The sequence below is a fragment of the Cibotium barometz genome, chromosome 11 (genome assembly GCF_041138505.1).
Source record: "Cibotium barometz isolate CiBa-2024 chromosome 11, ASM4113850v1, whole genome shotgun sequence".
In the NCBI taxonomy this organism is placed as follows: Eukaryota; Viridiplantae; Streptophyta; class Polypodiopsida; order Cyatheales; family Cibotiaceae; genus Cibotium; species Cibotium barometz.
This window is the reverse complement of record NC_141056.1, coordinates 21,588,254-21,660,342: the sequence shown is the minus strand read 5'-3', so window position 1 is coordinate 21,660,342 and position 72,089 is coordinate 21,588,254. Positions and strand designations below refer to the sequence as shown.

At 38.7% G+C, this 72,089-nt stretch overlaps 2 protein-coding genes across 4 annotated transcripts; both read left to right on the top strand.

Annotated features, from left to right (window-relative positions):
* Positions 1-34,618: 34,618 nt before the first annotated feature.
* On the top strand, positions 34,619-36,725 carry LOC147633900 (U-box domain-containing protein 45-like). 3 transcript variants are annotated; one of them, XM_086804518.1, is made up of 2 exons: positions 34,619-35,064; positions 35,531-36,725. In XM_086804518.1, exons 1-2 carry the CDS (start codon positions 34,940-34,942, stop codon positions 36,348-36,350), a joined length of 945 nt encoding a protein of 314 aa, XP_086660644.1. In that variant the 5' UTR covers positions 34,619-34,939; the 3' UTR covers positions 36,351-36,725. The 3 variants fall into 3 exon arrangements, with proteins under 3 accessions (XP_086660644.1, XP_086660647.1, XP_086660645.1); XM_086804521.1 differs by having other exon boundaries at positions 34,934-35,064; positions 35,557-36,725; XM_086804519.1 differs by lacking the exon at positions 34,619-35,064 and adding an exon at positions 35,221-35,338.
* Positions 36,726-66,303: 29,578 nt separating this feature from the next.
* Positions 66,304-69,452, top strand: LOC147633899 (indole-3-acetic acid-induced protein ARG7-like). Its single transcript, XM_086804517.1, has one exon. The coding sequence runs from the start codon at positions 66,404-66,406 to the stop codon at positions 66,833-66,835; it is 432 nt and encodes a 143-aa protein (XP_086660643.1). The 5' UTR covers positions 66,304-66,403; the 3' UTR covers positions 66,836-69,452.
* The last annotated feature ends 2,637 nt before the right edge of the window (positions 69,453-72,089 follow it).

The following is a 72,089-nucleotide window of genomic DNA, read 5'->3' as shown; positions in this document are numbered from 1 at the left end:
TCATTTTCTAATGCTATAAATTTTGCCATAGCTTCCCCACATTTTCTATAAATTGAGAATGCTTAAAACTCCACTTTTAGCATAAAAAGTAATTATTGAAAAAAAATCATTTTTTAATAATAAAAATTCTGCCATATTTTTCCCACATTTACTATGAAATGAGAATGCTCAAGGTTCCTCTTTTAATATAAAAATTAGTTTATGCAAATCCTTCACTTTCTAATGATAAAATTTTACCATAGCTTCCCCACATTTACTATGAAATGAGAATACTCAAAAGTTCTCTTTTAGCATAAAATTTAATTTATGCAAAAACCTTCATTTTCTTGATAAAATTTTGCTATAGTTTCCCCGCATTTACTATGAAATGATAATGCTAAAAATTTCACTTTTAATATAAAAGTTAGTTAGTTTATGCGTAAACCAAAGCTTAAACATAAACATTAATTCATCGTAATCAAGAAAAGCATGGTTTTAAGAGAAGAACCACAAAATAAAATGCTTCCCAAGCATGAGGGAGGTTGGGAAGAATAACACATTAAAAAGAGAGCATAAATAACATTGTTTAGGCTTACACTTGGTTTGCTTGATTCGTTACCTTGCAAAATCTTGTGTAGCCTGCATGGAAGAGCCTTGGCCACCAAGGGAAAAGGGTAATCTCCAAGAGAAGAAGAGGATTAATGAAGCTCCAAAGCTTCACAACAATGATAGAAATATATTAAACTGAAAATTACACCAGCATATAATTACTCCAATATGAAAATACAAAGGAATGGGGGTCTATTTATAGGTGAGGAAGGCCACCAACCAAGTCCAACTAGAATCTAGAGGCTTCCTGCTCCAATTTGATCCATTTTGGACAAGTTTAGACTAGTTTGGCTCACTTTTTTGATTTGGTTTGAAGGAGGAGAGATTAAATATCTCACTTTTTTGAATTAAAAAATGCCCTCTTGATGTGATTTCTAGTCGCCTCCTTCATAGCCCTTCTCCCAGTTTTGAGGTGTCAAAAATTTCATTTTTTACTAAAAAATCCCATTTTTAAACTAATAAACCCTGTAGTAGTCAACTCTTTATCCTATGTGAGAATTTACTCATTTTTGGGAGATTTTCTTATATTCTTTGCCTTTTTCTCATTCCAACACTTGGATTAACCTTATTGGCCCTTCTTGACACTCTTTGGACCTTAATAAGATTTTTTTTGAAATTTTATACCCCTAGGACAAGATGTCCAATTCACATATTCAATTAATTTCTAATGCACATTGGAAAACTCTTTTTAAGATTCTGTTTCAAGAGATCTCTTTCTATTGACTAGGAGAAAATTTTTATCCAAAAGTATTTCAAACTGTATTATCTCTCTCTAGACCAAAACAAGGTAAAACAATGTTTTCTTGCATTCAGAATTAGGGGGTGATTATAGAGACTGAAGGGGATGTTCTTACACCTTAATATCTCAAAAGATGGAGGGAGGAATCTTACGTCCTACCCCACTTAAAAAATGCGAGATGTCCTCATCTCGCAGCCAGAGAATAATCTCAGTAAAATCATCTTCTTATTCTCAGGGTGGGACTCTTTCTCTTCTTAGTCAAGTCCATTTTTTTCCCAACTTAACAAGACGCTCAAGGAATCTCAAGTGAAAAGACCACTTTATTTATAATTTGAATTTAAAAGGAGTTAAACTTTAGATCCAACTGATTCTGGGGTTCCTTAAAGTTTGGTCAACCCTCATAGAATCCTGGGATAAAGATCCCTTTTATAAGAAGAACATATAGAACTCATTATCAGAAAATGGTTTATTCATATCCTTAACACAATAATGGTCCATCAGACCAGCAATTTCATTTGAACATTCTCCACGGGAATTTTAGGTATACAGGTTCTTAATTTGTTATTTCACAATCGGGTCTACTGGTGGGCCAAGGTCAAGCTGCGAACAATATGTCAGCAAGATCCACTAATCTCATAGTGATCTGCTGAAGGACTTGATCGTCTTCCCAGCTACCAACATCATTACTAGAATTCTCTCCATTGATCATCATCATCTCATGACTTATTCAACTCATCAACCCGAATTCAAAAATCATTATCCTCCTTTAAGCAGAATCCAAATCAATTCATCCATTCTTAACCAGAATTCTAAAATCATATCAACCAACATTCGAAATCATCATCTAGGATAGCATTTTTGCTCATAACTTCAAGGTCTTAGATTCACTCGTATATATTGTCAGCAAAGAGCTGCAGTATACCCATGGTATATACGGGTGGTCACGGTCCTTGGTGTTATAAGACAAATGTCATCATACCTAGGCCTCAAGCAAGTCCAGGACTCCACACAATTGGGGTGCTTCCATCTAAAAACCCAACTTTCAATTTATGAATTATGAATTTGTATGAGTTTTAGCACACAATTATAATCCTTTACTAGTAACTCAGAAATTTTTGACATTCTGGCTTCTTGGTTGATTAACTTCAACCAATACCAGCTGTGGGTTCCATGCCCCCTCTGTGCATTGAACTTTGGAGTGCTAGCAGCGGAAGTAGCAACCTTGCACGCAGGAGGGCAGGGTTTCCCACTCGGGGTCTCGCCTACGAATGTCCGGACAAAGGACTAATCCGACGGCTTTTCCAAAACCGAACTTGGAAAAAACTTCCCTCGCCCAGAAAGCATAGGTGATTCCTCTAGGAAAAATCTTCTAACGTAGTCAATAGCCTTAACTATCCTTTGTATTCCGACCGACCTTGTGGGTCACATGGCCAAATCAAAGGAGGAACTTGCACTTGGTTCATGGTGGAGACCAACGCTTTTTCCCCCATCAAAAGAGGCAGAGCTGTTGATTCTTTTTCCATAGAACAAGGATTATCCTGGGAATTACGTCAACTGTCGTAAATTGAATATAATTGAATTTTATTATAGGAATCCATCAGTCCAACCTAACCCCATCCAATCCCATGGGTTAGAACCGCCCAACCACTATATTGATAGGATCCATTATAAAAATTTGGTTATGTTTTGTCCCGAGTACTGGGGAAAAGAGTTCCCAGGCCCCCTAGCCACCTCATGCAAAAATTAAATAGATAGACCACTTATAAACCCAATATGAAATTGCCTTTTCTCTGAACTCAACTATTTCCAAAATAGCATTGCAATAAAACCACAGAGTTTCCATCATAGTCCTTAGTATTCCAGTTCCAGGATCCAATTTCCAGTCATTCCTTCCAAGGCATTCCTATGGCATCATTGGCAACCAGAATGCTCACCACCTGCTCACTCAAGGGCCTTTCGCGATAGTTCCTAGCCCATAGTACCCAAGAATATAATCATTCCTTCCTCAGTGTACCTATGGCATCATTGGCAACCAGAATGCTCAGCACCTGCTCACTCAGGGGCCTTTTCAATATTTTCTAGCCCATAGTACCTATGAATATAATCACACAAAATCCATATGGACTCTCAGATGAAGATTAGCAAGATCAACCAACAAGATCCATGTAAAAGAGCCATGAACTCATCCGTTGGAGACCAGCAAGGCCAATCAACCAAATCCATGCCCGTGTTCAGAAAATAAACTCCAACTCATTTTTTTCTTTCTCGACGTACACGTGGGTATCCTGGGCGAGACCCAGAGCCCGAGCACCCGTATGGTCAGCACCCTCTAGGTTCCTTCGCAGGTGACCTAGCACTTCACTCGTAGGCCACTTCCTTGGTCCCTCATCCACCGTACCGGAAGCTCACCATTTTTAATCGAACCGAGGTTGGTCAAGACCTCGGCCGACCTTGCCCCACAAGAGATGTCCTTCATTGACCCTCCGTCAGCTGTTGCAACTATTTCACTTAGTTCACCCCGATCTCATTCCACAAGATAGTCAACATGCTTCCCTGGCATTATTGACATAAAACAATCTTTAAAAAATAGGTTTCACATACAATTACAGTTCCAACAAAATTCCCATCTTTCCTCATCATTACAAATTCTTTTACATCATTTCTCATCGTCCCATATCATTTCTCATTATCCCACATCAATTACAATTTCAACAAAATTTTCATCTTTCCTCATCATTACACATTCTTTTACATCATTTCTCATCATTTCATATCATTTCTCATTATCCCACATCAATTTACATCCAATCACATCACTCCCACATCAACTCACATCCAATCACATCATCTCACATTAATTCACATCCAATCACATCATTCCCACATCAACTCACATACAATCACATCATCTCACATCAATTCATATCTAGTCACATCATTCCCACATCAACTCACATCCAATCACATCATCTCACATCAATTTGCATCCAATCACATCATCTCACATCAATTCGCATCCAATCACATCATTCCCACATCAACTCACATCCAATCACATCATCTCACATCAATTCACATCTAATCACATCATTCCCACATCAACTCACATCCAATCACATCATCTCACATCAACTCACATCCAATCACATCATCTCACATCAATTCACATCCAATCACATCATCTCACATCAATTCACATCCAATTACATCATCCCACATCAATCCACATCTAATCACATCATTCCCATACTACACATCAATCCACATCTAATCACATCATTCCTACATCAATCCACATCTATTCACATCTTCCCACATCAATCCACGTCTAATCACATCATTCCCACATCAATCCACATCTATTCATATCTTCCCATATCAATCCACATCTAATCACATCATTCCCACATCTATATACATCTTCCCATATCAATCCACATCTAATCACATCATTCCTACATCAATCCACATCTATTCACATCTTCCCACATCAATCCACATCTAATCACATCATTCCCACATCAATCCACATCTATTCACATCTTTCCTACATCAATTCGCATCTAATCACATCATTTCACATCCATTCACTTATCATTACACATCCATTCACATCCATTCACATCATTTCACATCCATTCACATCATTTCACATCCATTCACATCATTTCACATAATTTCTCATCCATTCACATCATTTCACATCCATTGAAATCATTTCACATCCATTCACATAAATTCACATCCATTCACATCCATTCATATCCATTCACATCATTTCACATCCATTCATATCCATTCACATCATTTCACATCCATTGAAATCATTTCACATCCATTCACATAAATTCACATCATTTCACATCCATTCACATTATCATTTCACATCCATTGAAATCATTTCACATCCATTCACATAAATTCACATCATTTCACATCCATTCACATAAATTCACATCATTTCACATCCATTCACATCATTTCAAACCCATTCCATTCATATCATTTCACATCCATTCACATCCATTCACATGCATTCACATCCATTCACATCATTTCACATCCATTCATATCTAAGTGAATTATATTTATAATCATTTCCATAATTCATCTAGAAAATTTGTGCATAACCTTCTTTATTTTTTAGGCAAATGAATAATGCTCAAAACTCCACTTTTAACATAAAATTTATTCTGCATAAATTCATTCTATAAATTTTTTTCCCATAACTTCTCTGCATTTTCTATGAAATGATAATGATTAAAATTCCACTTTTAAACATTAAAACTATTATATATAAATTTATTTTCTAATGCTATAAATTTTGCCATAGCTTCTCCACATTTTCTATAAATTGAGGATGCTTAAAACTTCACTTTTAGCATAAAAATTAATTATGCAAAAATTTATTTTTTAATAATAAAACTTATGCCATAGTTTCCCCGCATTTACTATGAAATGAGAATGCTCAAGGTTCCTCTTTTAATATAAAAATTAGTTTATGCAAATCTTTCATTTTCTAATGATAAAATTTTACCATAGCTTCCCCACATTTACTATGAAATGAGAATACTCAAAAGTTCACTTTTAGAATAAAATTTAATTTATGCAAAAACCTTCGTTTTCTATTGATAAAATTTTGCTATAGTTTCCCCGCATTTACTATGAAATGATAATGCTAAAAATTCCACTTTTAATATAAAAGTTAGTTTATGCATAAACCAAAGCTTAAACATAAACATTAATTCATCATAATCAAGAAAAGCATGGTTTTAAGAGAAGAACCACAAAATAAAATGTTTCCCAAACATGAGGGAGGTTGGGAAGAAGAATAACATTAAAAAGAGAGCATAAACAACATTGGTTAGGCTTACCCTTGGTTTGCTTGATTCTTTACCTTGCAAAAATTATGTAGCCTTCATGGAAGAGCCTTGGCCACCAAGGGGAAAGGGTAATCTCCAAGAGAAGAAGAGGATTAATGAAGCTCCAAAGCTTCACAATAATAGAAATATAATAAACTAAAAATTACACCAGCATATAGTTACTCCAATATGAAAATACAAAGGAATGGGGGTCTATTTATAGGTGAGGGAGGCCACCAACCAAGTCCAACTAGAATCTAGTGGCTTCCTGCTCCAGTTTGATCCATTTTGGACAAGTTTAGACTAGTTTAGCTCACTTTTTTGATTTGGTTTGAAGGAGGAGAGATGAAATATCTCACTTTTTTGAATTAAAAAATGCCCTCTTGATGTGATTTCTAGTCGCCTCCTTCATGAGCCCTTCTCCCCATTATGAGGTGTCAAAAATTCCATTTTTTTACTAAAAAATTCCATTTTTTACTAATAAACCCTGTAGTAGTCAACTCTTCATCTTATGTGAGAATTTACTCATTTTTAGGATATTTTCTTTTATTCTTTGCCTTTTTTCATCCCAACACTTGGATTAACCTTATTGACCCTTCTTGACACTCTTTGGATCTTAATAAGATTTTTTTTGAAATTTTATACCCCTAAGACAAGATGTCCAATTCACATATTCAATTAATTTCTAATGCACATTGGAAAACTCTTTTTAAGATTCTGTTTCAGGGGATCTCTTTCTATTGACTAGGAGAAAATTATTATCCAAAAGTATTTCAAAACTGTATTTTCTCTCTCTAGAATAATTTCTCTCTCTAGACCAAAACAAGGTAAAACAATGTTTTCTTGCATTCAAAATTAGGGGGTGGTTATAGAGACTGAAGGGGATGTTCTTACACCCTTTAATAAGAAGAACATATAGAACTCATTATTATCAGAAAATAGTTCATTCTTCATATCCTTAACACAATAATGGTCCATCAGACCAGTAATTTCATTTGAACATTCTCCATGGGAATTTTAGTTATACAGGTTCTTAATTTGTTATTTCACAATCGGGTCTACTAGTGGGCCAAGGTCAAGTTGTGAACAATCTATCAAGAAGATCCACTAATCTCATAGTGTTCTGCTGAAGGACTTGATCATCTTCCCAGTTACCAACATCATTATTGGAATTATCTCCATTCATCATCATCATGACTTATTCAACTCATCAACCCGAATTCAAAAATCATTATCCTTCAATCAAAATCCAAATTAATTCATCCATTCTCAACCAGAATTCTAAAATCATATCAACCAACATTCAAAATCATTATCTAGGATAGCATTTTTGCTCATAACTTCAAGGTCTTAGATTCACTCGTATATATTGTCAGCTAAAGAGCCGCAGTATACCCATGGTATATACGGGTGGTCACGGTCAGAGGGATGAGCTTAGAAGTGAGAACTGGTGTTTTGGATGCCAGGGTTTTGGTCACCAGCTGAAAGACTGCCCGACTCCTGCCATGTCAAGGGGACATGGAAGTCAAGGACCGAGAGTGTAGAGACCAGCCCCTTCCTATCAATCAACATCAGGGTCCATCTCATCCAAATCAGGGAAATCCTAGGAGAACTCCAGCTCAGCCATCTGCCACTATCCAAAGTAGCCTCAGAACTCCTTCCCAGAACTGGGGCAACCAAAGAGAAAGAGTTTGCCTCAAACTACAACAGCCAGAGCAGTCACAATAGCAAAAGTAGTGGAAGAAGAAAGAGGACAGATTTATGCAGCAATTGAAAACCAAGGGCCAAACCGTCAATTCTCCATCATTCATACTCCAGCTGAGTATCACGGTAAGCCTTTTAAGCTTTTGATTGATTCAGGCAGTACTCATTCTTTCATTTCCCCTGGATGCTTGCGTAAGCTAGTCTTAGATCAGAAATCAGGGAAACCTATGCAAGTTGAATTGGCAAGTGGGAAGATTCTTTTCACTCACCTTGAGACAGATTGTATTTAGCTCAATCTAGATGGGAATTTAACTGACTGTCAATTCTCAGAGTTATACCTTTGGGAGTTTTCGACGGGATCCTTGGAATGGATTGGCTCCATAAAAATCAAGCTGACATTCACTGTCATAATGGAACCATTTCCTTCCGTGACCTCCACGGAAATAAAGTTCAAGGAACCGAAATTTCAGGATCCCCAAGTCTGCAGACAGTTAGTAAAGGCTTCTAAGTTACTAAAAGGACTTAGAAAGAAGCAGCTCATTTATGTTGTCAAAATGAATCCAGTAGACTCAAAGTTAAAAGCTAAAGAACTTGAATGGTTAAGTGATTATGATGATTTATTCCCAGCAAAATTAATAGAGATGCCTCCAATTCGAGAAGTAGATCATGTGATAGAATTGACCCCCCTAGAGCTCAGCCAGTAGCCCTGCGCACGTACAAAATGCCAGTTCCTAAAGACATCAAACTCAAGGAACAACTTAGACAGCTGTTAGAACAAGGGTTTGTAAGACTCAGTGTTTCACCTTGGGGTGTACCAGTTCTCTTTCAGAAAAAGAAAGATGGAACGCTAAGACTCTGTGTGGACTACAGAGGTCTCAATCAGCTCTGACAGTTAAGAATAATTATCCTATCCGCAGAATTGATGAGCTTCTAGACAAGCTAAGTGGAGCCCAGATCTTCACAAAGATAGATCTCAAATCAGGGTATTATCAGATCACGATTAATGAGCAAGATATCCCAAAGACAGCCACATCAATACTCGGTATGGGCATTATGAATTCATTGTCATGCCGTTTGGATTAACAAATGCCCCAGCTACATTCAATCGATTAATGCAAGACATTCTCAGAGAATACTTGGATGATTTTGTTCTTGTTTTCTTTGATGATATTTTGATTTACTCAAAGAATGCAGCTGACCATGAAGCTCATGTCAGAAGAGTTCTTGAGATTCTAAGGAAGCACCAACTCTTTGCAAAAAAGAGCAAATGCACTTTCTCTACAGACCATGTTGAATACTTGGGCTTTCTGGTATCCAAAGATGGAATTTCTCCAGATTCCGCTAAAGTCCAAGCAGTCACATAGATTGACCTGAACCAAAGACAGTGAAAGAAGTCAGAGGATTCTTGGGATTTACTGGTTGGTATAGAATTTTTATACCAAAGTATGCTCTCATAGCTTCCCCCCTGACTAATCTTCTCAAGAAGAATATCCCGTTTCAATGTTCTGCGCGACCAGGTGCCAGAGTGCTTTTGAGATAAGCTGAAGACCGCTTGGTAACCAATCCCGTTCTAAAGCTGCCAGATTTCTCTCTACCCTTTGAGGTAACTGATGCCAGTGGTTTTGCCTTGGGTGATGCAGTGGCCTATGAATCCCGAAAACTCAGAACGCATGAGAGGAATTATGCTGTCCATGACCTGGAACTACTTTCACTAGTATATGCCCTGAAGTTGTGGAGACATTACCCTACTGGGTCAAAGATTCACTTTGATTGATAGATCATCAGAACTTAAAGTGGATCTTCACTCAGAAGGATCTCAACATGTGCCAAAGACGGTGGATGCAGACCCTGCAGGAATTTAATTTTGGAATGAAGTACCGCCTTGGCAAAGAAAATGTGGTAGCAGATGCCCTCAGCACAGAAAAGCCTCCTTGCTTGCAATTACTGTAGTGTCAAATCCTTTGATTATTGAAGCAAGTGAGAAGATCATGCAGGATAGATTCTTTGGCCCTAGTGCTACCCTACTTATGCAGGAAAGAAAAACTCCACACGAGTTGAACTGAGTTCAAGGGTACAGCCCCTGGATGATGGAATTATGTATTATAATTGTAGACTATGCATTCCCAATGATGAGAGAACTAAGGGTCAAATTCTGAATGAAGCCCATGACAGCCTTATTGGACATCCAAGTTTCATCAAAACCTACATGTCTGTGAAGAAAAGCTTCTTTTGGCCTGGTCTAAAAAAGGATGTGCTTAATCATGTTCGTCAATGTCTGACCTATCACAAAGTTAAGGCCGAGAGAGTAAAAATGCCTGGGAAGTTACATCCATTAGACATCCCCTAGATGAAGTGGGAATGCATCAGTATGGATTTTATTACTGGATTACCCTCAATGCAATCAGGTTACAACTCCATCTTCATGGTAGTTGATAGACTAACCAAAGTTGCCCATCTGATTCCAGTAAAAGAAACCTACACTGCAGTGGATGTGGCCAAAGTATTCCTCAAAGAAATATTTAGATTGCATGGCTTACCCAGAAGAATAGTACGTGATTGAGATCCCAAATTCACGTCAAGATTCTGGACTACATTTTTTGAAGTAGTAGGAACTTTCTTGGATCTCAACATAGCTTACCACCTCGAGACCAATGGTCAAATTGAAAGGGTGAACCAAGTAATCGAAGATATACTTCGGTCATGCTGGCTGGGAACCCAAGAAGTGGCTAAGCTATCTGCACCTAGTCGAGTTCGCCTACAATGCTTCTTATCACAAAAGTATTGGGATGAGCCCTTTCAAAGCTCTGTATGGACAAGATTGCTTAACTCCATTAACTTGGTCCGACCCATTGATTAGGGTGGTCGAGATGTCCAGACAAATGCTTGACGACATGGAGCAATAGATGCAATCAATTCGCAAAGATATAAAAGCTACCCAGGATAGACAGAAGCAGTATGCAGATAAGAAGAGGTCAGACAGAAAATTCAAAGAAGCAGATATGGTCTTCATTCGAGTACGCCCCAAAAGAAGTTCTCTATCTCTTGGAACGTACAAAAAGTTATCCCCCAGATATTGTAGACCAAATCTTATTACAAAGAAAGTAGGTGACTTAGCCTAAGAGCTTCTTCTGCCTCCTCATCTCAAAGTACATAATGTATTTCATGTCAGCCTTCTTAAAAAGTATATACCAAGCCCAAATCGTGTACTTGACGATGAAATCTTAACTTCTTCAACCCAAGGGCAGATGGAACTCCAACTTGAAGAAATCCTTGATATTCGAGAAAAGGTTCTCAGGAACAGAATTTCGAGAAAATTATTGGTCAAATGGAAGTTCTATCCTTTTGAAGATGCCACCTGGGAGGAGAAAGAAGCCAAACTATTACGAGATTACCTCCCAATTTTTGCGAGATGAGGACATCTCACGTTTTTCAAGTGGGAGAGAATGTAAGATTCCTCCCCAGCCTCTCAAGATGTCCAGTATCTTCCCCTATAATCAAATCCCTCTTCAGATATATAAAAGATCTTGTTTTTACCTGTTTTAGCTTAGAGAGAGAAAATGTTTTAGAGAGAGGTTATTCAGATTTTAGATATTTTTGGATGGAAAAATATCTCTTCTTATTAAAATAAATTCCCCCGAAATAGAAGTTCAAAAAGATTTTCAAAAGGTGCATTAGAAATCAATTATAATCTGTTCAAAAGGCCTTATCCTAGGGGTCCAGATTTTTTGAAAATTTTTAATTAAGGTTTTTAGGGGCCAATCAGATTCATCCAAATGTGTGGAGGAGATGAATATAAGAAATAAAGAAAATCCCCCCCAAAAATGAGTAAATACTCACATAAGATGAAGAGTGGACTAAGGACCAAAGGAAATACTAAAAAAATGAATTTTTGACACCTCAGAGTGGGAATCCCCCCTCATGAAGGAGGCACCTATTTCACATGTGTGGTGGAGTTTTAAATTCCCAAAAATTGAGATATTTCATCTCTCCTCTTTCCTATTTCAAGTCTAGTTCCAGAAAGTAAGCTAAACTAATCCAAAAATGGTCAAAAATTGACCAAACTGATCTGAAAATTCTAGAATCAATTTGCTTGGTTAGAAGCTCACTTTTTCCTATAAATAGAAGCCTCCCCCTTTGTTGAAGCTTAATAGTGTTTTATGCACTGTTACTCTACTCCTCCCGAGAGCCAAAAATTGTGAATTTCTTAATTCATTAGTTTTTGACCATTCCCTCTTCTTCTAAAGAACTGGTGGCCACTCTTGTTGCAAACAAGAGTAGATCCCTCAAACCATCAAGCCAAAGGAAAGCTCCCAAAAATTTATGTAAGTTCGAAATCCTACTTTTTCTTATTCTTTTAATGGTTTTCTAAAATTTTTGTTATCTTTAAAATGATAATCTGATGCTATGCCTTGCTGGAAAGGCTTTTCCCCTCTCTCATTTTTAAATTCAGCCCTTCTTTATTCTAGTTAAAATGATAATCTGATGCTATGCCTTGCTGGAAAGGCTTTTCCCCTCTCTCATTTTTAAATTCAGCCCTTCTTTATCCTAGTTAAGTAATTGAATTGTTTGAATTAAACTTTTCATATTGTTTCTCTTTTAAAAGTGGAATTTGATTAGTTTAGAATGCTTTAAACAAACTGGGGATAATTTTTAAGTAAATTAAGAATAGAAAAATTTTAATAATGGTAGCCATACAAAGGAGGTTATGGCAAAATTTTCTTAAATTTTGTGAAATAAGAATTACCTTTTATTATTCAAAAAGAGTAATCCCCATCGTTTGTGTATTCTAAAAGTGTTATTTTCATTCTATGCATAGAAAAATGCATAGTAGAAATATTTTTATTATAAAAGTGTTATTTCTATTAGATTTAAGTTCTATGCATAAAAAGATGCATATTTGATTATTTTTTATTATCATAAAAGAGTGATTTTTATTAGATTTAAATTCTATACATAGAAATATGTATATTGGATAAATTTTTTTATTATAAAAGTGTTACTTTCATCAATATTGATTTTTATGCATAAAATGATGCATAAAAGAATTTTTTTATAAAGTGTTACTTTCATCAAGATTGATTTTTATGCATAAATAGGTGCATAAAAGAATTCTTTTTTAATTATAAAAGTGTTACTTTCATCAATATTGATTTTTATGCATAAAATGATGCATAAAAGAAAATTTTTAATTATAAAAGTGTTACTTCAATAATATTGATTTTTATGCATAAAATTATGCATGAAAGAATTTTTTTTAAAATTATGAAAGTGTTACTTTCATCAATATTGATTTTTATGCATAAAATGATGCATAAAAGAAATTTTTTTATTATAAAAGTGTTACTTTCATCAATATTGATTTTTATTCATAAATAGGTGCATAAAAGAATTTTTTTATTATAAAAGTGTTACTTTCATCAATATTGATTTTTATGCATAAATAGATGCATAAAAGAGTTTTTTAATTATAAAAGTGTTATTTTCATCAATATTGATTTTTATGCATAAAATGATGCATAAAAGAGTTTTTTTTAATTGCAAAAGTGTTGCTTTCACCAATATTGTATTTTATGCATAAAATTTTTTTTTATTGCAAAAGTGTTGCTTTCACCAATATTGATTTTTATGCATAAAAGGATTTTTCTTTTATATAAAAATGTTATTTCCATAGAAGTTGGATTTTATGCATAAATAGATGCACATAGAATTTTTTATATCAAAATAAGAGTTCTCTTTAATCCTATGACTAAATCCCATGAATATTGGAAAATGAGTAAATAAATACTCAGTGAAGGAAAATTATACCGTTTCATATTCTCTAGGATGGTAATGAGAAAATTCAAAAAAACTATCGAAGTCGAAATTTTAGATAAATGATTAATTTATTCCTCATAGGAATTCGTGACTAGTTTTGAATTCAGTTAAGCAAAATACTCAATGAATGAAATTCAGTAAAGTAGTAATTAAAATATTACCCTTCAAGAAAGATAGTTTAGGGAGAACCTTTCCAGACTCAAACCTTGAATCAGACTTTGACCAAGACGTAACTCCTTCGTCAGTTTCAAGAAAAGACGATGTGATCAGTTCAGTAATCTACACTCAAATCACCCACCGAATCTGAAACTAAGTTGAGACCTTTGATTTTGATCTGATGATCAAGAATTCAGAATTTGAGGAATTCTGCTTGGAAATCCAGACTTGTGATCTAGAAGTCTTGGGATACGGATTTAAGATATACTCATTGTATTCAAAAGAAAATCAAAACTGAAAACTTGTATAGAAACTCTGTTTTCTTAAAGGACTGTCTTATGCCAGAATGCTGGAGGGAGCATTTGGTATATGTGTTTTCTAAGGGAAGTTTGGTTGCAACAGCTGGCGGGGAGCATTCAAAGGACGGCTCACGCGGCAAAAACCTGCCCAGGTCTTGACCAGCCTGGGTATGGTGTAAAATGGTGTGCTTCCGGTAGTACGATGGGCGAGGGCCGACAAAGCGGTCCCTGAGTGAAGTACCGAGACACCTAAGGAGGATCCTGGAGGGTTGTGACCAGGCGATGCACGGGCTCGTGGTGCTTAGGATACCCTTAAGATACCCATACGTATGTCGTGGAAGATATATATATGTATGATGACGAGAAAATTATTGTAATCTGTTTTACTGGATCTCGTTGCTGAATTGTTGGTCTCAACGGAGAGTCCAAAGTGATACTGTTTTTTGAGAAACAAGGATTGAATGGAAATTTTGAGTTCTGACATCTGTAACCAATAATTGTTTGTCAATGGATTGTTTTATAAATTAAAGTTTAAAGAGGAGTGTGTGCGTATCTGTTCCGGGCATGGAAAATTTTCTTAATTTCAGTTTTCGGAATGACCACCAATTTAGTCTCGTGCTCATACATTCGAGGGCGAGGCCCCAAGTGTGGGAAACCCTGCCCCGCGCCGCAAGAGGGAGCTGCTTCCGCTGCCAGTAATCAAGAATCGGGTGCACGGAGGGGGCAGTGGGATCTCACAGTTCTTGAAATTATTCCCCTCTTTGAAATAGAAGAAAGATCTTGTTTTACCCTGTTTTGGACTAGAGAGAGAAAATGACTAGAGAGAGATAATTCAAAATTGAAAAATCCTCCTAGTGTCTAAAATGGATTTCCCTGAAACAGAAGTTCAAAATGAACTTTGCAAGGTGCATTAGGAATGAATTGAAAATGTGTATAAGGGACCTTAGATTAAGGGTCTACATTTTCAAAATTTTTTGGATTATGGTGGTCCAATTAAGATTCCAATGGGCCAATTGGATTAATCCAAGTGTTAGGATGAGATAAATCCAAAAGAATGAAAATGAGTAAATTCTCACATAAGATGAAGAGTTGACTGAGTACAAGGTTTATTAGTTAAAAATTATGAGATATTACTAAAAAATGAGATATTTTGAAATAATGATGCATTTTTGACACCTTGATAAGGAGAGGGGGACTCTTGAGGTAGTGTGGAAGGGTTTTTAATTCAAAAAAATTATGATATTTTTATCTCTCCTCTCTCTTGGATCAAACCAAATAAAAAAGGAAGCCAAACTGGTCCAAATCTTATCCAAATTGAGTCAAACTGAACTAGGAAAAATCTAGAACCCAGTTGGACTTGGTTAGTGGCCTTCCTCACCTATAAATAGACCCTTAGTCTTTTGTAATAATATATTGGAGCTATACTATGCCAGCATTATATTAAAATAATCATATTTTCTATTATCCCTTAAATTTTTCTCTCTCTTGGGAGCTTGGAGCTCTCTCTCTCTACAACAACTCTTTGAGTTGCTCTTCTCCTCTTGGTGGACCAATTGATTAGTCGGGAGCTTCACTGCTAATAGAGAATCAAGCCAAACTTGGAGGTAAAATCAAATTTTATGGTTTTTTTAAATTTATCTCAATGACTTTCTTCTTCTCAATCCCTCTCAAGCTTGAGAAGCTTTCTAAATAATTGTTTTAATTCAAATCAAGATTTCCCTTAAAGTCTTAATGCTTTATTAAGAGAAAGTTAATCTTTATGCTTATTTGTAATGCTTTCTTTAAGTAAATCTCTCTCTCTAAAAGAATAGCCATCTTTATGGCTAAATCCCTTGAAAAAGAGTGCTTCTCAATGATAGTCTCTTAATTCAAAGCTAAACTTTAGGCTTGATAAGCTAAAGATTAAGAAAATAGTATTTTTATGATTTTATATTAACAAAATGGTTATTTGTTTTAGATTATTTATAAGTAGTTAAAAACTATTTTAATTGATTCTAAATGAGAAATAGATTATCCTATCAATTTGGGAAAAGAGAAATAATGGAATTAGCTTAATCTAGTGGTATAATCATAATTAAGCTTATGGTTATGGTTAAAATTATTATTTAAATTCATAATTTGATTTTAAGCATAAAAGAGGAACTACTATCATATTTCCATTACAAGATTTTATTCTTTAGAAAAATTTGAGAATTATCAGTATAATAGCAGCAAAGCTCTGGTAAAATTTTTTAAAAATAATACATATCTTATTTTTATGCATAATGCTAAAAGAGCTGCAACCCTAATTCCAACAATTGGTATCAGAGTAGGCATCGGCTCCCACGGCTACGTCGCTAGCACCCTCCGACTCACGTTCTCCGATTGAGGTCAGCTTTCACGAGCGCTTGCAGGTCCCTATACTCTGCAGATAGGTCCATAGGGCTTTGAGTTCTCAGAAATTGCATCTGAGGTCGTTTCGCGATCCGTTTTTGCATTACAAGTTCTGTACAGATGTTTTCGTCATTTTGTGCAGAAATTTTGACAGTGCAGTTTTCTGCAAAACAGGCATACGTATTCTATTGTGGACCATGCTACATAGCACGAGTTGTTTTCTGTTTAGTCTTTGCTTCATTACAGGTAGCTTTTGCATCAGTTTCAGTCAGTGGCCATGGCTGATGATGTATTTCGCATGTTGTCTGCTGATGACAAATTGGATGGAGACAGCAACTACCCACTTTGGGCATACATGATGCAGCATGTTTTGGTTACAAAAGGAGTGTAGAACATTGTGCAGGGTATGGATTTACGTCCAGGTTCTATGGATGTAGGATCTATTGAGAATGTTGCAGGTTCTAGCAGCTCTGCTGTTGCTGCTATTTTACCCACTACTGAACAAGCTTGTTGGGATGGCAAAGATGCGCAAGCTCATGCCTTGATTGCACTTTCTGTCAAATGTAACATCACTCCACATATTCGTTCAGCTAAAACAGCAAAACAGGCTTGGGATATTCTAGCTGGTTTGTATGCAGGTCGTCGTAATAATGAGGCAAAAATCTATTTACCTGCGTAAAGAGCTAGAATCGAAGATTATGCAAGAAGATGATGACATGAATGTATTTCTTACTGAGATTAAAGATCTCAAGGAGCAGTTGATTTTTACAGGTGAGATTATTCCTGATCATTCTCTTGTGCAGACTGTTCTTGATGCTTTACCTGAGTCATATCAGACTTTTGCTTCCACGTGGAGACTTGTTATTGAGGACAGACCTGATGTTGTCAAGTATGATACTTTAGTCAACAAGCTCTTGCAAGAAGCGCAATCCAGGCAAAACAGGGCTAGGCAACGTGCAGTTAATCAGGCATTTGTTGCTGCCTAGTAGAGAAGAAGTGGTAAGGCAGCCCCTTCCAGTGTTTCTTCTCCTATTAGTAGGTCTGTAACTTCTTCTCCTTCCACAAGTAGCAACAAGTAGCAACAATAGGTCTGAGAAGCTCTTGATAAAGGCAAGAAAAAGATCAGGCGCAACTATTGTAAGGCAACTGATCATGTCATTAAGAATTTCCCTAAGCTAAAGGCTAAAGAGGCAAAAAAGAAAGAGTCAAATGCAGCCACAATAGCGGATGCTTCTACAAATGCAGATTATTCTGCAAATGTTGTGCAGGATACAGAATGGGCGTTTAGCGTGTATTGCCAGTTTGACCCATCTGTACATGATGCATGTTTGGCAGTTTCTGTTGACTCTGATGTATGGTATTTTGACAGTGGTGCTACAAAGCACATTACCTCGCATCGTCATATGTTCACTTGTCTTGAGGCTGTCCCTAATGGAAATACTGTCACATGTACCAATAATGCTTCTTACCTCGTGAAGGGCGTTGGTAAAATTATGCTTACTGCTGCAAATGGCAGCACTTTCACACTTTCAGATGCTTTGTATGTGCCAGGGATAAGAAGAATCTATTGTCTGTCTCTGTGCTTGCTAGACTTGGACTTGTAGTCAAATTTGTGGATGACAGATGTACTGTTCATGATTTGACTTCTGGTGATATGATTATTGCATCTGGCACCTTGTTTTATGGGCTGTATAGGCTCAATTCTTATGACAAGTGTGTGGAAGATTCAGCAAATGCAGTTTTTGATAAAAAGGCAGTTTCAGATGCAAAACTATGGCATGCTCGTTTTGGTCATCTGAACTTTGCTAGTTTTTTGTTGTGTTTGCAGAAATTTGATATGGTTGCTTCATTGCCCCTTCTTGAGGCACCATTGAAACATGTTTGTGAAGGCTGTATTTTGGGCAAAATGCAGCGTTCTACGTTTCCAAAGGATGGTTCGTGCGGGCCACTCGCAAATTGCAACTTGTACATAGTGATGTATGTGGGCCTATGCAAACTCCGTCATTTGGTAAACACTTGTACTTCGTGACTTTCATTGATGATTACTCAAGGCATGCATGGGTATATCCACTGAAGGCAAAGTCCAAAGTGTTTTTGTGCTTCAAACAGTTTTTGCTTATGGTTGAAAATGTATCCAATTGTACTGTGGGTACCCTCTGTTCTGATCGAGGGGGGGAGTACATGTCTAAAGAGTTTGATGCATTTCTCGCTGGTCGTGGGATAAAACACCAATGTACAGTGCCGTATACCCCTCAACAAAATGGTGTTGCTGAGAGGAAAAACAGGTCACTTATGGAGATGGCACGATGTATGGTCAAGAGCCAAGCTTTGTCATATGCGTTTTGGCTTGAGGCTATCATGTGTGCTGCATATGTACTCAACAGGTGTCCCACTAAGGCCTTGCGGTCTGTTACTCCATACAAAGCTTGGCATGGCAGGAAGCCTTCTATTGGTCACTTGCATGTCTTTGGTTGCTTGGCCTATGCTTTAGTGCATGTGCAACAACGTAGAAAATCGGATGATAAGGCTGTCGAATGCATTTTTGTTGGTGGTAACAGTGCTCAGAGCAAGGGTTACAGATTGTATCATCCGCAGTCAAAGCGTATCTTGATTAATCGAGATGATGTTTTTGTGGAAGATGCTGTGCAGCCTTTGTTATCATGTACCAAAGAGACAGGTGTGAGCTCACGGGATGTATTTGATACGTTGTTGCCTCTGTTTATAGGTGGGAATTCAAATGTAAGTCCTAATGAGAGGCAAATATTCAGCCTATGTAGATTTCAAACGACATCATAGATCAGCCTATTTCTGATGTGATTTATGAGGATAGGGCTGAAAATGAGCAGGCTAGAGGTATGCCTAAATGGTTGGTGCAAACCTTGCGTGATAGTAAAATTGATGCACTTATTTCTAGTCATACTCGTTCAGGTTTTCAGCATGCCTCTTATGCATCAGATTGTTATGCTTTGGCTGTGTCAAGTATGTGTGAAGAGGAAGAACCTCTTTCATTTGATGAGGCACAAAAATCAGAAAATTGGTTGGCTGCAATGCAAAGTGAATATGATGCTATAATGAAGAATGGTACATGGTCTTTGTGTGATTTGCCTATTGGTAAAAAGGCCATTGGATGTAAGTGGGTTTTGAAGTTGAAACGAAAGCCAGATGGCAGTGTTGATCACTATAAGGCTAGACTTGTTGCAAAGGGTTATGCTCAAGAAAAGGGCATTGATTTTGATGAGACCTTTGCTCCCACTTGTCGTATGACTACCATTCATAGCAGTTGTGCATTGGCAGCTCATAATGGTTGGAATGTACATCAGTTGGGCATAAAGACTGCGTTCTTGAATGGAGATTTGCATGAAGAGGTGTATGTAATGCAGCCTCGTGGTTTTGTTCAAAGAGGGCAGGAAAACAAAGTGTGCAGGTTGAAAAAGGTTTTATATGGTTTAACGCAAGCTCCACGAGCTTGGTATGAAAAGATACATGCATATTTGACTGCACATGGTTTTCAGAATAGTCCAACAGAAAGCACTTTGTATGTTAAACGTGTGGATGATGTACATCTAATCATTGCTCTCTATGTCGATGACATGCTGCTCACATGACCAAATGAGAGTCATATTGCTGATTTTAAGGCTGATTTGAATGCCTCTTTTGAGATGTTAGATTTGGGGCATTTGTATCATTATTTGGGGATATAATTTAAGCTGTGTGATGGAGGTATTGCTTTGTGTCTTGCTTTGTGTCAGACAAAGTATATTGAGACATTGTTGTGGAGATTTGGCCTTGAAGACTGCAAGCCTATTGCTACTCCAATGGAGACAGGTTTGAAGTTGAGTCTTCATGATGCTGGAGATCACTTTGATGTTACACTCTATCAGACAGCTGTTGGTTGCCGCATTTATGTATGCATTACGAGGCCGGACATTCAGTAACTATAGGATGACGTACCTCTGTAAGCTCCAGGAAATGGGTGGGATGCTCTTCATACTATTTTTGGCTTAGCCTTTTCTTGCAAACATCCTTCTTGTTTAGAGACACCCTAGTGTTGTCTTTCTAAAAGTCGGTGACACATTAAACAACCTCAAAACTCGGAGAATCTTGCATGTGCTTTCGATGCTCACTCACCCATTTAAAATCTGCTCCTTCTATGTCGACATGATGCTTCTTCAAATTTCATGGTTGAATACCAAGGCTTTAGCAACTTTGCTATCACTATATTTTTTTATCTCGTTGATTTGTTGGCAATCATGTGGAGCATTGCTCTCTTTGCAAAACTAACTTATCAGCATGTTGTACTCCTTTGACAACACCCAATGATGTCTTCAAATTCTCCATAGTTTCCATTGATATGACTGGCTTGGAAAATCTATCTTATCCACAACGTATTTCATATCTGAATGTTATATAAGCTTGGCCAAAACATATGCCTCCATACTCAAGTCAAGGTTTCTTGTCACTTGCTTGAAATGTCGCACAATTATCAATGTCAAGTGTCACATGTTCCGTACACACAATGATTTGTCTTCACTTAACAAACCTATGCCAGATCTCAAAGCTGAGGTGTTGACAACATCAGGAACAACTTCAAATTCCACTATGTTTGAAGATGAATGATCCATCTTGCGTACAACCATATTTCAATGGCTAATCTTGAATTAATGAAGGGGACAAAAAAATTAACATTAATACATGCATGCTTGGTGAATCAGTATTACTATATAGAGAATGAGATTATCAAAGAGTGGCAAAGGAAAAGGCCAGATCAAATAGCAAATACATGTGTCTAACCTCTGAGAAGGAGAGAGAGAGAGAGAGAGAGAGAGAGAGAGAGAGAGAGAGAGAGAGAGAGAGAGAGAATTAATTAGAACGATTGTAGATCACGAAAAACATGAACGGAATCCTCATTGTGCGAGATAAGATCTAAATTTATGCAATTTTACTCAGGCACCAATCTGTAACTACACCATACAATTTAGTACTGAATTGTAACTACTATACAATTTAGTACTAAATCTATGCTTATTACTCCACCATTTTTTGCCAAAAAGAGGACTTTTTTGGACACCGTACCATATTTAAGTGCTCTAATGAAGCAGATTTATGTAAAGAACAAGAATTGAGTCATATGGACTCTTATTGAATTGCTCTATGTTGAAGTAGCCACTTGTTCGCGAGGATTAAAAGAACTACGTCGACTTGCGAGGCTAATATAGAGATCTTCACTAGGGATTGAAAATCATTGAGTTGTGAAGATTATGGCATCGTTTGGAGAGGTTTGTAATGTGAAGGAAAATTCCAGGTGATGGGTTGTACCATTGACCAGGCTTTCGCCCACTATGAGTTTTTCTTCACATTGTTCGATTTTGGCAACCATATGATGGAATTACCATCATAGTATTCTTGTTGTTAAAGTACATGCACAGGTACTTTTCTTGACGAACACTGTAATTTGGTGCCGATGTGCTTGGTGTTGAGGCTTTTTTCTTTGTGCAAGCTCAGGGGACTTTGTTATGTGCTTGGGGACCCAAGCTTTGGTATTTCTTTGGTAGTACCCTTGTGCTTGCAGTAGTGTTTTTGGTACCCACACTTGTTGCATTGGTGGAGTTCTTTGAGGAACTCGCATAGGCTTTTGTGGACGGTATTGTAGAGTACTTTTTCTTTTTCCTTGGCCTCTGAATGCTGCGTTGAGGAAGAGGTTTTGACTGTCGAGCCACCCAAATTTGATTGGCACCTTCATAGTAGCCTTGAGCTACAAGTAGCTGCTTCTCCACCCACATTTTGATACTATTAAGATATCGTGAGTGTGGGAGTCTTGGTGGAGTTTTCTTTAGGGTTGATGTGGAAGGTTTGGGGCCCTCCTTGACTTTGGCTGGTGCTGTGGCTACTACAGGTTTGAGACTCATTGGCATTGTTAATGATGAGGTTAGAGTCTCTTGTGGATTGGCTGTCGACGATGATGAGGCCTTTGAGCATGTGGTTGTCTCCTTTGGTGAGGTTTGTCGATGAAGATGCATAGGATCCGGGGTCTTTCCTTTGAGTTCCCTGTTAAGAGATAGATGGTTTGGCTGTGGGAACTTCTTAAGGAATAGATGTTGATTGCAAGGTTCTAGCATTGAAATTTGTAGGTGAGGATGGGGTTGAAGGAGTAGAGGCTTTATCAGAGTTGGTTGTTGATGCAGATGGTCGGTCATTGTGTAGAGGGGCTTTTGTGGAAGAGGCTTGTATCCTTTTATGTTCAGCATCATAGATATCCATTCAAGTCAAATCCTCTTCCTGGCAGTATGGTATTGTCAACTTTTTGTTGTGTGACCATCATGACTCTATCGATATAGCAAAGCATAGTGGTGCTTGGGTAGCAAAGCACAGTGGTGGTAGCAACTATCCATTTATGCCCCAAGATCAAATCTTCTTCCAACACATACTCAACCACAAAAAACTTGCAAACAAGTGAGGGGGTTAGTTTCAATATACATTGTATGTTCAAAGTACCCCAAACATGGCATGTTCAAGTCTTGTGTACAATGTATTCTTTCATGATGTGCCGTATGTGTTGGTTGACCTAAAAAATCCCATAGCTCAAGAGTCATAAGATTGTGTTTTCGTATTGGATTTTGTTGTGCTTAAGCTATGGTGGTTTTATTTGAAATATCCAGTCCAACCAGAATCCTAGGGATCTTTTCTGTAAGATATGTTGGAAGTTCCAGATCATGCAAGGTCTCTTCCTCCCGTAGTAGCAATTTTACATTGCTTGCAGGAGTGTTCAAGGTGCCACTATTTGCATGGATTCATCTATTGAATATAACAATTCACCTATCCAAGTTCCACCAAGGACGACATCATACTCAAGGGAATCTAGGGTAACATGGAATGTAAATTCCATATCGCCACATCGACTGTTTGAGTAGTGTATCTAAAGTAACCTAGAACTTCAATGTTTTGTCCATTGGCTCCTCTTGCAAGACTATTTCTTTCAAGGATGAGTTTAGGTTGTCCCAATGACACCCAAGTGTCTATTGTCACAATGTTATGACTAGCTCAAGGGCTAAACAATGCGCGTTTGCGCCGCTTAACATCATTACCTGTAGGGAAATCCAACCAACCATGATAGAATCTTCCAAAGGAACCATGCATGTTTTGGTTATTGACTTAGTTTCAGATCCCGTTACTGTTTCATATTCCCATTCACTTTCATCCTATGTTTGGGTCTCAGCTTTTTCAAGAGTACCCAATGCGTACACTGATACACTTGGCCCTCTGACAATTCTTAATGAGGACTGTTTGGAAACTTGAAAATCCTCATAGTCCTATTTTATGGAGTTTGTTATGTCCTTGTATAGCTTAGGATGAGCCATTAAAGGTGCAAGTGCTGATGTGATGCTGGATTTATCATGAGAGAAGAGCATTCCTCCTAATGAGGTTTTGAGAGATTGTTTTAATCTTGTATAAGGAAATTATCAAATTCCTCACATGATTTCTCAAGCCTATAGTTCATACAGTCTGTTTCAAATGACTCTTCTGTAGAGAGTATGTCTTCCTCTTAAAAGGGGAAGTAGTACTCGTCTAGGCTTTGTATCTTGGTTGCTGTTTTAGGTTTGGCATTATGAGGTTCAATCATAACCAATAATCCTGTAAGACATTCAACCAAGCTAAGCATGCTTTCCTAAGCTTGCTTTTTGTGTCCGCATATGTCATGTGATCTTTATCATCCATTTGGGGTGGTTGGGTGGGTTCTAGTTTCTTGATTGGTCTATGTGGTGCACTGACAGCGAAGAGTAAGAACTTGTTTCATCCTCACTTAGTGATGTACTAGAACTTGTTTCATTCTCTGACTTTCTTTGGTTTGTCAGTTTTTCATTATGTTTACCCATGTGACGAGATCAATTTTTTTGGGGTTTTTGTATCCTATGTCGCACATATATGGGTGTCAAGGTTTGTGTGGTGGTCTTTGAGGTGGATGCTTCTGCATCATGTATAGCTTTTAGGCTCTTTCGTGTTTATGTCCCCTTTTGGGTTTATGTCCTGTATAGAGTCCTTTTCCTTGTCGTTTAATTTGACCTTGGTTTTGATAGTTTTTTGTCCCTTGTCTTTCTTGGTTTTAGAAGGTTTTGCTCCTTCTTTTGGGTTTTGTTTTAAAGCATGTTCTTCTACCTATGTTGAGGTGTTGTCTTTTACATTCTTTTTGACTATTTCTCGTTTGTAAAGCGTGTAAGCACATTCAAGGGCACCATGGACAATTGCTCGTTTTGTACACTTAAGATGCTAAGAGTTGTATTTTGTGAGACAAGTTGCATTGAAGCAACTCGTCTTGGGAAATCTTGGAACATGTGATCAATGCCGCATCGTTCACACATTGGTCGTTGCAAGGTGTCGATGACTATGGACATGGAAGTATTCCAAACTGTGCAGTCTGCCACCTTGTGAGGTCCACGACAATAGAAACACTAAAGTGTTCGATTAACTACCTCCTGAGCAGTTTCTACCCTTTGGAATGTTTCTATTTGGTGCACAAGAGATGGAGATTTTGAGTCCATTGTGGATGAAGCGAGACACTTTTTAGTATCATGGTCAAAGGTTTTACAATATATGCAGTATAGAAGGACATGTGCCTCGTATGCACAATGAGGATTGGGATGGTCGTAGTGATTGCATTCGACACAAGGCATTTCGCTCCTCACTTTTAGAGGCACTAAGAATGTCTCGGTTTGAAGGTTTTCATCCTCTCTTAGCGATGTTTGCTACTGTAAGGTTTTAAGCAAGCCTGCATAAAATTCGGGGAATGTCAATTCCGAGATCGATCTTTCTTTTGCCATTGCTTCACTTGGTTTAGATGAGGAACACCTTGTAGCATGATCATCTTCTAGCATGTTATCATCTAAACATATTACTTCTTTACAACATTGATCAAATGTTTCCGGATTGGTTACAATGATCTGTGTAAGCTATTATTCTTCAAGCCCATCATGAAACATCTCCTGAATTGAACATCTTTTAATTTTTTCCATGACTCACAATGTGAGTCCAAAAGTTTTATCATAAGGATAAAATCTCTAATGGATTCATTGGGTTGACGCTCAATTGAATAGAGTTGTGTTACTGCACTCCACCGATCACCTTGTCTGGAAAAGCCATGTATAAAGGCTGATTTCAAGGTTTTGAAGTTGGTCTTGATCGCCAGCAATAATGCGATGAACCATTGACTAGATTTTCCCTCTAAGCATAAGTTCAATGCATGTACCTTAGTGGGGCAATTGGGATTTCCAAAGGCTTCACATCTTTGTTCAAACATTTGAATGAATTGAACAGGGTCTGTTGTTCCATCATATTTGCCCATAATTTTGAAAATTTGTACAGCCGTATTTCTGTATGAATCATTGAGGCCGTATGTGAGTGCTCTTGTTTTGGAAGGGACTTAGCGAGTCCTTGGGCCCTTCCTAGACTAGTCAGTATGTCTAAGGTGTGGGCATCCAAGAAAAGGGTTGGTACTTATATGACTTGTGGGAATGTTAGGCAAGGAACCAAAGCCTAGTGGGGTCAAAGTCATAAGGGGTGTAAAACCTGATGACACGCTTGTTATAGGCATGGCCAATGGCATGGGGAGGTGAATTGGCAGCATAGATCTCAATGGCTCGAAGATGAAATCCATTGGGTTTAGTCCTTGTGTGATTCCTGGCACTCCCTCTATCGTGGCCATGTTGGAGTGCCTAAATGCTCCTTAATGAGCAATTACAGTTTTTTTTGGGTTTTGTTTTGTTTTTTTGGGGTTTTTTTACATGTTTCGCAGCACGTTTTTGAGGGTGTTCCAAAAGGAATTTTGAAAAACTCTATATGAGGGAGTTGTAGTATTTTTGGAGTACTACAACTTTGTTTTCCTGAGTCGTCCATGATTTTGTCGTTTAGACACTCAAAAAGTAGCCCAAATATGGCTCATCGTCGTTTTTGCGCTAATTTTTACGAGTTTTCGTGGTTTTTGGGCTATTTTTTGTCTCGATTTTCGAGTCAAATTTTAAAGCTGCCAGTAGGCGGCCAAAATGGTCGATTTTGACTTCAGAAGATCAAGTCCAAAGTCGAAGAGCTCGATGTTATCTTTCCAATGAGCCATAGAGCGCCTTCATCGGATATACGAGCTTCCAAACAGGGGTGGCTTGAAGAGTTTTTTTTTTTTTTTTGGCCGACGGACCCCTTTTCATGCCGGAATTACCTTTCATAACCAGAATTTTTTGCCAGAATTGCCTTTTACGGCCGAAATTTTTTGGCAAGATTTGCCTTTCATAGTCGAAATTTTTTGTCAAATTTGCCTTTCACGACCGGAAATTTTTGCCGGATTTGCCTTTCACGGTCGTAAATTTTTGCCGGAATTGTCTTTCATGGCCGAAATTTTTTGCCATAATTGTCTTTCAATCATGGCTAGAAATTTTCGCTGGAGTTGTCTTTCACGACCGGAATTTTTGGCCAGAATTATCTTTCACGAGCCGGATTTTTTATTATTTTTAATTTTTAAATTTTGGAACCTAGTGGGAAATACGAATTTTCCTTTTTGGGGAGAATATTTTTTGAATTTAAAATGAAAGGGATATGGGTATTTTTCCAAAAAGGTAAGTGGGAATAAAAAAAGATAACCTTTTTATAACACCCCTTACACCCTTCATAAATGACCCTCAAAATGGACAAATTGGCAACTCATGAGCATCTACTCATTGAATACTCATTGGCCTTAATGAGTTATGTAAAAAAGTGATTAAGAATTAATTCAAGATTTATCCTTTCACTAATTTTTCCCTCTTTTACACTAATCAAGGACTCTAATTAACCACTAATCCCTAATTAATTCACACAATTGAGCATATCATTGGATAGAGCAAGGGAATGCTAATCTTTGTGCATAAAAAATGGTGTAAATTAATCTAAAATAGAGGATTAATTAGACTCTTAATTATAGTCTCCTCTTTTAAGGTAAAATTAATCAAAGAGAGTCAAATTTCTCAAATCGATGAAAAAATTAAATTTATTAAGTGTTTTGATACATCTAGATGCTCTCATAACACTCAAAAACTCCAATTTTGACTACTCATATAATCAATTTAGACCCCAATTAACACATTTTCTAAATTTTTGGCCTCTTGAACAAGATTAATCACCCTTAATGACAAAAACCAGTCCATTAAGAGAAATTAGTCAAATTCAAGGGTTTTTTTATGGTTTTAAGAATTTTTTTGAAAGATTAAGCTACTCCAAATGCTTGCTAAAACTCTAATGTAAATAATTTCAATAAAAAATATACAATTAAACGAAAATTAATGATCTTAGTTCTATGTTTAAACTAAAGAGAGCTAACATTCACTAAAAATTGCATTCTATTGCATTGTTTGATGCAATGGATGCAAACTAAGCCTAATACCAAATATGTACAAGCCCTAAGAACATGAAAAACCACCAAAGCAACAAATTAATCTAAAAATTAAGTAAAAAGCATTCTTTTCAAAAACAAAAAAGAGAGCTATTCTACACCAAATCTCACACAAATCACCATCAAATCCACATTTTTTTCATGGAAAACCGTTAATCAATATAATGGGAAATGGGTTATGCGTAGATTAGAGAAAAAATGATGGAAAAATCCAAGGGATGGCTCCCCGACAACGGTGCCAAAAATGTTATGGCTCACCCTAACCCTCCTTGAAACACATCCAAAAAGCGATTACCTGGTGAACCGCAACTGTCTTCGTGAGGATCTTTCCAATGGCCGAGCTCGTAACCCTTGAGGTCTCCAAGCTCTACAACTCCTTGAGAAGCAATTCCACTACGTCTCCCGCGAGCGTTGTCACACCGCCACGTTGCACTACAGGTCCTCGTCCCTCCTCTCACCTCACTTCACTCACACACATTCACTATCATGCATTAGGGAGAGAGATTCGCAAGAGGATTAGCAAGAGCAAGTCACTTATATACATGGCCATAAGTGTTCACACTCACTTAAACTATGGTCGGTCGGGCACTTTAGGCTCATAAGAGGCCTAATGCTATTACAATGACTACTCTCATAATATATCCATGAAGTACATCACTTAGGACTTCATCCTAACTTGCTACCACATGCTCTTGAAGCGGGAATCGCCATAAATACTCCGTCATACCATTATGGGCGCCCGTCCAAGTTGTAGCTTTGGACACTATTGCTTCATATCCTGAATGTATGACCCTTGGTGTATTTACCGTGACTCCTTGATGTAAGATAATGGCGGTATCTCTTGTTAATCCTAGAATTGGATTAACAAGATGAAGAAAGGTTGATGGAAAGTGGAGAATGATAATATAAGAGAAAATATATGAATGATGCTATAAGAGCAAATGCAAAAAATATATATCTTCTAATCAAAGTTCATCCCTTACATCATGTAGACTTTCCTCTTTGGTATACAAAGATAATATACATGCACTTTGTAGCAAAAGGTACTCCAGTGGACTTCAATGCCAAAGCAACCCATCATTCACTACATGATATCCCAACAAGAAACAATTACGCTCACTTGAGAGGAGTTTCAATAGGCTATCCATGGGGCTTCCTTGGAGGTGCATAAAACAAGAGAAGAGATGTGTATGCAAATCAAAAGCCAAGAGACACACCTTAAGAAGTGGCAAGATGCAACCAAGATGCCTACCATAGTGTTGTTGCAAGATCAGGGTGTCCAGTTTTGTCCACTGGGACAATGCTTGGAGAGCAAATTTTGGGGGGGGGGGCAAGGTACTTTAAATGAGATCAAGTAATTGATAGAAAATACACATGCACTCAAATTAACCCACATAACTTAAATTAATACAAATTAGAAAAAAAATATGATGAAATGAGAAAATCATGATCTTTTCATACCTAGAGTGATCTAAATTTTTTTTCATAGATGCACCATTGGAATTACAATAGTCCCTATAGTTTTTAGATGATTTACATCAAAAAATGTAATTTTACTAATTATATTATTAATATTTACAGGCGTTCTAATAGCCTATAAGAGGAAAAGAGATCATTAAAAATCCAACCATTGGATTTGCAATTTTGACTAACCACCACATTTTACTAATGTCTCATATCTACCACTCTTTTGATCTACATTTTGATCTACAAGATTGAGAATTGTAAGTGGTAATTATTGTGGGTGCAAAAAGTGGCATATGTTATAACACTTAAAAGACCTTGAAATATTTAAATAAAATAGACAAATAGCTTAAACTTTTCTCAAAAAATCAAGTTAAGTTCTATGTTATGTGAAGATCTAAGGTACAAAGTGCGAATCTCATATGAGTTTATATGTAAAAGATATTAGCATTTTATGGAATCAGTGTACAAATTTGGTATAGGGTGTATACATTGACTTTGTACCTAAGGGAAAGAGAACTTTCTACTATCTAATTCTTAATCATAATATGTAACTATATTCCCAACTTTGCATGTGATGTTTCAACAAAAGAACTTGAAAGGAAATTCCTTCGTTAGAGCTACTACTAGGAGAGATTGGCCACTAAAGGAAAACAAATGCTTGTTTTTTTAATGTTTACAAGGTGCCTGAGTGGACAAAACTGGGCACCCTAATCTTGCAACCACCCCAAACCAACTCGAGACAATGCATGTTTGAGGAGAGAGCTCTGTGCACTTAAGGAGCAAGTTGCAAGCTTAGAAGAGAAGCTCATTTTTAAGCATATAAGTATACTAATCTCTCAACCATCATCAATAAGGGAATGCCCAATCAATCCTCACAATGTATGTCCAATTTACGATAAATCTTTTAACAAATGGAATAGTTATTACACATTGCCTTGTGGACATTACTACCATCTATCATGCTTAATCCAATCAAATGTTATAATGAGCAAGATAAACGCTATTGAGGACCTTGAAGCTCGCTCTTCTCTCTCAATTCTCACCAATCCCAAATCTAACCCTACACTCAACTAGGTTTGGATGGCCAATAAGGGATGTGAGAACAACAGACTATGACAAATCCTAAAATAAGTTACGAATGATATTGGACACATGACAACGTATATGGATAACTTGCCTATGGTAGCTCTTCTTACATGATTCATCCAAACCAAGGGGGACAAATGGTAGGGAGAGGTGGAGGTGGTGGCTCATGTGGAGGAGGTGAGGGTGATATTGGCTTGCCAACATTAGAGGGTGATATTGGCTTGCCAACATTAGAGGTGGAGGAGGTGAGGGTGATATTGGCTTGCCAACATTAGAGGGTGCCCATTAGCATGCTCATGAGGTATCATCTTCCTCTTAGCTACTTGAGCTACCGATTTGTCTTGCCAACATTAGAGGTTGCCCATTAGTATGCCCTCCACTCTCTTTTTTTCGCAAGGTATTCTCTTCGTCTCGGCTTCTTGAGCCTCATGAGAGCGGAGGGGGTTTCCTTTTCCTATCAGGTTTATTACTCCTACAAGTTTATGAGCCCATTCTCTAAAATCCTATGAAGACTAGACAGCAAGCTATCGGGTTAAATGAAATGGGCGAGTTGAGGTGCCCTTTACCTTCCTTAATAGAAGATGATTTTGTTGTGGTATATTCTCTATAGGAGGATGGTAGGGTGTATGCATGGTAAGGTGGTACACTTTTTTGTGCTTTAAACCTTTATTTAAAAAGCAACGAAATCCCACTATTTGAAAGCACCTAGAATTGGGTTAAAACTTTAGTTTATTGAATTGTTAATTTAGAGTAAAATAGAGTTTATTGTTAATTTAGAGTAAAATACTATGCAAGTTGTAACGGCCCTACCCACTCGTGTTTGAATCGTATTTTGAGCCAGAAGTTTGTTTCAATTTACAGAGCCCTAGTATTACTCTGGTGGTACTGTGAGAGCTGAGATCGGCGGACCTACGAAATATAAAAGACCACAAACGAGATACTATTGATAGCTGAGACTACCTTATAGATAAATATTACTTTTTGTAAATATTATGGATGGAAACCATTGTAATTATCAAAGTAACAAGTCATAATTATGAAAGTGATAATATATTATAGTTTTTAGTCATGAGATAGTGACAATATATTATAGTTTTTGGTCATGAGTTATAATCTTTTATTCTTGTCATAATCTTTTCTTCTTGTGTTGTTGCAATGATGATGAGTTGGGATCAATGTGAGAGAGTGCTCTTAAATCTCTATCTCACTGTGTGAGAAAAGTTACTTTAAATCACTATCTCACTATGAGAAAGTTCTTTAAAGCACTGTGAGAAGTTTCTTTAAAGCATTGTCTAACTTTGAGAAAGTGCTTTCAAGATCTGTCAAAAAGTGCTATAAATCACTATGAGAAAGCACTAAGAGATAGCGCTCTTAAGCACTTACGAGAACCCTTGAGAGAAATTGGTGGTGTGCTCAAGTGCTATAGAGCACTATGAGAAAGTAAGTTTCAAGCACTATCTAAGAAGAAGTTTTGCATTAAGGAAAGTATTAAAGGAGGCTGCTAGAAAACTCTTCTATAGGACACAAACCTTGATAAATCAGGGAAAACTTAATAAACATATCAAATAGTTGAAGATATATGGGCATGCTATTGTAGACTACCTCGTAAACTTTTGATGAGATCCTATACGAATTTTTGACACCTTCCACTAGTTCTATGGGGAATTTGGTTGCTTTCACCAGATGTGAGTGTAAGAATATAGGTGGCGTGGTGTCAATGAGGCTATACATCTCCCTTTCCACTTTCCCATAGAAGAACCCTTTCATAACATAAGAACTTGTAGCAATAGTGTTTCCCCATTAATCCTTCAGTGATTTTTTTTGTCAATGAGGCTATACATCTCCCTTTCCACTTTCCCATAGAAGAACCCTTTTCATAACATAAGAACTTGTAGCAATAGTGTTTCCCCATTAATCCTTCAGTGATTTTTTTTGTCATTTCTTTAGCCACCATAATGCACTGGATAATCTATCCTCATTGTCCACATTGATACAATGTTATATCCTATATAAAGAGCATCACTCAATACATCATGATGACCTGCATAGGTGGGCTCATTACAATATCCTTTGCTACTAATTTCACTATAGTTGGGATGAGAATGTGATAGTCCCAACTCCCAACACAGCTCTTGTCGGGCCAGGACAAGAATGTGATAGTCTTAACTCTTAAGAATGTGAGAGTGCCAATGCTTAACATAGCTCTTATTGGTGCAACTTCTCCAAAACCTTGCATACACCAAGAACCAAGTGCAAAATTATGAAAACCACCTAGCCCTAAGTTCTTGCGTGTTGCAAGAATCATATCCTTTCATGTAGTGAATGGAGCATGACTGGGGCATAGGTTAACAATCCAACCTCGTATTATGGTCCACTTCCCTTCCTTAGTTTCTCATAATACTCTACTTACCTCCCTTCCTTGTGAAGGTTAACTATGATGGGCTCCGTGCAATAATTTGGCCCTTAAAAAAGTCACCATGTATGCTGCACATTTGAGTGGTGCACTATCTGCTCATGTGTAAGTGCTTTCTCAACAGCATCTGACCCATCATGCTCCCCATTGCCATGGCTTGAGAAAAAGAAGTTTCCTATCATCTCTAATCCTGTGAGTGTGACAAATCTTGCAAAACAAAGTAGAATGATTACTTTAGTTTGAATTGATATACTCCTCCACACCCCAATGATGCTTTAGTGAAAACCCTTGATCCTTTAGCCATCTTTCATGTAACACGACGCAATGTTGAACAAAAAGCATATCATACACCTTATCATTAGTTAAGATAAAAAAAATGAATGGGATTCTTGACCCCACTCACAACACCCTAAAATATGATATATGCACGAGAATCATGGCTTAGTGAGAATACCAATGCATTGATTGAATTTCATTCTTCTCTTTGAAAGAGTAATTCTCAGCAAAGTTGACCATGGACACTACTATATCCTACAAAAACCTTTGAACACACTCCTTGAATTATTCAATTTTCCATTTGTAAATGAAGTTGTGCTTTATTAATTTCTGGAGGTGGGTTTGGAGCATTTAAAGAAACCCTTATAGAGCAAGGGTTTAGAGCATTTGAAGAAAACCCTTATAGAGCAAGGGTTTAGAGCATTTGAAGAAAACCCTTATAGAGCAAGGGTTTAGACACCAAAAGTTGCTTTCTTTTCTTCTTCTTCCCTTTCTCATAAGTGCCCACATCCATACTCACCTTCTTCTTCCCTTTCTCTCATAAGTGCCCACTTTTGCCAACTGCCATCATTTAGTGTGAAAAATATAGATAATTTGTGTAAGTGAGACTCATCTGTAATGAAATAAGTACTTGTTGTTAGTATTTCTCCTGCCAAGAAGGGAATCCTTTGAATGAATCTAGACCTCTCACTTCTTATGGGAACTTTAAAATGAGAATATTCTAACCTCTTCGGTACGATTTATTGTATGCCTTGGAACCCCTTAGGAGATGTGTGTTCTCATCATTGTGGATTTGGACTTACTCCTCCAATTTTGGGGATCCAATCACTAGCTTGATTATCCAATCTAGTTTGAGGATGATATGGTAACTTAATGATATTAAGACTTCTGTTATCAACTCCCCATGGGGAAACTATATGGTGGATGTTGTTTAATGAGCTCTTATTAATTTGAAACTTATTTTACTAAATCTTCCTCCTACCTCTCTTGTTAGCGATGTGGCCCAATGTTTCATGCTACTAGATATTTCTTATCCACAATATACGCACAACCTCTCTAGAGGATTGTTACGACTTGGGAGATGATGATTGCCAGTATCACATCTTGGCAAAAAAAAAAATGGAGGGCCATATGCCTATTAGAGGCTATAGTTCTAATATACGATAATTTTTGGTGTCGATCCTAAGCTAGGTTTGTCCCAAGATGATCAAGGCCAAACAGCCCAACAACCACAATTACAACAATCAGTACATAGTACTATCCGAGGAGTTCACTCTTATGGCCACATAGGCTTGTATACAGGGTTGTGCAAGCAAAGCGCACCGTCTTTTTCTCATGGATCCCCACATGACTCTCTTGGCACCATTGTGTCCCAAATTTGTTGAGATCACTTGCCAAAAAAAAGAGAGAAAAAAAAAAAAAGAGAAGAAGAAAGAAAGAGAGAAATGGGACAAAGCGGGTGCTAGGGGCTTGCCCTTTTGGGTAATAAGTTAACCATGCTCAGGTGTTAACAATGCGGTTGTGATCAAAAGGCAAGCTTTGCTTCTTCAATGGTCGGCAGCGGATAATTTGAATCCAAATTATTCACTGCCCTCTGTTCAATTAATCATTTCTGGGTAGACGGGTTTTTTCTTAATTACATGATTTAGGGTTCTGGTTAATACATACTCCCTTGGAGCCTCATGTGAGTGGTTTTAATCAATGCTCTGATTAGTTATACAGAGCACGGCCTATTATATCATTACACGTAGAAAAATGAAGGAGAAGGTGCAAGCTGAAGAGGGTATCTCTACAGTGATCTCGATGCTCGAAGCCACAAATGCAGAGGCCCAAGAAGCAGCCATGAAATCTCTGCTCAATTTTGCAGCTGGCAATGAGAGGTTATTAATCTAATCTCATTCATTAGTGTCAATCCTTTGTTTTTGTTTCATAAACTTAATTGCTTTTGGGGGGCGAATGCGGTGCTGAAGGATAAAGCATGCAGAGTATGATGAGGGAACATGGGGCTGAAGGATAAAGCATGCAGAGTATGATGCGTGGAACATGGGGCTGCATGGTACATGGGTTCCAAGTGTGGGTGCAAGGAAATCAACGGAATTTCAAGGAAAAGCATGGATGCACAAGTGACGTCGAGGGCGGCGGATTTGTGTGATGGTATGCATGTTGCATGTGTACAGGATATGTGTGTGATGGTATGCATGTTGCATGTGTGTAAGTGTGGTGGATATGTGTCTGATGGTATGCATGTTGCATGTGTTCTAGTATGCAACTAGAATTCCAGATTTGGCGTGGCTTATGATGGTAGTTAGAAGTCCAATTAAGTGCCCCCTTGCCCTCTTGTAGCAGGAACAAGATTATGATTGTCAATGCAGGAGCCATACCTCCTGTAGTGGAGATTTTGCACTCCAAGACTGCAAATCTAAGAGAGTTGGCAGCTGTCGTTGTCATGATGGTATCCGTATCCGATGCAAACAAGCCCGTCATTGGAAACTCAGGTGCAATTCCTTTGCTAGTCAGCATGCTCGCATGCGGGAGCCTTCGAGGCAAGGTGGATGCTGTCAGTGCACTCTACAATCTATCTAAACACCCGGACAATTTATCAATAATCCTCACTGCAGGAGCCATCACTCCCTTGATCATGCTCTTGAAGAACTGCAATAAGGGCTGTAAGGTTACAGAAAAGATCACTGCTCTCTTGCAGTCACTTTCCATTTTTGAGTGTGGCAGATCCACTATTGCTAATGAAAAGGGAGGCATATTAGCATTGGTGGAGGTGGTAGAAGATGGATCCTTGCAGAGTAAAGAGAATGCTGTGAGTGCCTTACTTACCATGTGCCAAAGCAGCAGATGCAAATATAAAGAAGCCATTCTTCAAGAAGGGGCAATCCCAGGCCTGCTAGAGCTCACTGTGAATGGCACGCCTAGAGCACAGCATAAAGCTCAAAACCTCTTGCAGCTATTGAGGGACTTACCGGAGTCATCGAGGCCGCCTTCAGCTTTGGCTTCAGCCATGTTGGAGAGTCTTGTTTATAACATTGCCACTCACATCGACAATGGTGAGCAAGGCCCTGACTCTGCAAAAAGAATGCTAACTGAGATGGTACGGTTAAGCATAGATCAGAGTATGCAACACCTCTGCCTCAAAGGGTGTAATGAAGAGCAATAGATTGCATGCAGCCTGTTGGAGCATGTCACAAAGAGCGATAGCTTGCACACAGCCTCTTGATCATCTTTTCCCGACCACTAGTAGATCTTTCCAGGGCTTTGATTGTCTTCCTATGATAATCCTTAGTCACACATGTCAGTGGGTTTGATTAGATGCAGTTGTTAGGGGTCATGAAGCTGTTTGTACATGATACTTGGGGGTCTTGTAGTGTATAGTTGTTGAAGTCATGAAAGTATTCGTACACGATACTTGGGGTTCTGTAACGTACACACAATAGGAAAGATGTCATGACAATACATCTATGTTTCTTGTAGTGTAAATACAATAGGTAGCCCAGACTCTTGGCCATTGCAATATCAGTTGAAACTTGTAATCCACAGTGCTTTCATCCATCTCTTGAATGGGGCCTATAGAAAATTTCATCAATTATAGCCTTTCTCTGTTTGATTATATGATGACATAACTCCAATGTTCATAGAGGATAGTATGATGTGGATTGCTCTCCTTACTATAACATTCCTTAGGTATAACCAAGACCTTGCAAGATTGTTCGCCATGATCTAAGATTCCATATAAGCTCCTTGGCTTCTCTTCTAATGATTTCATTGCATGTGCATGTAAAATGAACATTTTTCTTCCAGCTGATATTGAAGGCTAAAAGGTGACAAGGCATGTGCTTTATATTCGTTACCATTTACATATGGAGCAAAGGGAACATCTAGGAAAGAAATGGAAGTTCTAAAGTCAATCATAATTAATAAAGAATGAGGGAATGCGAGAAAGTAAAATGGCAAAAGAAATTGTGTTCGAGGTTATCCTCTCATCATGTAGTGGTATTGCTTTCAACAAGAATGATATAGAGAGTTAGAGTTGTTGCTTGATAGAGGTATTATCTTTTGACTTGACATTTCTTTAATTGTATATCAGCTCAATAATGTGAATCTTAACAAAATTGTGTTGTCTGCCCTTGTTTAAGTTGTCTAAGTTAAAGAAAGATGCTGCATTGGAGACTAGAGGCATCAACAAAGGATTTGAAAGTATTTTGCAGTTGAAATCAAGAAGTACAAGTGACTTTCTTCATAACATTGTTTTCGTAGGTCAATTGACATTCTCTACTTTAATTGTTGTCATGTTTTTAAGATGATGTCCACCCAAGGCTTAGGTTATGGAGTAGACTTGATCAATAAGATGTGCCCTAAGGAATTAGAAGGTTGCTAGGTGTGTTTTGATTTTGTGAAGAGGATTCCTGACTAGGTGTGATGATGTCATGCCATGTATATAACAATTTTCTTTAGGAGCTTTAGACATAGAGGCTCAAGTCATTTTTTGGTCATTGCTTAATAAAGTGATGGAGAGAAAGGGACATCCTTTTCCAACTTTAAAGGCTATGGCACAAGCCAAGAGCTATGTAAGCAATATTTAAAGGTGGACTAGATAATATCATGGTTGAGAAGGAAAGGTCATGTTTGTGGCATTGGGAGGATAATTAGGACAAACACGCTAGAAAGTGCATTCCTCCACATGACCAACAAGAATTCAAGCGTTGAGTGAAGGATGGAGTGATCAATAGATATAGAGTTAAAGTCTCATTGTACATGGTTACATGAGGGGATATGTAATAAAAGACCATGTTGTAATGCTAGAAACATGGATTACATTGTGGCATGCCAAATATATTCTCAAGAATTTATAATTAGTTCATGTGGTTGGTTTTGGTTTGGATGAGTGTGATGCAAATTTAATGTGATATTATTTTGCAAGGAATTAAGAGATATGAGATACTCTTGATTCTAAGGACCAACTAAGATAAATCAATCCATGGGAGTTGGTTGGCTACAAATGGGATTAAGTTGACAAACATAACCACTACAATCTTGCAAAGTCCTAGACATGCATCATATATTAAAGAAATGCACATTGGAGAAGGACCTCGTGTGCACAAAAGGTGAAAAGAAGAGAGTCAATGAGAACAACACATAGCTTAAACCACAAAACATTTATTAACTTGACAAACAATCTTGGTCATGCAAGAAATTTCATTGCTAAAGATATTGGCAACAATCATACAATGAGAAAGAAAAGACGTAGGTCAATGCCAACCACTCCCATCAGTGTGAGGTGAATCCCTAGGAGATGCTAGGGATAGCTTGGGGATAGAGGATGTAAGTACAACAAATTAATCAACTCAAAGGGGAGATCCGGTAAGAAGGGAGTGCATGCACCTTGATTCTTTGAAAGGGTGAAAACCCCACTATCCCTTTAGGGCCAACTCTTACAAGGTAAGCCTGCCATGTGGAATGATGTACAAAAATGGCTAAGTGGATGCCTTAGGGCAAAGATAGACGGGATTGATGACAAGGATATTGAAAATTTAGATTCAGATCAAGAAGGAAGTCTTCCTAAAGTTCCTATTAATAAATTAGGAGAATACCAATATTATGAAAGTGAAGACATGGATGCTACACTTCCGATCTCATATAAGGGATACAAAATTCCAGCCATACTTGATGGCGGAGCAAGGATGAGCATAGCCACTAAGACATTCTCAAAGAAGTGGGGAAAGCCAAAACTTGAGCCCACTAGTGTGTCAGTTAAAAAGGAATCATATGGCATGTTTATGTGGTGATAGTGTGCATCACACTTGGAAAAAAACCATCAAATGCTATTGAGGGATTGCATGGACAAGCACCAGCTAGATGGTTCATTGCAAAGGGTACGTCTCTAGAGGCTTTTATGATTGATGGACTACAACAAGATATTGCAACACACAAGGCATTATAGACTAGCTTTTAGGGATGGATAAATAAAGAAATGCAACAAGGCATAATAGGTGGAGTGTGATGTATTAAATATTAATGTTGTGAGAATAAAAGAGCATGTGGAATTTTTTATTTCTACTAAAGGATAGCACATCACGGGAACTTAAAAACATAGTCACAATATGTGTTTTTCCATGTGGGGACTTCCTCAAGAGAGGACACACCACTAGATTGTTTCATGCCATATGCAAGAATCTATATTTCATGTGAGGACTTTCTCAAGAGGAGACGCCACCGGATTGTTTCATGCAATATGCAAGCATATATATTGTTTCATGTGAAACAATATATTATTTCATGTGTTCATGGGAGAGAACACTCAAGCCTTGTAAGATAGAGAGAAGGAGAGGAGAATGCAAGGGTCATACCGGTTTTCACCTCAAGCCACTCTTGGTAGAGTAACTCTCTTTTGTGGAGAGCTTAGGTCCTCAACCTTGTCTCGTTTGTTGTCAACACAAAGGAGCTTGCAATGGGTGTGGGGAGAGAGAGAGAGAGAGAGAGAGAGAGAGAGAGAGAAAGAGAGAGAGAGAGGGACGGAGAGAGGGAGAGGGAGAGAGGGAGAGGGAGAGGGACGGAGAGAGAGCTATAGAGATATGGAAAGCTCAACCTCTACTTCTACGCCATGGTGAGTAAAAACATGAGAAGGTAGATAAGAGAAGAAGAAAGGGAGAAGATAGCATTACATCAACACCATGACTAACCCACACAATTCCTAAGCATGAATGCAACAAAGAAGAAGAGAAAAGCATACAAGCATCTCAATCGAGAGTAAGAAGACTCAAACTAAATTGTGAGAATAGAATGATGTCTCTAGAGGGTTTCATGATTTATGGACTACAACAAAATATTGCAACACATAAGGCATGATAGACCAGCTTTTAGGGATGGATAAATAAAGAAATGTAGCAAGGCACAATAGACAAGCTTTCTGAGGGATGGATAAATAAAGAAATGTAGCAAGGCACAATAGACAAGCTTTTTGAGGGATGGATAAATAAATAAATGTAAGACAAGATTGGCTTAAGAGTTTCGATGGAGTGTGATGTATTAAATATTTATGTTGCCAGGATAAAAGGGCATGTGGATTTTTTTGTTTCTACTAAAGGATAGCCCATGAAGGGACTTAAAAACATAGTCACCATGTGTTTTTTCCATGTGGGGACTTCCTCAAGAGGACACACCACTGGATTGTTTCATGCCATATGCAAGCATCTATATTTCATGATGTGAGGGCTTCCTCAAGAGGATATGCCATTAGATTGTTTCATGCCATATGCAAGCATATATATTATTTCATATGGTCATGGGAGGGATGGAGAGTCAATGGGGGACGTCTCGCATAGCAAGGTCGGCCGAGGTCTTGACCAGCCTCGGTTCGATTTAAATGGTGAGCTTCCAGTACGGTGGATGAGGGACCAAGGAAGCGGCCTATGAGTGAAGTGTTAGGTGACCTGCGAAGGATCCTAGAGGGTGCTAACCATACGCTGCTCAGGCTCTGGGTCGACGAAGATATCCACACGTGTATCGGGGAAGATATTGGATCAAGGAGTAAGAGTTGTTTTTTGAATTCGGGCATGGATCTGGTTGATTGACCTTGCTGGTCCTCAACGGATGAGTCCATGGCTCTTTTATATGGATCTGTTGGTTGAACTTGTTGATCTTCAACGGAGATTCCATTTTGATTTTTATAAGTGAATATATTGCCGAGTACTATGAGCTAGGAACTATCGAAAAGGCCCCTGAGTGGACAGGTGGTGAGCGTTCTGGTTGCCAATGATGCCATAGGTACACTCATGAAGGAAAAATTAGAAATTAGGACTCAACCGGATATTTTGGAGGATTATGATCAGTGATACTATAGTTTCATTAAAAGATTGTTTTAAAGATAGTTGAATCTATGAAAAAGGAAATTTCATATTGGGTGTGTAAGTGGTGTGACTAGTTTTAAGTTTGCATGAATATTCGGCTAGGGGGCCTAGGAACTCTTTTCCCTGGTACCTAAGACAAAACCTAACTAAATTCTTAAATGGATCCCATCACTATAGTGGCTGTGCGGCTGGCTAACCCACGGGACTGGATGGGGTTAGGCTGGAGTGATGGATCCCTACAATGTGACTCAATTCTGTTATGGTACGATAGATGAAGTAAATCTCGGATAAAAAATTGTTCTATGGAAAAGAATCAACGGTTGTGCCTCTCAATGAGAAAAAAAGCGTTGGTCTCTATGATCCAAGTGCAAGTCTTTTCCTTGATCTGACTATGGGACTTACAGGTTCGGTCAAATCAGTTCAGTTAGTTAAGGCTCATTGACTACGTTAGAGTAAAAATATCATGGAGGAATTGCTCGTGCTTTCCGGGCGAGGGAAGTTTTTCCGGGTTCGGTTTTGGAAGAACCGAGGGATTAGTCTCTTTTCTGGATATACGTGGGTGAGGCCCCGACGAGTGAGGGACCCTGCCCCGCAGAAGAAGTGCTACTTCCGCTGCTAGCACCCCAAAATTCGTTGCACGGAGGGGACAGGGATCTTTCACTAGTGTTGCTTTTGCCAAAGCAAAAGTAGCTTGCTTCTCCCCTGCTAGCACGTCTACTACCCCCCCTCCAGACTCTCTACTATGTTGTCGTTTTTGTGGTGAAGACGGACATGAGGAAGCGGGATGGGTCTAGTCGAGGAAGGTGGTGTAGGCTCATCACAACCATATCGTGATGGGCTTGCACCACTTGGCCCCATGCCTATCAAAGGCGTGATCTGCCCCGACTGGCCAAGTGGGGTAGATTGCCCCCATGGCATTGACTGGCCTGATTATAAGCCCACCTACATATAAGATTAAAAAATAAGACCTATAGAATGCATAAAATATTAACTTTGTGTATGTGAAAAGGTTTGATGGAACCATACCTATGTCTGAGTAAACAGAGACCAAGCTTGCTCTCCATATCATTCATTTATAAAGATAGTAGATTTGCCACATCATGGTCTTGTGAGAGGTCTATCGACATTGCTTATACATACATGCATGAGGCAACAAAACACGATTGCTTTAACAAAATCCATGCTTAAAGCTTAGACAAAAAATACAACATGTGATATTAGAACATTGTTAAGACCTCCTATAATACTATTAGACAAGCAGGGTGGACAGTGCCCCTTTCAGATGATAGCTTCTGAGGAATTTCCACACCCTCACCACTATTAAGGCCAAAGGCAATTCCTCTTTTACAAGAGAAGGATAGTGAGAAGATCGAGGGATCCCCCTCCAGTATAACCACCGCAGGATAACAACTCCTAACTTGACATAAGCAGCATTCTAGAAGGCATCTAACAATGTCCCATATCTCTATGCATAAGCCTATGCATACCCTATGCATAGCTTTATGCATAGCCTATGTATACCCTATATGCATAAGCCCTATGCATAGCATATGCATAGTGTATGCATAGTGTATGCATAGCCTATGCATAGAGTATGCATAGCCTATGCATAGGGGCCAGAGGCTTGTGAACTAAACTTAATCCCTGGCACCCAAGGGTGCAAAAACCACACAGAGAAGAAGCATAAACAAAGAATGGAAAAAGAGGGCTTACATCTTCTAGCCGAATCCGTATGAACCACTATGTGGCCGGAATCCTTGGTGGTTGTTCGCTTGAATAGATCTATAAAAAATTATCAAATAAATTAAAACATTAGTTCATTAATTCATAAGCACTATGCATAGGCTATGCATAAGCACTATGCATAGGGTATGTGTCACATTCCCGTAACGCCGCTACGTGTGGCCTGCCGTCCACACTAGCCTGGCCGCCCATGACTCCGCATGGGCGTCCTCTCCCACTGAACCCCGGATATAGCCATCCGGTCTGCCGTCGGTCACAGGCGTTACAGCCTACGTGACATTACCCCCCCCTTAAGAAGTGTTTTCGTCCTCAAAAACAAACTGGGGAAACCTTTTGGAAATTGCACTACGGCGTTCCCAGGTTGCCACCTCCTCATCCCTATCTGTCCATTTAACAAGTACCTTGTGGTACACTTTACGTCGGGTTTGTCTGTCATCACGATACTATAGAATCTTTTCAGATTCATGTGGTATCTTTGGTGGCTCTATCAAGTCCACCAAAATCTCTAAAGAAACTGCGTTCTCTAAGTCGTGAACTGATTTCTTCAGTTTACTGACATGGAAGACAGGATGAACTTGAGAACTCTTCGGTAACTCAAGTTTGTAGGCTATGTCCCCAATCTTCTTAAGGACCTTGAAAGGACCGCAATATCTAGGAGAAAGTTTATCACACTTTCCCGTTTTCATGGTTGCTGACTGCGCAGGAACCTTTAAAAATACAGAGTCACCTTTTGCAAAGGTCACTTGTCTGCGTCCTTTATAGGCAAATGTTTTAGCGCGATCTTGTGCGCTACGAATGCTCTCGCGTGCAGCTTTGAGCATATCATTCATATCTTCAAGGAAATCCTTGACAGATTGAATTTTCTCCTTTTCTAGGCCTACAGCCATCGGAGATCTCGGCTGGAATCCATACATTAACATGAATGGTGTAAATCCAGTCGTTGAATGATTGGAGCTGTTATAGGCAAACTCCAATAAGGGCAAGTACTCTTCCCAATTAGATTGCTTCTTACTAATATAAGAACGCAACATATCCTCTAGAATTTGGTTAACTCTTTCAGTTTGACCATCAGACTCCGGATGATCTGTCGTACTCATACTGAGAGTAGTATCCAACTTTTTGAAGATTTCCCTCCAAAAATGGCTGTTGAACTTTCTATCTCTATCTGACACTATATCTGCGGGTAGGCCATATAGTTTGTAGAGATGTTCAATAAAGAGTTTTGCCAACTCTGGCGTTTTAACAGTTTTCTTCGTGGCAATAAACTTTGCCATTTTAGTTAACCTGTCCACTACCACCCACACCGAGTCATTCCCTCGACTCGTCTTGGTGGGTAAACCGGTAATGAAATCCATGGAAATGCTTTTCCATTTCCCTTGAGGAATCTCCAATGGATGGAGTAGTCCTCCAACTTTAAGACGTTCATGTTTATTGACCTGGCACTTACTGCATTTCAGCACATAAGTCTGGACGTTCTTAAACAAACTAGGCCAATAAAACTGTCTTTTTACTAGTGCATAGGTCTTCTGAATCCCAGGATGACCCACACTTGGACTATCAAAACTATACTCCGAAGACTCGGCTAGCCTCTCCGGACTAACTCTCGCCTCGCTACCCGCCGCACCTACGGCCAGTCTCTCCGGAGTAGCATTACGTGCCGGCGAGGAAGGTGGGCGCGGCTGTGACAAAGTGCGTACGCGTACAGCACGCCAGACCTCTGTAAAGACAGGATCATGCTCACACAAGCCATGATTTGGTATTTCAACCAAAACCTTAAGGCAAATTTCATGCCTTGATTTTGCATCATGTCATTAGCACAGAAGCTAATGTACTGGAGAGCACTCTAGTAGCGCAATTTCTCAGACCATGCTACTAGATATTTGTAGACTACGCTACCATGTTGCATCACCAACTTGTTAAAACTTCTCCTTGGAAAGCTCTACGGCCATAGGAGAAATAAACTAGAGCCAATCTAATCATGCATCACAAGGATTAGTTCCAAAGTTGAGAGATACTTCTCTCTCAGAGTAACATCTTTGCACAAGCATATGCTCTAGAATCTTGTTGAGTTTCTAACTACCATCAATCTACGGATGGTTAAACTCCACTCTAACTCAGAGTAAATGTAAGTTTTGAAGATTTCCTTTCAAATATAACAATCAAACTTCCTATCTCTTATGCCATACTATATATGCGGGTAGACCATATAGTATGTGGAGACGTTTGATAAAGATTCTTGCACCACTACGGGTGTCTGGAATTACATCCATTCACTTACAACTCTTTGTTGCTATTACCAGACATATCCCTTCAAGTATTGTCTGGACTCACACAACTATTCGAGTTTATGTGATATTTGAGGATATCTCTCCTTTCTCTCAAGAAAGGTTTTTGTCCTCAAAAACTCTACTCTCAAGCGGACTACGCGCTAGTGTCATAGGTCCAATTTGATATGGTATTTCTTGAGTCCTTCCAAGAAACTTTTAAACATCTTGCAACGAAGATGTGGTATAGTGTCTACGCACATATGGTGGTACTATTGATAAACTGCTTTGCAACAGATCAGTGGTTTCACACTTGTAACAAAGTGCTTCATTGTTGCATATTATTACCCTTCATAAGCGGTTACACACTTATGAATCATTTGGGTGGGTCGTACCATCTATCAAGAAAAATTTCAAACTACTAATAACCACATTATCAATCCACAGATAATGACTGAGCTTGCTGCGAAGCCATAGGTTGCTAGATAATTGATGGTAATTACACAAGCCCAATGTCTCATTACATCATACATTCAATATAAATGCAAATATCACAGTACTTCGTGATGATGAACTTAGGAATTTCATCCTATCCCTGTTTGGTGTTGGTATGAAGTATAACTATGAGAACATTATTTACTGCCTCCTCATTATAGCGGCAAAGCTACCTACCCATCACAGGTGGCAATCTCTACCAAGCTATAACCAATGACAAGCAAATAAACGAGTACTCTTGTAAGAACTTCATAACCATATCTTACCCCAAACTCATAATCACTACGGATTAAATGCCAGGGCTTGCAAAATTGAATGTTATCTGATAGGTAGAGGGGATCATCAAACTACGGATGACCTTGACAACTCCACTCTCCTTGCTTATTCCATACCATCGAACAAATCGGTCCCTCGATTTGAGCAACGTCAACATATTTATGAGTACCTCGATACTCATGGATTGTGGTTCGGTAATTTAAAATGGTGATCTAGAGTATCTTTCACTCGAGGATCTTAATTTTATTAGCAGCTATGTATTAGTAGTGAGTAACTACGTACCCACTATCATCACACTAGTGAGTAACTACGTACCCACTATCATCACACTAGTAGCTCCATACTAGTCTGTGAGTAACTCCGTACCCAATGGCGTACCTCCCCCGAGTGGGAGTACCATATACAGCCATCTATAACAAGATGCTTAAGTCACTTGCTGCTAAGAAGTGATTACACAAATTGACCCCTCCATTGCACATTGCAGTACAATTTCTGGTATTACAACACGAATTTTTGGACGTCCTTATCATAGAGGTCAACTTAAAAACTAGTGCATAGGTCTTGTGGAGTCTCGGCTAACCTAACCACACCACTGGTGACTTCCTACAAAAAATGTGGCGCCGAAGTCACCACCTATGTACTTTAACTCCGTAAAGTACATGGTCTTCATTTATCATCTATGGAAAGTTGTAAAACATTCCTGCGATGGATTTTTATCACCCTAAAATTATTGTGCACTATTTTAGTGTGAAGAGCTTTTTTCCTGGGTACCATGGTTCACCCCAAGCTCATCTTTTGCTAAATTCTCCGATTTAACAAAAGATATGTCTGCCTCCGAACATTCCAGTTCAGCCCCAGACTTTGAGTTTACTTCTTAACACTCCGGTTAAGTCAAAACTCACCAGATACAGTAGGATTTACCACTAAGCTCTCCGGCTTAGCCTTCTATCCTAACTCAGCCCAAGTTTATGTACACTACATATGTCGGATCCGATACTAACAACAATCAGGCTCATCTGGAGTGAGATACTACTCACTATTGCCATGTAAAACCTTATTAAATCCATGGAATGCTCCACTCATTCCCAAGGGGTCTTACAACTTATAGGGTTTACACGCACATGAACTTTGTAAGCAAAATAGCCTGTCATGCAATATTACAATTGCTTATGTAGGAAAGTAATATATTTTCCAAATTCATATGGTAGCAACTAAAATGTGCTCACTATCGCACACTTATGTTGAACATAGGCAAGACTACACTTGCAAAATGCTATAGGGCGTCCCCCATGCATGAAATTGTCCAACCAACTAGTCTTACTGCTAACCTCTAGATTTAGATCACTCCGGAACTAAATCACTCTGTTAGCACTAGCACACCATCATGGTCTTGCTACCTAGAGCTTCTCCGAACTCTGTAAAACTGGGTTTTATCCCAACTTATGGCTATATTTGGTAATTGTCAAAGTTCAAATTTTATCTTGCACACTTTATCACTACGGACAAGTGTACATACAACCTGCCAAAGAGTCAAGTTACATGCACAAGCCTTGGCGTCCCATTCCACCAAGACTACAATCGATTCCGTGAGAATTGGATGTCCCATACCATCAAATTACCACCCAACCAACTGATGTGACATATAAAAAGGCTCTTTCCCCCCTCGAAAGATCACCACAAACTCTCGAGCAGTGGGATGTCAACGCATGGCAATAAAAAGAAGAGAAAACCATGCTTAGTAAGTTTAAGAACAGTTCTCTTTGATCAACTTCTATAAGGGCATTGAGCATTACATCTCAAGATTATACCCCTTCAGATTTACCTTTGATTTTACAAATCAATCCTAAATCTGCTATTATTATCTAGGCGTATGCTAATCCTTTAGATTAGTACTCCTAGATAAACCATTTAGTTGAGTACTGCTAGCAGCACTACTAGCCACTTAATCCCAAGTAATACACACCTTAGGGATTACTTTTATCAGGCAATGACGTGACTAAATCAAACTAGTCACTACTCTCTAGGCTCAAGTAGTGACACTATTTTGTTACTACCAACAAGGGCCAGTTTGCCTCTACGGGCCAAAGCTTCTTGTTGCTATACAAACAGTAAGCAACTTGTTTGGACACAAGGCATAACCACATCAAGACTACGCTTGTACATGGTTCTCATTTGCCAAAGTTTATCACAATCTTCGAGCATCTGTTAAAAGATTGTAAAGGGTTATGAGCACTACGACTCAATTAGGCTTACCTTGATTTTTCGTGATAAGCACTTTGTCTAATTTGGGCACAACTGACGCCATTGCCAGTCTTCTTAGCCCAAGTAAACACACCGCGGTTTCACATTTACACTATAGCCAAACTACGTGACTTTTATGGTCAATACTAAGTGTATGCTCAGCTTAAATTTAGTCTCTCCGAACCAAATGTGTGATCACCACATGTGTTATTCTCGCGGCACTACGGCCATAGACGTGTTCACTAGGCACAACGGCCATAGAACGGCTCTCTCTCAAAGGACTCGGCACTACGGCCGTGGGATCTGTCTCTCTCTTAGCACGCGACGCTACGGCCGTGTGCGGTGGGTCTCTTTCGTGGAAAACAGGCACTACGGCCACACGGCGCGATGGCCGTGTGGGTTGGTTTCATGGGGTGTGTCTACAGAAGAACACATTTGTTTGCATTACAGAACAAACACAAATTTGTCCGAACAAAATTTTAACTCTAGCAAGACGACGCTCGCAAAAGGGTAAATTGAAATCTGGCGAGGCTACGCTCCTAGAGTCTTCATAACAAAAATAAAAATGGTTAACAGGCTGTGCCTTGCCATATCTTTCCTCCCCATTCAAGAGAGGATATGTTGAATTCTTTCATTTTTAATTTCATAAAAATGAACAATAAGAATATATTTAATATATATATATATATATATATATATATATAGGTTTTTTAACCCTTTTTTTCTTTTTTTTTCTTTTTTTTCTTTTTTCTGCTGCTGTCTCGCTGGTGGTCGTTGATGGCCGTATGGCCGTCCGCTCAGCTGGCCGCTCGCATGGCCTTTGGCTGGCCGCCCGCTGGGCGCCTAAGGGTGACCTGGTCGGCTGGCCGGCCGCCTCAGCTGGCCGCCTAGCTGGCCGCTGGGTTGGCCTGGCTCTGGCCCCTGGCCGCCGCCCGCTGAGGCTTTTCGCCCAGACAAACGGCGCACGCACCTCAACAGCTCGCACATTTGTGCTCTTCTCCGCCTTCAGCAAACGGCGCACGCAGCAACGGGCGCTCTTCGCCTCCAGCAGCATCTCCACACGGTGGGTCTTTGTCGTGGGCTGGTTATCGCTGACAATGGGGCTGGTTTCGCCCCCCACTCCCACACACGGTGTGGTCTGCGCCATTGCTGACAACGGGGCTGGTGTCGCTCCCCACACACAGTCGTGTGTTTCAACCCATCGGGTCTGCGCCCCTGTGTGTCCGCTCCCCACACACGCAAGTCGCCCCCCCAGGCTCTTCCACGCAGCCGTGGGGCTCGTGGGCTAATTCCGCAGTGGGGCTGCGCTTCGCTTCACATCAAAGCGGGTTTTCCATGGGCTCTGCGCCCCCCCCCTTTTTTCCACACAGCTTCAACGTACTTTGGTAGACATTCAACGCAGAAATTTCAATCGTATAGAAAAGAAAACGAAAATTTCTTACCTCCATTGCTTGATGTGTGTGATGGGGAGAGAGAGAGAGAGAGAGTTCTTCCCCTTCCATTCTTCCATGGCTGCCTCCCTCCACACCCTCCATTCGAGATAAGGGTGAGAAGATTGTGGATGAAAACCATCGAGTGGGCTCCGGTCCCCCGTTCACGCGCGGACTCTCACGATTCCCTCGAACCACGCTCTGATACTAGTGTCACATTCCCGTAACGCCGCTACGGGCATTGCCACAAGAGGGGACGGCCTCTGGCTCACCACCCAGCCATAGAGGAAGAATGAGGATTGCCCCTCATCCCCCAGGCTATATAGTGTGTGGCCTGCCGTCCACACTAGCCTGGCCGCCCATGACTCCGCATGGGCGTCCTCTCCCACTGAACCCCGGATATAGCCATCCGGTCTGCCGCCGTCGGTTCACAGGCGTTACAGCCTATGTGACAGTATGCATAAGAACTATGCATACCCTCCCCTATACATAAGCACTATGCATAGGGTATGCATAAGCACTATGCATAGGCTATACATAAGCGGCTATACATAAGCACTATGCATAGGCTATGCATAAGCACTATGCCTAGGGTATGCACTATGCATAGGGTATGCATAGGCACTATACCCTAATCCTCGGCACCCACTAGGGTGAAAAAACACAAAGAGAATAAGCATAAACAAAGAATGGAAAGAGAGGGCTTACCTCGTGTAGCTAAATCCATATGAGCCACCTGTGGCCTAAACCCTTGGTGGTTGTTCACTTGAATAGACCTACAAAAGATTAACATAAAAAATTATAAAATTAGTTCATTTTAACATATTATGCATAAGCCCTATGCATAAACCTATTGCATAGGGCTTATGCATAAGCCCTATTGCATAAGGGCTATGCATTAGCCTATTGCAAGAGGCCTATTGACCTAACCCTAATCCCCGGCACCCAAGGGTGCAAAAACACAAAGAAAAGAAGCATAAGCAAAAATGAAGAAAGAGGGCTTACCGTATATAAGGCTGCACCCAAACCCTTGTTCACTTGAATAAACCTACAAAAAAAGAAACATAATAAATAAAAAAGTTAGTCCTCTCATTAACACATTAGCAAGCAAGAAGAACAAGAGCAAAAAGCGGTGAGTACCCTAAACCTTGCTCTTAATTCATAAGTGAATGAAAAAATTAGTTTATGTTAAGCCTAAACCCTAGCTCTATGCATAGAATGCTTAATAGAGAGCTTTGATGGAGAGCTCTCCATCAAGAATTACGTCTTTCAGCCCTTTTTTGGTTCTTATATTCAAGTCTTCATTGTGCATCTATAGCTCAAGAACTCTACATCTGGCTAAAGTTGAGGAGGGCCTCAATAGACTTCATCAATTCGGTGGGCAACTCAACCCTGACAAGTATCACATTGTGGAAGAAAAAGTGGTTCTATTGGGCCATGTCATTTCAAAGGCAGACATCGAGGTAGATCTAGAAAAAGTACAAGATCTTGTAGCCCTCCATCAACCACGAGAGCTGGTGTCCTTCATACAGAAGGTCACGTACATGAGCAGGTTCATACATCTCCTCTCACAAGTGGTATTTCCACATTAGGAATTTTTGGAGGTCATTTAGAGGGCCTTGTAAGGAAGTTTGACTAGAATATTCCCTCCAAAAAGGGACACCGGATAAAATTTTTGCGAACGAACTCCAAATTTGTCGGACTTCACATATTTAGATTCTACTCTTCAAAAGCTATCCATTGATATATAACACGATAGGGTTCGGAGAAGGGACAAGATAGGTACCTAATAGATTCCTTTTTACCTAGAAAAGATTCATGTAACGAGTCTTCTCCATGCAACAAGAAATATTCTAGGTAAAAAGGAATCTATTAGGTACCTATCTTGTCCCTTTTCTCAACCCTATCGTGTTATATATCAATGGATAGCTTTTGAAGAGTAGAATCTAAATATGTGAAGTCCGACAAATTTGGAGTTCGTTTGCAAAAAATTTATCTGGTGTCCCCTTTTTGGAGGGAATATTCCGGTCAAACTTCCTTACAAGGCCCTCTAAATGACCTCCAAAAATTCCTAATGTTACAGTAGTTGCCACATCAGAGTGTTTTTACATGGGGAGAAGATGAAATGCATTTCCAAGAGGTAAAAAATGTTCTCAGTTCTTTGCCCACCATTTCACCACCTAGATGGGATGACACATTTTGTGTTAATCCTAGTCTTGGGGTAGATACACTAGGAGCTGTGCTTATGCAAGAAGATTCCCATACCTCATTTATGAGGCCAGTGTACTTTGTTCATTAGGTAATGATTCTTGTTGAGAAAGGGTACATAGCAATAGAGCAAATGGTCTTAGCCTTAATGTTTGCTTTGAAGAAATTTTGCCCCTGTCTTCCCAGGTAGTTTGTGGTGATCACTATAGAGCCAACTTTCCCTTATGTAATGCAACACATGGACACTTGTGCCATGATAGTAAAGTGGCTAGTTCAGATTCAGGAGCATGATTACACTTTTATTGTCGAAGATAGCACTAGGGAATGCTTGGCTGATGTCCTCACACATAGGTGTCATGAGAAAAAGCTCACTCCAAAGCCAAAAGAGACCCCCCTAATCCTTCCACAAGCAGATTTAGAGGATGCTTACACTCTTCATTTTGATGGAGATTTTAGGAGGAAAACAAGTCAAGCTACAAGTGGTGGTAATTCATGATCCTTGAGGGGATGTCTTTCTCAAGCAAAGAGAAGTTCTGGAGGGGATAAATTCCAACAATGAAGCAGAATATGACACTCTTGTCATGGGTCTCAAATTATGCTTGGATCATGGGGTAAAAAGGTTAAATATTCAGGGTGATGCACTATTGTTAATTAAACCAAATTCAAGGCACTTGGGCATGCAAAAATTCCAGTTTAAACGCTTGGCTAAGACAGGTGAGGAAGCTCATCAGGAATTTGATGTCATACAAGTCACTCATGTGGCCAAGGATAGCAACAAGGAGGCAGATGCACGAGCCAATGACAGGCTAGAGACACCTTTTCTGGGAGCTATCAAATTTCAAGAGCCCTTATTCAAAGGGCAAGATCATCTTAAAGAGATCATACAGTTTTTGGAGCGAGGGGAAAGCCCAACTCACATGACGAAGGAGAAAAAAAGGGGCTAGCAAGAAAGGCGGTCATGTATAGTGGTGAATTATACTGTAAGGGTAAGGATTTGATTTTAAGAAGGGTACCAAGTTCATGGGACATTGAGTCTATTTTAAGGAGTTGTCATGATGGGATATGTGCTGGTCATTTTGCCCAAGGACAACTAGCAGGAATATTCTTCAAGTGGGTTTCACTTGCCCAGCTTTCACAGAGACACTCATCACTGGAGCAAAACATGCAAGGAATATCAAATAGGAGGGGTCATGAGACTTTCGTACGAGCCTCAACACCCATTAGTTCTTTTGGCCCATTTGAAAAGTGGGGTGTGGATGCAATAGGTCCTCTCCCTTGGACCAGCTCCAACAAGGAGTACATCATCGTCCGTGTAGACTACATGACAAGATGGGCCGAAGCAACTAGTACAACAAGAATCATGGCCTGGGAGGTAAGTAAGTTCATTTTTAATTCATTTGTTGTAGGTTTGGGCCTCCATTGGAGATAATTTTAGATAGGGGATCGGGTTTCTACTCCGATCTTGTGACAAACTTGATGCAAAGGAGGCTGAAAATTAAGCATAGGTACTCCACCCCATACTACCCCCAATGTAATGGGCTAGTGAAAAAGATCAATGGAATGATGTGTATGATCATCACTTAGCAAGCAGACAACAAGCCAAAGGAGTGGGACAAACATCGTTCAGCAGCTTTGTGGGCTTACAGGACCACGCATCAATAAATTTCACACCCTTCAACTTGGTATACGGCTAGGAGGCTTCCTGCCCTCGAAGTAGAGCTATCAAGTCTCAAATTGAGTATAGGCAATGGTTTGGGATCAAAGACAAAGTTTTCAAGGAGGTTTCTTTATCTGGAATGATTGAAAGTGGATAGAGAAGAAGAAATCACTCACTACATGAGACAAACGGAGAAGTGGTGGTTGAAGTTTAATCAAGGTCTAGCAGAGAAGGATCTAAAAGAAGGATCATTGGTGCTCACGTATGACTGTTGTTTTGACAACTGGAAGGACAAGAAGTTTTTGCATCGGTGGGAAGGACCTTTTATTATCATTAGGAAGTTCTCAAATGGGAGGTATCAGTTATACAAGATTTTTCAAGGAAAATTCACAAGAAGAGTGAACGAATGGCAGCTCAAGCCGTACTTTCAAAGGGTTGACTTCACAAGAGATTTAGATGGACTCGTCACTCATCAGAGAAGCAGTATACGAGGGACATAATTCTTCCTCGACCATGGCAGCGTCATCAATAAGTTAAAGGCATGGATATATGTGATGTGATGTGGATGCAATGAATGTGATGGATGTGAATGGGTGATGGCGGCCTATGTGCAGGTGATGGCCCCCCACAAAGGTGACGAAAAGGAAGGAGGGGTGGGGCAGGGCGACCATGGCTTGTATAAGGAGAGGGTTGCCGGCTGTGGTTGTCTTTTTTATAAGGAGAGAAGGTCGCCGGCTACGACTGTGTTTGTCTTTTTTTTATTTTTTATTTTTATAAGCCACCACCCCCTCACAAGAGGGTAGTCCCATGGAAGAAACAAACAACCCCCAAGAGAGGTCAAGGCATCAAAATAATATATATATACATGAAGTGTGATGTGCCCAAGGGGAAGCAGTCCAATAGCATTTAAGTGGGGGGGTGGGGTGTGTCCCTCCAACTTTGGAAGAGTATCAAAAGAAGCAACTCACCCTATATGCCTATATACATACATATTCATGTATATGAAAATAGGTGGAATCGCTAGCATATGTTCAAAGTCAATGGGCCATCTACTAAAAAGGAAAAAAAGATATGTACCTAGCCATTTATTCATCGCTTTTAGGGAAAGTAGTTAGAGGACATAATTCCTCGTCTATTCCAATAAGGTAATGAGCTAGATAATGTATTGAAACACAAACGACCCATTCCCATGAAGTTTGCAAACAAGAGAAGGGCATACAAGTAGGGCAATAGAAAGAGAAAAATGAGGACACAAGCTACTATGTACAAGCATATGACAAGGTTCCGGCCGGAATTAGATGCTTGAAGAGGTGGATGTGTGCACATCTAGCCACATCCATCCATTCATTCACATGCACATCTATCCATTCACATTCACATCCATCCTTTCATTCACATGCATATCCATCCACATCCATCCGTTCATTCACATGCACATCCATCCAAATCCATCCATTCATTCACATTCACATCCATGCACATCCATCCAAATCCATCCATTCATTCACATTCACATCCATCCACATCCATCCATTCATTCACATGCACATCTATCCACATCCATCCATTCATTCACATGCACATCTATCACACCACATCTCATTCTCATCCATTTACATGACATCACATCCTTTCACATATCATCACATCTTATTCATATCTCATCACATTCACATCCACATCCACATCTATTTACATCATCACATCCTTTCACATATCATCACATCCTTTCACATATCATCACATCTTATTCATATCTCATCGCATTCACATCCACATCTATTTACATCACATTACATCTTATCCACATCTCATCACATCCACTCACATCTTATTACATCGCATTCACATTTAGTATTGTTTTCTACTTTTGATACTGATGGGACTTTTCTAAGTTCTACCAATTGCTTGGCCTAGTTAAAGATACTTTTTCTTGATAGATATTTTCATATTGTTTCTCAAATTTCTCAAGTGAAATATATTTAATATTCTTCTTTTTGAGTAAAATATTCATGGGATTTACAAAAATCAATTCTACCCATATTTTCCAATAAAAGTAATAATGCTCAAAATTCCACTTTTGATAAATACTCATAATTTGAATTATGCCAAAAATTCCTCTTTTACCATTTAATTTCTTGGATCTCAATTATCATGGAAATTCCTCTTTTTGCATAAAATAAATTTACCAAAAATTCCTCTTTTACCATTTAATTACTTGGATCTCAAATATCATGGGAATTCCTCTTTTTGTATGAAAATTAATTTACCAAAATTTACTCTTTTCTTATAATCAATTAATTACGGATAATTACAAAAAACTTAGTTCTCATGAATATGAGAAAAATCATTCTTTTTGCATAGGATGTCCAATCCTAGAATATGGTAGGAAGTCCTCTTTTAGTATTATGCATAAAAATAAGATATGTATTATTTTTTAGAAATTTTACCAGAGCTTTGCTGCTATTATACTAATAATTCTCAAATTTTTCTAAATAATAAAATCTTGTAATGGAAATATGATAGTAGTTCCTCTTTTATGCTTAAAATCAAATTATAAATTTAAATCATAATTTTAACCATAATCATAAGCTTAATTATGATTATCCCACTAGATTAAGCTAATTCCATTATTCTCTTTTCCCAAATTGATAGGATAATCTATTTCTCATTTAGAATCAATCAAAATAGTTTTTAACTACTTATAAATAATCTAAAAGAAATAACCATTATTTTGTTAATACAAAATCATAAAAATACCATTTTCCTAATCTTTAGCTTATCAAGCCTAGAGTTTAGCTTTGAATTAAGAGACTATCATTTAAAAGCATCCTTTTTCAAGGGATTTAGCCATAAAGATGGCTATTCTTTTAGAGAGAGAGATTTACTTAAAGAAAGCATTACAAATAAACATAAAGATTAACTTTCTCTTAATAAAGCATTAAGACTTTAAGGGAAAGCTTGATTTGAATTAAAACAATTATTTAGAAAGTTTCTCAAGCTTGAGAGGGATTGAGAAGAAGAAAGTCATTGAGATAAATTGAAAAAAACCATAAAATTTGATTTTACCTCCAAGTTTGGCTTGATTCTCTATTAGCAGCACAGTGAAGCTCCCAACCAATCAATTGGTCCACCAAGAGGAGAAGAGAAACTCAAAGAGTTGTTGTAGAGAGAGAGAGCTCCAAGCTTCCAAGAGAGAGGAAAATTTAAGGGATAATAGAAAATATGATTATTTTAATATAATGCTGGCATAGTATAGCTCTAATATATTATTACAAAAGACTAAGGGTCTATTTATAGGTGAGGGAGGCCACTAACCAAGTCCAGCTGGGTTCTAGAATTTTTCAGGTTCAGTTTGACTCAATTTGGACAAGATTTGGACCAGTTTGGCTCCCTTTTTATTTGGTTTGATCCAAGAGAGAGGAGAGATAAAAATATCATATTTTTTTGAATTAAAAACCCTTCCACACATGTGAAAAAGGTACCTACCTCAAGAGTCTCCCCCTCCTTACCAAGGTGTCAAAAATGCATCATTATTCTAAAATATCTCATTTTTTAGTAATATCTGATAATTTTTAACTAATAAACCTTGTACTCAGTCAACTCTTCATCTTATGTGATAATTTACTCATTTTTGGATATTTTCTTTTATTCTTTTAGATTTATCTCATCCTAACACTTGGATTAATCCAATTGGCCCATTGGAACCTTAATTGGACCATAATCCAAAAAAATTTGGACCATAATCCAAAAATTTCAGAAAATGTAGACCCTTAATCTAAGGTCCCTTTTACACATTTTCAATTAATTCCTAATGCACCTTGGAAAGTTCATTTTGAACTTCTGTTTCACGGGAATCCATTTTAGACACTAGGAGGATTTTTCAATTTTGAATTATCTCTCTCTAGTCCAAAACAGGGTAAAACAAGATCTTTCTTCTATTTCAGAATGGGGAATAATTTCAAGAACAGAAGGGGAGGTTCTTACACCTTTACACCTCAAAAGCTGGAGGGAGGAATCTTATATCTTACCCCACTTAAAAAATGCGAGATGTCCTCATCTCGCAGCTGGCGGATAAACTCTTTTACCTTAAGATCCAACTGATTCTAGGGTTCCTTATAGTCTGGTCAACCCACGTAGAATCGTGGGATAAAGATCCCTTCTACAAGAAGAACATACAGAACTCATTATCAGAGAATAATTCATTCAGAGCATATCATTCATACCCTTAACAAAATAATGGTCCATTAGACCAAAAATTATATCTGAACATTCTCCACAAAAATTTCAATTATGCAAGTTCTCAATTTGTCATTCCTTAATTAGATCCACTAGGTCAAAGGTCAAATAGCAGCAATCTGTCAGCACAATCCACTAATCTCATAGTGATCTGCTGAAAGTTATAATCATCTTCCAGTTACTACCATCATCACTCAGATTCGTCCCATTCATCCTCATTGTGGCTTTGTTCAACTTATCTTCCTTCAACCAGAATTCAGAATCCAAATCAATTCATCAATTCTCAACCAGAATTCAAAAAATCATATCAACCAGCATTTGAATTCATCCTCTGGATAGCATTTTTGCTTATAACTTCAAGGTCTTAGATTTACTCGTATATATTGTCAGTAAAAAACTGCAGATATAACCACAGTGTATACGGGTAGTCACAATCCTTGGAGCTATAAGGTAAATACCATCATATCTAGGCCTCAAGCAAGTTAGGGATTCTATACAATTGTGGCACTTCCATTTGAAGACCCAATTTCCAATTTATGAATCTTCATTCTGAATATCAATTTGTATGAATTTCATCACACAATTACAATCTTTTACTATTACTTCATAAATTTTTGACATTTCTGGCTTCTCAGTTGTTCCACTTTAGCCAATTCGCTCTGATACCAACTGAAAGATCCCTGCCCCCTCCGCACAACGAATTCCCAAGTGCTAGCAGAGCGGAAGTAGCACTTCTTGCACAGGGCAGAACCTCTCACTCGGGGCCTCGCCCACGGATATCCAGACAAGAGACTAATCCCTCGATTCTTCCAAAATCGAACCCAGAAAAACTTCCCTCGCCGAGCAAACATAGGCGATTCCTCCAGGATATTTTTATTCTAACGTAGTCAAGGGCCTTAACTAACCAAGCTGATCTGACCGAACCTGTAAGTCACATGGTCAGATCAAGGAAGAGACTTACACTTAGATCATAGAGACCAACGCTTTTTTCCTCATCAAGAGGCACATCCATTGATTCTTTTCCATAGAACAAAGACTATCCGGGATTTACTTCATCTATCGTAACATAACAGAATTGAGTCTCATTTTAGGGATCCATCAGTCCAACCTAACCCCATCCAATCTTATGGGTTAGCCAACCACCCAACCACTGTAGTGATAGGATCCATTTAGAAATTTGGTTATGTTTTGCCCCGGGTACCAGGGAAAAGAGTTCCTAGGCCCCCTAGCTAGTGCTTCAAGCAAACTTCAAGATAGTCACACCACTTACACACCCAATATGAAATCGCCTGTTTCATAGATTTAGCTGTCTTTAAAACAATCTTTTAAAGAAACCATAATATCACTGATCATAATCCTCCAAAATATCCAACTTGAATTCTAATTTCCAATCATTCCTTCACCTATGGCATCATTGGCCAGTAGAACGCTCACCACCTGTTCACTCAGGGGCCTTTTCAATAGTTCCTAGCTCATAGTACCCGGAAATATAACCACATAAGAAAATCCAGATGGACTCTCCATTGAAGATCAGCAAGATCAACCAACAGATCCATATAAAATAGCCATGGACTCATCCGTTGAGGACCAGCAAGGCCAATCAACCAGATCCATGCCCGTAAACAACTCTAACACCTTGTTCCATTTTTCTTCCTCGACGCACGCATGGGTATCTTTGGTGACCCAGAGCCTGAGCACCGTATGGTCAACACCCTCTAGGCTCCTTCGCAGGTCACCTAGCACTTCCCTCATAGGCCACTTCCTTGGTCCCTCATCCACCGTACCGGAAGCTCACCATTTAAATCGAACCGAGGCTGGTAGACCTCGACTTTCCTTGCTACGCGAGATGTCCTCCATTGACTCTCTGTAGCTGTTGCAACTTTACCACTTAGGTCTTCACGACCTCATTATGATCAAAATGCTTCCCCAGCATTCTTGACATAAAACGGTCATTTAAAAACAGGCCATAAATACAGTTTCTAACGAACTCTCATCTTTCCACATTGTTCCACATCATTTCTCGTTATTCCACATTCTTCTACATCAATTCACATTGCTTATTCCACATCCAATCATATGTATTCCCATCGTCTTCATACGTTCTCATCCAATCACATCATATCTATCCTCATCACATCTCATCCATTCACATCTACCCATATCCACATCATATCACCTCACATCCATTCACATCACATCTCATCCATTCACATCTACCTAGATCCACATCTCATCACATTCATCCACCTTACATCTCATCCATCCATTCACATTACATCACATCCATTTATATTCATTCAGATCCACATCTCATCACATCACATCCATCCACATCACATCTCATCCATTCACGTCTCATCACATCACATTCACATTCATTTACAGCTCATCATATCATATTCACATCACATCACATCCATTCACGTCTCATCACATCACATCACATCCATTCACATCTCATCACACCCATTCACATCTCATCACACCCATTCACATCCATCACATTCATTGCATCCACATTCACATCCATCCATTCATTCACATGCACATCCATCCACATTCATCCATTCATTCACATGCACATCCATCCATTCATTCACATGCACATCTATCCACATCCATCCATTCATTCACATGCACATCCATCCATTCATTCACATGCACATCTATCCACATCCATCCATTCATTCACATGCATATCCATCCAAATCCATCCATTCATTCACATTCGCATCCATCCATCCATTCATTCACATTCACATTCGCATCCATCCATCCATTCATTCACATTCACATCCATCCATTCATTCACATTCACATGTATCCACATCCATCCACATTCACATGCACATCTATCACATCACATCTCATTCTCATCCATTTACATCACATCACCTCCTTTCACATATCATCACATCTTATTCACATCTCATCACATTCACATCCACATCTATCTACATCACATCACATCTCATCCACATCTCATCACATCCACGCACATCTTAGTTATCACATCCCATTCACATCTTATCACATCGCATTCACATTTAGTATCGATTTTTGCTTTTGATACCAATGGGACTTTTCTAAGTTTCTGCCAATTGCTTGGCCTAATTAAAGGTACTTTTTTTTTAATGGATATTTTCATAGTCTTTCTCAAATTTCTCAAGTAAAATATATTCAATATTCTTCTTTTTGAGTAAAAGATTCATGGGATTTACAAAAATCAATTCTATCCATATTTTCCAATAAAATTAATAATGCTCAAAATTCCACTTTTGATAAATACTCATAATTTGAATTATGCCAAAAATTCCTCTTTTACTATTTAATTTCTTGGATCTCAATTATCATGGGAATTCCTCTTTTTGCATAAAATAAATTTACCAAAAATTCCTCTTTTACTATTTAATTACTTAGATCTCAAATATCATGGGAATTCCTCTTTTTGTATGAAAATAAATTTACCAAAATTTACTCTTTTCTCATAATCAATTAATTATGGATAATTACAAAAAACTTATTTCTCATGATATGATGAAAATCATTCTTTTTGCATAGGATGTCCAATCCTAGAATATGGTAGGAAGTCCTCTTTTAGCATAATGCATAAAAATAAGATATGTATTATTTTCTGAAAAATTTGCCATAGCTTCGCTGCTATTACTGATAATTCTCAAATTTTTTTAAAGAATAAAATCTTGTAATGGAAATATGATAGTAGTTCCTCTTTTATGCTTAAAATCAAATTATGAATTTAAATCATAATTTTAAACATAATCATAAACTTAATTATGATTATCTCACTATATTAAGCTAATTCCATTATTTCTCTTTTTCCAAATTGATAGGATAATTCATTTCTCATTTAGAATCAATCAAAGTAGTTTTTAACTACTTATAATAATATAAAAGAAATAACCATTATTTTGTTAGCACAAAATCATAAAAATACCATTTTCTTAATCTCTAGCTTATCAAGCCTAGAGTTTAGCTTTAAATTAAGAGACTATCATTGATGTAATCATCTTATGATTCGGTAGGATGTAAGGGCGCCATAGAAGTCTTGCACTTAGCACAAATGTTTTTTATCATTCCATGCACTCTCATCCTCACTCTCTCCATCCTCTTTTCCTCCTAGCCTCCACTTGGCTAGGTGGTGCCACCCCCCCCTTCTCTTTGGTTGCTAGAGAAGCCCTTCCCCCTTAGTAGCCCTTAGTGAGTCAGGAAGGTGGTTGGGATGTAGAGGCCATCTCGTCCAAAATTTCCCCCTTATTGTGTCTTCCTTATCCTTGTCTTTAGTGTCAATTACAACAAGATCAGGACTGCAATTAAAGTACTACATGTACAAGTCTCAAAATGTGCATCTTTGGATATACATATATACCCTTCTTAAATTTTCTCTTCTTACTTTGTACAAGGACCGTATAATGCTTTTCGTTTTGGCTTCTATCCCTCGCTTCAAGGCACCAGCAACCTCCTTTTTTGACATATTTTTACCTAGTGAAACAGATAACAAAATACAATAAACTCTAAATATATGAAACATACATAATACGATAGAAAAAGGAAGAAAAAATGAAAGAATTCTCAAGACAATTCCTACCTTAATCCTTGGCCACCTGTGGAGGCTCTCCATCCATCCCATAGAGAGAGAGAGAGAGAGAGAGAGAGAGAGAGAGAGAGAGAGAGAGAGATCACAGAGTGTCACACACTCACCTTTCTACTTGTTCTTTGTCCTGCATTAGCTTTATATCAAAGGCTCTCTAGCAAAGACAATGTCAAAAGGATTCTCAGTACAATGAAATTTTAAAAAGCGGACTAGTGCGCATGCATGAGAATATGTAATGTGATAGTGCGCATGCATTAATTCATCATTTACCTAACTTGAAATGTGAGAATATGTAATGTGATAGTTTGCATGCATTAATTCATCATTTACCTAACCTAAAACGTAGTAATAGTATAGAACCACATTTTTTTTTTGCCAAAAGTACATACATTGTATCATAACACCATATTAGTGAATTTGGGAATTTCCCAATTTCCATTTTTGAATACTTAAAAAAGGGGACATGGATAACATGTTTGTAAGTTTCTCAAAACCCTATCATATGCCCTATCGTTGGAAAGCGCTTGAAAAATGGAATCTAAAGAGCTATAAAGCGCTCATTTTGGATTAGTGGTGTTCAAGTTATGGTTAATCCAAACTTTTGACCACGTGTCCCAAACTTGTGGAAAATTCCCATATTCCCCAATATGGTGTTTCATGCTTTCACCCACGTGCTTGTCTTACAGGATCATCTTCTTTATCTCATTATCTTGCTCAGTGTGGTGTTTTCCCACCTTGTTCGGCCATGGCTGTCAACACAAAGTACGCACCCACGTCAGTATCACTATAAAGAAAGATTAAAAATTTGTTGAGAAAAATAAGGTGATTAACATCAAGCAATAAACGTTCACAGTGGATGGCATGGACTCAAGTGATTACACTTAAAAACTTATTCACTCATTGCTTCATGGATTTCTAGCACAATGGGTAACAAGGACTTAAAATCTCACAAATTTTAAAACTTATCCACTTATAGCAAAATAGAACAAGGACATAAAACCTCACAAACTTTAAATATTGATTGATTGTAAAAATATACATCTCAACATATTGTATCAAATATTGATTGTAGAAAAAATATACATCTCGATCCTCATTAGATTGTATTAAGTATATTTTATAAAAAATTCTATATCTCAATAAAATGTTGGCATTAACTCAATGGCCAGAGGTTGATTATTAATCTTTTTTAACATCTCAGAAAACTGCTTAAGTTTTTCCTATCTACCTTCTCCTTTACAAACATATAATGCATTACAAAAAAGCGAATACGCTCAATGTTGGATTGCCTTAAGTGTGATGCTCAAAGCTCTCCTTAAAAAAGGTTATTAAATTGATAATTAACCAACCCAATATATATATATTCAACTCTTTATAAAAAGCATCCCGATTTTCAGGATCTAATAGTTTCAGGGCTTGCCAAGGGTGCAAGCAATTCATTTCTTTAGCTTCATTCTTCATGAGCTCCCACGCTATATCAGCTGCACTTGCTGAACACTACAAGTGGTTCACAGAGTCTTTTTTCTCCCTTGTAAATAGTAGTAGCCCCCAGTCTATGACTCCCACCCTGAAGGGTCTATGACTCCCACCCTGAAGGCATGCTCCCTTGTATAATTTAACACAATGTTGTATGCGTAGAGATCACCACAATATGTCAACTTTTTTAATGTTAATAATGTTGGTGTGTTATTGACTTATTTACACATGTTAATAACTAAAATTTAGTCATTTTGCTTGGGTCATTTTGTGATGGAATCAAGAAGACGTGTTTTATTTTGTATGTCATCACACTGTACATTTTTTCATGCTAAAATAATAAGCTTCAAATGTGGGAAATATCTGAAGTAATTGTTTCCATATGTGCCACCTCTTCTATGCTTTCATGATCTTTGGAAGCTCTTGAAGATCCCATCATCTCTTCTTGGAGGTGGGAAAAACCCACCCCAAGAATCCTTTTAAAACTAATATCCTAATATTGAGAGCAGACAAGTGGGGTTCACGAGAAAATCGGTAGAGAAAATGGCTTCATCGATGGTGTGGACATACTCAAGATGTTGCCTCTTCTAGCCTACTCTTGTGCATCTTCTATGTCCCTCCATGTGGAGCTTCTTTGAAAATCTCAAGCACAAGTTTGTCCTCCTAATTAAATGGTTCATCCTTTGTGATTCTGCTAATTGTAACCATGCTCAACATGCTGACCTCTTCTAGCCCACTCTTGTGCATCTTCTATGTCCCTCCATGTGGAGCTTCTTTGAAAATCTCTAGCAAAAGTTTGTCCTGATTGAATGGTTCAGCCTTAAATGTGATTCTCAGGCATAGGTCAGAGCTTTAAGAGCGATAAGAAGAAGGAGATTTGACGGTCTGAAAATCCATGCATATCAGAGATTAGAGGGCTATAAGAAGAAGACACCAATGCCTTTAGAGTGTGCAACCAGCAGCACTCGAGAGGTCGCCTGAAGTGACCGATCAGAGGTCGTGGCAAAGAAGCTGGTGGAGAAGAAGGTTGCGGCTTGAAAACATCTTCACCTCTGTGCTACAGTTCACTAAGTGGAGATGGCCAGAGAGAAGGGTCGCCAACGCTTACAGTTTTTCATCCATGCCAATGTGACCGCCTCGACCACCCTTCTGCACGTCAGCCGCCACATGATCTCGATGAAGATAAGGTTTAGCATCATCAAACTTTTATTAAACTACGGTAGAAGAACCTTGTGGTTTGAATGTCCTACATTAGCTCGTGTTCCTATGCTCAATCTTTTCCAAGATGATTTGCACATGGGGATGGGGCCCCAAAACTCTATAAGTCTCTCGGTTGCCCCTACCAAGCTATGTAGCCATGGGCACTCTCTCAAACTAGAAGCTATGATTTAGTTGATTCTCGTGTGGCTGATGTGCACCTCGGTATCAAGAACTCTGACTTCCACATGGAACACTATGTCTAGAAAGAGATGTTTCGACGGTATGAGAGCGGTATGACTCCCATTCAATTTTGTTATATATATGTGCACTCACAAGTCTCAAACACACACATAAAGTCAACGGCTAGTAGAGAAGTCTACGACGATGGTTGTTCCTACCAAAGCCAAGGAAGGTTGACCAAGCATGTGGATAGCAATACAATCATCATAGGTTACTCTTAAAAGACAACCCCATAGAAGCTCAGTACCTAGATGTTCAAAGTTCCAAAATAGATTTCATGTGTTGAGTACCAAAGTGCTTAAATTAAACTTCCAGGTCTCATGCCCAAAACCATCATTCTTGTGTTTACAATTGAATATCAAGTTCTCAAACTCACAAATGCAATACTCTGTGTTTGCAAGTACAAAAGTAACCTTCCAAGGAACGACACGTTCCTTGGATCTTGGCATTTTTTGAGAGGGAATGTGTCAACTCTCCACCCACATGAGATTGTTGTGGTTATAGTGTGTTTGTACACACATGCACGCACATGGGTATTGATATGCTTACAACAATCAAATAACAAATTCCATTCATAAAGCTCGAACAAAACTCAATTCAAGCTCTGTTGATTGCGCATTCTTGTTATTTAGAGACTTTCACCTTATACTTGCTTGTCAAAAAAAGGCAAGACTCTCAATAAGACTATCCTTACCCCTTTTAACAAGACTTTCCTTATCCTCTTTTAAAATCCAACTCTACTTCCTAATATCCATCCCCAAAACAACTAGATTTCAATGAAAGATTAAGTTCATGAATTAAGGTAATGATGTCATAGAATGTACAAATCAAGTAGTCTTTGTACCCCACCGCCTATACAAAATAGCTAAGTCTCTAAAGACCCATAAGTGGACCACACCATTACTTAACTATATACTTGCATTCTAATGTATTCATATCAACCAGAATTAAAAAAAACCCACTAAGATTATAAATGGCCCTTATTTTAAAGAATGATTTTTCATATATATATCTTAGTTATAAAACAGGCATATTGTAGAGATTTGTTGGGAAACTAAAACCGGATAGATGTAAAGGTTGTAAAATATGTTTTTTCGGCCGTCCACGCAGTTTGTAAAGAGCCTCGTATATTTATAGACAAGCATGCGACGGCTGCTTTTTAAGGTTTGCCATGTTTTTATGATCTCATAAAAAGCTCACATTATCTCTAAGGAAGGCTTCCAGTTTGCCTCCTTAGCTCTCAATAAAGGATTAATTAACCCCTAACAACGATTTAATTGTGATTATGGGGTGGTCGTGGTTGAAGAAAGTGAAGAGCCAGTGGGAGAGCTATAATGCAGAAAAGAAGCTGATGAAGGGTGGTCTTCCTAATTATACGCCAATCGAAAGAGACAGAGATAAAAGGCTGAAAGCTTTCAAAGCCATTATATGTGTTGATGGAGATGATCATAGATTAGGTGCAGAGGTGCCCCCTGGCTTTTGTGCAATGCAGGTTGGCGCAGAAAGGAAGCGTTTCTTGGTCCCTGTAGACTGCCTGAATTACTTCCAAGCTCTCCTCGAGCAGGCCGAGAAACACTATGGCTTTAACCCCAATGCTGGGCCTCTCAGAATGCCTTGCACAGTGGAAGATTTTCTTGCCATCATTCAACGCTGTGGTGGTGATGATGATGATGATGAAGAGCAGGATGACACCCTTCCCAGTGAGAAATTAGAGTAATGTTATATTCATAGATCCACCTTAGAGTAGACATTAGAAATCAAACATGCTGTATTTTGTTTTGTAAGAAAATTTTGTTGCCATTCAAAGAGTAGACGGTCAAACTATTTTCTCACTCTGGTCAAGCTACCATTGCTGCCATGCAGGTAAACTTTGCTCCATACCCTTCTCACATCAAAAATTTATTGGGGTTTGGTTCTCACAGCTATAATTTAATTGTACTGATGGTGAACACCAGGTCATGGGTTATTTCTTGTTAATTTCTGACACAAGAGGATTTTGGTTACTTGATCTATCTATATCTATGTCTATATTCCAAAACACTCACACATACACATGGGGAGCAAAAGATGAATATTTCATGTCCTCTTGTTAAGGGCTCCCTTGTACGAGTTAGATCGAATTCTGTAAATACTGCATTGCACACCCGTCCACCACCGGCAGGTAACTCCTGGCATGACTTCTTCCATGTTATTTTTTCTGCTTTCATTAATGCTTCCCCCATGGCACATACATAGGCTGCCGTCCTTTGCATCCAATTGCGCTGCATGTTCAAAGGCATGTCTTCCAAGCTTCACATTGCCCCACTTTCGACAAGCTCCTAGCACAGCATGCCAACCCACAATATCAGAATGCAATGTCATCTTCTTGATTGTCACTACAGTGTTATCTGAAAGGCATGCATGGTGGCCAAGGGAACCGGACATCCAGGTGCTCTCCCTATCTACTAGTCCTGCATGACTGTATGCATTAACAACCATTGTGATCATAGCTGGCTTTACACCTTCTCCTGACATTCTGGGAAATGTATTTGCTCTCTCAAAGCTGGTCATATCCATTGCTTACTGTACTCCATGAGAGCACATCTCAAACTATAAGCTTGGAAAACACTTCTTGTGCTTTTACAAGCAAGCTATGTTAAGTATCAACCAAGATGAGGTCTCTTTCCAACCCTTTTCTGGTGATCTCAGCATGTATTTCTCATGCCCTTGACTCTGGCTCCTATGCTGCCACAAGCTGTCAAGATGCAAACAAGGGGCTGAGGATAGATTTCGGATGGGGTAATTTGTCGACCGACATGAAGGGGCCACCCCAGGGGTGGGATTCGAACTCATGAACACCTCCCCCCAGCTGCATACTTTAACCATTCCACCACATTCCATTTGTTGATAGAAGTGTTCCTTATACCGGGCAGTTTTTCGGCTGGTGACTGGAAAGTGCACAACTTGGATGGCTTCACTACACAATAACCAACACCATCCAAAATGTAACCTGAGCCCAAACAAGGGTGAAAGGATCCAAAGAGATGCCCTCATGCTGCATCTTTTTAACACAGTTGAGTGCTTCCTCACCTTGTCCTAACTCCACATATCCTGTAATCTACAAGACCGCGTATCTCACTGGAAATGTTTGTCAAACAACTTAGCAGCTTTTGCAAGTGAGCCACATTTACCAAACCTGTTGTCCAAGGCTTTCACAATGAGAAGCTATAGACTTTTTCCAACCTTTTCTGACAAGATTTGCATGACATTCCCACCCTTGTTAGTGATTCTTATGCCGCCACAAGCTTTCAAGCTGCAGTGACAGCATGTGGACAAATGCCCTCACCTTGGGCTGAGGATATATTTATGTGTGGGACTGGGACCACCATTAGAATGAGCACGTAGATGTATCCTCAGCCCTCACCTTGCATCTGTTTAAGACAGCAGAGTGCCTCCTTAAAAGGTAAGATTGCCCATCCAAGGCTCTTGGCAGGGAAGCAATGTTGGCCCTTTAGCTACACATGATGAACAAGCATATTGAGGAGAGTTATAGCGACGAACAGGTCGCTAATGGGTACAAGAAGCAGATGTCAAAGGTACATGTCCACAATCTTTGACCTTCTTTAACTGAGTTTTTGGAGATACAAGTTACCTTGTTCGCATGGTGGTGGACAGTGAACCACCCTGAAGTAATGCTTTCACCCTATGTATCACCACTGGAGCTTGACGTCCGTCCATGACCGATAATGATGCGATGTCACTAGGATTCGGTCTTATTGATGCATGATATCAAATTTTTAAATTGATGCATGCAATCCCTCTGAGTTCATAAAAACCACAGCTACTCTTCATGATGCTGGGGGGAGGTCTAACATGAGCTCTTCAAATGAAATTCTGTGGTTGCCCTTCAAATTCAAGGCCTGTAACTGGGTCAAGACATATCTCATGACACATTGATGTCCCATGGCTCTCTATACATGGGCATCTAGGAATCATTGATGATTGCCTGGTAGAATAACTGAAGTTGCTAACCAGTGTGATTGTGTTGACACAGCTGTGTGCACAAGAAAAAGGCAACCATGTAATTCAAGGTTTCAAAGTTGTTGCAGGATGCTCCCTTGGGTTTTGAGGAGTATTTTGGGCCTTCAAAGTGGCTTCTTTGGATCAAGTGGATATCATTCTAAGTCATCCATGACTCTTTAATCAAGAGCATGCCAACAGACATGCAGGAGCTTTGAAGTTTTTTTTAATATAAAAACTATTAAAAAATAAATAAATCTGTCCAAGTTTTGAAATGAAAAAATAGGGTCACCCTTCAAATTTGAGGCCGGTCGCGGTTGTTGCTGGTTTTGTTGTAGTCTGTGTTAATTGTTGCCCTCCTTTTTCCCCAAAAAGATATTAGAGCTCCTTTTATTTGATACCGAAAGGAATCAAGGATTAATCTTGATTTTTTTTTAAATTGCGAAGGATACTTTTTTATTAATTTATGTATCTATCTTGATTATAAAGTCTAAGATCTATGTATACATAAGTAGATATATTAATATGTATATAAAATAATATGATACTTGACATTTGTATTAAATTAAAATTATTATCTTATAATTTTGATCACTTTTTTCGTGGGTACTTATATTAATTAATGCTCACTATCGTGGGCATTAATTAATTAATGCCATGCACCTTAAGAGTGTCCAAGGTGCTCGACCTTTACTCCATCCAGTAATCGCATCAACGCCTCCTCAACCTCATTGCCTCATCACCATCTTGTTATTGCTAAAATAAAAAGCTTAGATTCTTATGGTGCAACCCCTCGTCTATAAATCCCACGGTGCCTTTAAAGAGGCACCTCAAGTGGGATCGACGGCTGAGGTGAGCGCGCAAATCTCGGCCGTCAGATCAAAAGCGCGCAAAAAGTAAACTAAGGATAAGAACTAAACTAGGGATAAAAAGTAAACTAGGGATGAGGGTGGCGACTGGGAAAAGGACGCGGATCATAGATTCGGGAGGTCATGGTAATCATTTGCATTGGGTTTAGAGATTTTTGAATCTTAATCATTTTTTAACATTTTCTTCTTAAGAAATCTATTGGTTGCATGTAGTGGTCAATTAATAAGGTTTGAACGTCTTCCCAAGGTAAACTAGGAAAAAAAGTAAACTAGGACACGTAAGAAATATGCAAGATTTTCATTATCATTCAAAAATGCCCGCTTCCACCTTGTCATATGTTGCTTCCACCACCTCTTTTACTCAAAGAAGCTTGCTATTGACTAAACATTGAAGGTAATTTGCTATCTCTCTCCCTTGTCTCTAAATCACACAGTCTATTTGATATGTGGTAGGAAAATCAAAAAACAAGGTCTGCGCAGTAAACTAGAAAAACTAGGGAAAGTAGGATTGTGTAGTAAACTAGGACTGTGAGCAAACTACGACGGTCAAAGGGATAAATGAATAGCATTATATTAAGAAATTTTTTTTCCTTTTTAAAACATAATAACTTTCTAAATATGTCCATGTGTGTGTAGGATGAGCTTGTGGATCCTAGGATTGAAGATGGCCCAAGTGAGCAAACTACGATCGAAGAATACTTGGTGCCTGATACAAGTAGCCAAGAATCTAGTGAGAGTCAAGAAGAGGATGGTTTCTTTGCACAAAGAGTTGAAAGCAAAGAAATTGAAGAAAGTGCCAAAGAGTCACTTAATCCACTGCTTTATCTATCGCCTATATATTTCTCCTTTGATAGGAGAACTTATGATGTGATGGTCAGTGTTATTCAAGGGGATTTGTCGATGACCATTGAGAGTCTTAAGACTTTCAATTCTAGAGGAATCCTTGATCGCGCGTTAGACTTATGCTATTGTACACTTGATATATATCATGTGGAATGGAATGGTTGAAATGTTTTGGTGAAAGCTATATGAGGAAACTAATGTTGTGAAATGGTGGCAAGTACAGTCTTGTTTTTGAGTATTTGTGTAGCATTGGATGTATGTATAATCTCTCTCATTGGTAAGCCTTTCCACATAAACTAGGAGATTGCAGTAAACTAGGACTATGTAAAAACTAGGACAAGTGGAAGTACAAGCTTGTAATGTAAGATCATGTCTTTTTTATATGTTGTAAGGATGAGGAGAGACGCTTTTCTTAAGATACTGTACACTTGATATCAATCATGTGGAATAGAGTGTTTGAAATGCTTTGGTGTGATATATATGAGGAAACTAATGTTGTGAAATGGTGGCAAGTACTGTCCTATTTTTCAGTATTTGTGGTAGCATTGGATGTATGTATGATCTCTCTCATTGGTAAGTGTTTCCACATAAACTAGGAGATTGCAGTAAACTAGGACTGTGCAAAAACTAGGACAAGCGAAAGTACAAATGGAAGTACAAGCTTGCAATGTAAGATCGTGTCTTGTTTATATGGTGATTGTAAGGATGAGGAGAGACGCTTTTCTTTGACTCAAAAAGATATACGCATCGCGCGTTAGACTTAAGATATTGTACACTTGATATCAATCATGTGGAATAGAGTGGTTGAAATGCTTTGGTGTGATATATATGAGGAAACTAATGTTATGAAATGGTGGCAAGTACTGTCCTGTTTTTCAGTATTTCTATAGCATTGGATGTGTGTATGATCTCTCATTGGGTAAGCGTTTTCACATAAACTAGGACTGTGCAAAAACTAGGATTGTGCAGTAAACTAGGACTGTGCAAAAACTAGGACAAGCGGAAGTACAAATGGAAGTCTCATGTAATATTTATAGCGTAAGCGACAATGGACTTTGCCTTTGAATTTGCCAATGGATGATATTGAAGGCTCATAAAGCCAATGAGGTTTGCAAGTAGCCTCACATCGATAAAAAGCGCAGTTTTGCATAAAGTAATAACCAAGGAGTAAACCAAAAATAACTACTGCATTGACACATGTATTGAACTCATCTAATACAAAATCTTTACAACCAGCCTTTCAAGAAGTGTATAACTTAT

Coding starts and splice junctions, on each gene's coding strand:
- LOC147633900 (XM_086804518.1), top strand. CDS start 34,940: ATGAAGGAGAAGGTGCAAGCTGAAGAGGGTATCTCTACAGTGATCTCG. Junction 35,065..35,530: donor TTTGCAGCTGGCAATGAGAG/GTTATTAATCTA, acceptor CTCTTGTAGCAG/GAACAAGATTATGATTGTCA.
- LOC147633899 (XM_086804517.1), top strand. CDS start 66,404: ATGGGGTGGTCGTGGTTGAAGAAAGTGAAGAGCCAGTGGGAGAGCTAT.